Raw genomic sequence first — 66,736 nt, 5'->3', positions numbered from 1 at the left:
GCGACAGGAGCCAGACCCAGAAGGACCCATCCCACAGGACCCCACTCCCAGGAGGCTCCCAGAGGAGTCCGGTCCGCACGGACAGGAGAGGGTGGGAGCCGGGGCTGCGGCAGGGGTGGGGAGTCAGTGCTTCGTGAGGACAGAGTCTCCGTGTGGGGACACGGAAAGTTCTGGAGACGGAGGGTGGGGGAGTATGTGCCTCACACCACTGAGCTATGAGCTTAGAAATAGTTAAACTAATAAATTTTGTATTACGGGTATTTTACCAAGATTTTTAAAAAGTGAAAGAAAAAGTACTCCCTTAAAAGTAAGCAGAGGCCCTTGGGGACCACCCAGAGGAGCCTACAATTTGCTTAACAAATCAGAAGTATCTAAAACCTGCGATGTCCTGGAAGATTCTTGATGGCGCAGGCAGTGGCGAGGCCAACAGCCTGATGGGTGGAATGTCCTTAAACTCCGCTGTGCCCTCCGGACCCGGACTCGGAGGGAACCCTGCCCTCCTGCCAGGCCTCCGGTCCCCAAAAGGTCTGCGCTGAGGGGGCTGCACGGGTCTTAGGAGGATCCCGGAGGAGGGAGCGACCTCAGAGCAGGCCCCGGGGCGAGGGAGGCGGCAGTGGGGCTGACCCCGGCGCGCGCCCCTCGGAGACCCCGTGTCTGCGTGACCCTGGCGCCCCGCATTCTTTTGCACAAGGGACAGACGTCCTTTCCTGAGGCTCACGATCCAGGAAGGGAGGAGCGTTCTCTCCCGGGCCCTTGGAGAGGCTGAGATGTGGGCCACGTTCCCTGCGGGGCTCCTCGACCCAGTCCACCGCCCGCTGTGCGCTCGTGGGATGCGCACTCTTGCAGGCCTGCGTGGAGGAGGAAGGCCCAGGAGCCAGGCTGCGCTCCCCACTCCCCTGCGCACTCGCCAAGCAGACCGGCACGCGCGGTGGCCGCCACCCCGGCCCACTTGGGAGCCCGCACCGAGGCCATGCGCCCCTGGGTCTCCGCAGCCAGCCAAGGCCAGGCCCAGTGGTGCGCGCCCCCTCACACGTGTGGAGGCTGGGCTGCTGTTGGCAGGGGTAAGCTAAAATTCAGGCTCCTCAGCCAAATTTGATTTCAGGCCAACAATGAATGACTTCTCTACGTGCCATGCAATATTTAGGACCTACGATCACTGTAAAAAAATCCGCTCATCGTTTACCCGAAGTTCAAATTTACTGTGTGCCGTGTACTTTTATTTGCTAAATCTGGCCACATCCTCCTTCCCCTGGGTCGTCCTGGGAGCAGCAGGGAGCTGGGGGCGAGGCGGGTTGGAAGGCAGAAAGAGGCTCCTCTGGAAATGTAGTTAGGATGTGTTAGGCCTAACTTAAAAACCAGACGCGGACTATTACAGAGAAGGGCCGTTTTGGCAAACGGACAGTGTCAGCTAAATTTGCGTGCACTTAGTGGCTTGCCACGACACCCGTGTGTTTTCTCAGGGCTTCTGGGGATCGGTGGTGGTCTGGCCCAGTGGGTCAGTGCCCCGGCTCCGGGTCCCATAAGGCTGTGGGCAGGTGTCCCCTGGTGGCCTGCGCAGCCAAAGGCTCAGCTGGGGAAGGACGGGCTTCCAAGCCCCTTCAGGCGTTGGTAGAATTTTGTTCTTGCTCTGGGGGGCACAGGGTCTCCATTTTCTGGCCGGCCGCCCCAAGTGCCTGCCACACGTGGTGAGCTGTTGGCAGCCCAGCTGTTCCCTCCTCTCTGGCCTGTTTAAAGGTCCCTCTGGATTAGGGCCAGCCCACCAGCGTGATCTCCCTCTCCAGGGACTCCAAGCTGACTGATTTGGAGACCCGGGTTACATCAGAAAAGCCCTCCACCTTGACCAAATCCCACCCACGCTCAAGGAGCTACACTGGGAGGGGGTGGGGGGACAGGAATCTGGGGCCACCTCGGAATCCTGGTCGTCTTGGGACAATCCGAGGTAGGCTCTGCTGGCAAAAACTGGGCTCAGACCTCAGCCCCCAGTCCTACTCACCAGGTTAGCATAAGTCACCCACCCGCTTCCCCTCTCCAGGACTCAGTCTCCCTGTGAGAAATGGGGCAGCCCGTGGCTTGTGGTCAGATGCAGTGCAGTGGGGAAGACTTCCTCGCCCTCGGGTTCTCAGCGCGGCGGCTGGAGGGCTGTGATGGGAACTCAGACTCCTCTCACACCCCCATCAGCGGCTTACATTAGAAGGTGCTTTCAAAGGATCTGCCAAATTTAAAAATCAGGACATTTTTTCTTAAAGCCTGGAGTTCTCTCTTGTTTTCAGAATTCCCTGTTCTTGGGCCAGGGCGGACTGGGTTTTAGGGAGCCACACGCTGGACCTGGGCCCGTGTCTCGTGGCAAGGAGCGTGCTAAAGGCCCCAGGGGCGCCCGGCACCCGGAGCCAGAAAAGAGGGCCGTGGGGGACCCGGCCTCTGTCCAGCAGGACCCAAGTCACGGGAACACCCGGCCTTTCACCTGAAGCCGCTGGCAGGGTACCTGCTCCGCGCTCTGCAAAGGTGGCTGCTGCCATGGGTTACGTAGGGCCCCCCAAATTCACATGCACCCTGAACCTCAGCACGTGACTTTCCACGGAAGCTTTGGGAAGTATGACTCATGGCATTCTGACTGGGCTGCCACGGCGGGGGTCTCTGCTCCTCGGCGTGCTGATCTGTGACACAGGCCGGTCCCCGGGGTTTGCAGTGCCCACAGGATGTCCCAACACGGAAAAAGTGTGGCCTGCGGCCCGGGTGGCTGGTGGCCATGGCGTGGCCAGATGCTGAATGTGCGTATGGTGCGGGCTGCTCTGTGCGTCGCTCTGCTGTTGGGGGCACTGCTGTGTGTTTCCCGGGGTGGCTCACAACACCAGATAGCTGTCCTCCGGTGGCTCTGGAGGCCCCAGAGCTGTGCCCCAAATCCCCCCTTCCTGCCAGTCAGGATTCATGGGGGCGCACAGGGCTCTCCAGGACAACCCAGGAAAGCCACCCTGCCTCGAGGCCCTTAGGCACATCCACAAAGACACTTGCTAAATCAAGTAACGTTTTCCATTTTCTGCGACCGGGGTCTGACATCTTTGGGGGCCGGTCGTCAGCCCGGGACTGCATGTGAACGGCTTCCTGACCAAGCTGTGTGAGAACACGCGGCGTCCAGATCAGCTCGGAAGCTTCTTCCACACCCACAGAATGAGCATCCCCAGCAATAAGAAAGCCTGCATCTCTAGAGCCTGAAACATGGGTGGGTCTTGTCATCAGGGACCGCTGAGCTTTGGTGAAGGTCAGTATCTCATTTAATGACATCGAGGCTGCCTGAAGCATTAGATGACTCACAGAGGGTCACAGAACTGGTCGGCGGGACTTGGGGTTAATGCTGATGCTGGATTTGGCCACAGCCAAAGGGTCTTCAATCCAAAGCAAACTCAACTCGCGGGCTTTGACACAAGTATTTACAGTCAGAGTCAAAGTAGGACTTCATGCTCAGCTGGTTCTAGGACCCAGACCTGCTATTTGGGTTTCCTTTCACTGTTGAGAGCACCAGGTTCAAGTCCCAGGTCTGCCTGGAACCCCTGAATGATCTTGGGCAAGGCGCATCTCTTCTCTCAGCCTGGGGTGACACATTTTGAGGGTTACCAGGCATCGGGTCATACAGTCAGTGCTGAACAATGCTGGCTCTCGGCTCTTACATTGACCAAGTAAATAAATGAATCCTCACCAGACAACCAGAGACTTACCTACAAACTTCCTGGTCGGAGGCCGAGAGAGCAAACGCACGCTGCCACCAGGGGGCGGCAAGACCTAGCCGGTGCCGCCGCAGCGCTCGCCCTCTCCCTCGAGGAGCCGGTCTGCGGCTGCTTTCGGTAAGGGGCAGACACTTCCCCAGAGCCCCCTGACCGTGCAGATGGGGGTAAAGGCGTCCCAGTCCCACAAAGTGCCCCAGGCTGGTAGAGACATCAAAGAGAGGAGTGGTGGTGGACAGAACCTGACCAAGCCGTTTTAGAGGAAAACACGTCCTTTGTACACGTTTCTCTGTATCTAAAAACCTTTCGATGGATTTTTTTTAGAACACTGAAGTAGTTTTTTAAAAAAATGGAAAGTAGGTGTGTTAAAACAGCATTATTTTAGGTATATATCTGTAATTTCCTTATAATTTAAACTCCAAATAGAACGTATAATTTTGTTCCCAGGCCTGCCCCTGTGAACCACGTTTCCTGCGCTGGCTTCCTGCTTGGGGTCTGGGGAGCAACTCCGCAGAGTGCATGTGGCAAAGAGCCTTTGGCAAGGGCAGGGAGTTCCAGGGGCTCATTGGACAGATCCTGTGCGGTTCGGAGGGAGGCAAAGCGGGGCAGGGGAGGGGGCTGGTGGGGGCTTCCACTGGCCCCCCCAACCAGCCCTCTTGCCTCTCACTTTCCACACTAGTCCTCCCATCTTCCCTGCCCACCCCCGTCGTCCTCTTACCTCCATGCCCCATCTCCGAGCCTGCGTTGCTGTACCTGCCGTCCCCCATGTCCCCCATGTCCCCCACTAGCCCTCCCACCTCCCCCATCCCCCTTTTTTCCCCCCACCAGTCCCCCTCCATCCCTCTCATCTCACCTCCCCGCTATTACCTCCACCGTACCCTCTTCTCTGCCCCACCCTTGCCCCCCACCTTCCTCCTGCACCCCTTCTCTCCCCCACCACCATCCTCCATCTCCTCCCCCTTACCTACCCCCATCTCCTTACCCCCACCTTCATCCTCCTCCCCCCTCATCCAGGACCAGTGCAGTCCCCCCCTCCTCGTCTCCCACCACCACCCACGGCCTGTTCCCCCCGCTGCCACCAGAGGGCATTGGTGTGCACCAACTGGGGCTGGTCCCTGCTCTGCCTGAAACCCTCCGGGGCTCCCTGGTGCCTGGGGTAGAGGCCCCAGTCCTCTTGTCACCTCCCTGAGCTCACCTCCTCCCTCTCTACCCCTCACTCGTTCTGCTGCAATCAACAGCCTCGGGTTACTCCAACAAGGCAGGTACAGTCCAGCCCAGGGCCTTTGCACGTGCTGTGCCCTCCGCCTGGTACACTCTTCCCCAAATGCCCCTTCAACACATTCCCTCAACCTGTCCAAGTGTCTGCTCCACTCCCCCTTATCACACAGTAGCTGCTCAGTAAATTCTGGTTGAATAAATGGGTGCCTGTGAGGGAGGCTCTCATCCCACAAAGACCCCCGGGCCCAGAAAGCCCGCCCGTGGGATTCAGGTGGGGTCGGCCTGTGGAGGGACTACTGGGTTTGCTCTCAGGCTGCTAACAGTGGCCAGGCTGCTCTCATACTCAGGGCTCCCTCTGCCCTGACCTCAGGAGGTAAAATGAAGTCACCTAATGGGGCCCCAGCCCGGGCCCACCACACAGTGGGTGCTAATACATTTTTACCGGGTGAAGCAATGGAGAGGAGGGTCCCTCCAGCAGCCCCGTCTTTGGGCTCCGCACACAAGAGGGGATGAGTCCCTGGTGCTGTTTCCAGGGCTGGGGGGGCAGGTCCCTGACCCCCCAACCCTGCAGGCATCCAGGGCCACCTGGCCGGAGCCTGGAATTACCCTCACCACGTGGGAGAAGCTGCTGGACCTCACTGTGTCCCTCATCTGGGGGGCGGGGCCAGTCATGTAGCGGTACAGCTTTCCAGGTGGTCCCAGCAGCGACAACCGCAGACACCGGCCAGCCCCTGAGTAGCCGCGGCCGGCGCCCAGCCCCACAGTCTGACGCCGTTGGCAGTCATCTCCGTTGGCCCTGCTTTTTTTTTTTTTTTTAAAGATTATATTTATTTATTTGACACAGAGAGAGAGGTCACAAGCAGGCAGAGAGGCAGGCAGAGAGAGAGGAAGGGAAGCAGTCTCCCTGCTGAGCAGAGAGCCCGATGCGGGGCTCGATCCCAGGACCCTGAGATCATGACCTGAGCCGAAGGCAGAGGCTTAACCCATTGAGCCACCCAGGCGCCCCCATTGGCCCTGCTTTTACAGGTTGTGGGAAGATTGGCATGACGTAAAACTACCCAGTAAATTGTAAAGTGTACAGTCTGGGGGCTGATCAGACATTCACAAGGCTATGCAGACATCACCTCCATCAACTTCCAGAACGTTCTGGAAAGAAACACTGTCCCCATTAGCAGTCACCCCCCTCCACCCTCCTCCTCAGCCCCAGGTAACACGTATTTGCTCTGTGTCTCTATGAATTTTCCTGTTTTAGGGATCTCAGATAAATGGGGTCACACACCACATGGCCCTTTGAGTTTTTGGTTCATTTTCTTAAATTAGATTGTTTGAGTTTTGTCATTGATTTGCAGTGTTCTTTACATATTCTAGACCCTAGTCCTTTGTTGGATTATGCACTGCAAGTATTTTCTCCTAGTCTGTGCTTTGCCTTCTCACTTTCCTAATGGTTTATTTGGACAGACCAAGTTGTTTAAAGTAAAATATTGCATGTTTTAATTAGAAATAAATTTTACAGGCAAGGAAGCGCATGTATGAGTCACTGGGAAGCTAGTCTGCCAACCGCGGCTTCAGGTTTTCCATACAGAGGGCAGAGGGAAAGAGCTCGGCTCTGTCCGCAGATGGCAACGAGGGCTGCCAGAAGCCCGGTTCCCGACCTGTCCGGGCCGCGGGGGGCAGAGCGGCTGCTCAGCGCTCCTGCAGACGTCTGCCAGCCCAGCCCTTGCTCCTCGGTGTTTCTTAGAGGGTCTGCAGGTTCGGCATGAGACTCCCCATTTGAAGTTACAAAACCTCATTTCCTGCCAAGGCGAGTGGAAAAGGCCGGGGACGCGGAGGCCACTGTTTACGTCTCGTCCGCTCTGGCTGGTCAGGCATTGGTGTAACCACGTGGTGTGGAATGCGAGCGTGGCCACCCTGGGGGCCCCAGAGGGTGGGCGTGTGGCACGGCGCCAGAGCTGGGTACTCTCCGCTCTTGCCCCGGGGACATCACGGCCCAGCCTGTCTGGGCATCAATGCGTGGGTCTCATGACCCTGCCTCCAGGTGTGTTCCCCAAAGGACTCAAAGCAGTTGCTCAGGAAAACCCTAGCTGACTGTTCACAGCAGCGGAAGAGGCAGACAAACCCAATGTCTGTCTGTCTGTCTTTCGACAGCCCACTGCCTCCACCGCGCGGGAGCGTCCCCGGCTGCCAGCAGGAGCGAGGCCCCCAAGCGCCGCCCCGGGGACAGACCCCAAGCCCACGACGCTCAGGGAGGGAACCAGACACAGGAGGCCACACGGGATGTGAGTCCACGCATGCGACACCCCAGGCCAGGCCCCTCCACGGATGGGAAGGGGGCTCGCGGGGCCAGGAAAGGGGGAGCTGGGGGAGGGGAGGAGTGACAGCTGGCGGGGTCGGGACGGGGGCTGCTGTTGGGAAGACGGAATGTCCGGAACTAGACAGAGGGCAAGGTTGCACGATATAGTCAATGCACCAAATGCCACGGGATTGTTCACTTAAAATGGTTAATTCTACATTATGCAAATTTCCCCTCAAGTTAGGGAAGCACAGGAACGGTGCCCGGGCCACGCTGATGGCCACTCCCTGCGACCGACCAGCGTGCGGCTCCGGCCTGGGCTGACTGAGGGCCGAGGGAGCGGACGCAGGCCCCACGCGGGAGCGGGGCCCCTACTGCGGGCCAGAACTGGCCCGATTCTCCCACTTCCCAAGAACAGTCTCATCTCAACCAGCGCCCCTGAGGTTGGTGGGCTTGCGCTGAGGCCTGGCGGATGTTACCTGCCAGGAGGAGGTCGGGGGCTCGCAGAAGAGGCTTCCACACCTGCGCTGCCCCCGGCAGACCTCGAGGTCAAGGGCTCCCCGTGGACCTGGCCCCTGAGCTCTGTAAGGGGCCGCCCATGCCCGCATTTTGGAGATACTGTCAGCATCTGGGCAGTAAAACAGCTCCCACCGTCGCTGCCCCTCCCCGGGACCCCTCTGCAGGACCCCTGCCCGGTGACCGTCCTCCGCGGGACCCGTGCCTGGTAACCCCTCCGCGGGCAGTCCGTGTCTCCCAGAGTGGCCCACTCACCCCTGCTGGGCTCTGGGACACTCAGCAGCAGGGGCTGCGGGGCCTGGTGGCATCCCACCGGGGACCTCGGGACTCAGGACAGCGTGTAGAGGGCACGACAGGGTCACGCACGCTGGGTGGGGGTCCCAGCAGCCAAGGGAACACACAGACCCGTTAACCTGATAAGCAGCGACCCACGCAGGCTGGCAAAGGCCCCGGACAGATCCAGTCCCTTCAGAAGCGGAGGATTTGGGGCAAACTGTCAGACTACAGCCGCCGCCCGAGCAGTCAGGGAAGCCTCTGCCCTCTGACCCCTGAGGAGAAGGGACACCGTGAGCCGCCCCACCCCGCCGCCCGACCCCACCACCCTCTCTGGCGCCCGTGGGGAGAGCTTGGGTCTGGCCGGCCACCATCCCGCCCTGGTGCTGTGCGACTTCGGCTCGTGCTGGTGTTGTGCGAAAGGTCCGTGAGTCTGGAACCCCGGGCCTGCTTCGCCGGGAGGCTGACCTGGGGCCGCCGGGTGGCTCGGCTGGAGGTGTCTCCTGTCCACAGGTCATGATCGTGGGTCCTGGAATCAAGTCTCGAGTGGGGGCTCCCTGCTTGGCTTCTCCCTCCCCCTGCTCATAACCATTCTCTCTCTCAAATAAATAAAATATTTAAAGAACAACGGGAACCTTGCTTTATGACTGGGTAGAGCAGGGGCACCTGGGTGGCTCAGTGGGTTAAAGCCTCTGCCTTCGGCTCAGGTCATGATCTCAGGGTCCTGGGATCGAGCCCCACATCGGGCTCTCTGCTCCGCAGGGAGGCCTGCTTCCCCTCTCTCTCTGCCTGCCTCTCTGCCTACTTGTGATCTCTGTCTGTCAAATAAGTAAAGTCTTTAAAAAAAAAAATGGGTAGAGCGGACGCTGTGGGAAGACATGACTAGGGTGTGTGCCAGGCGCGCAGGGCCTGAGCTCAGTACCTGGCTCAGTTTCCTCACCGGGGAGGCTGGATGCGGACGTGGGAGTCCACGGTGGTGTCCCCGCCCCTGGACCCACGCTCTGGGGTCCACCACAGCCCAGCCCCACCTGCGAGAGGCTCCTGCTACAGCCAGAGCTGTGGGGGACACGGAGGGGTGTCTGGGTCTGACGGGAGAGGCTCAGGGACCGCGGGGCCAGGGGTGCCCTTGCCGGCCTGGGGGCTTGTGGCCAGCTGCACACAGTCCAAGGAAAATAAGCCTCCCTGGGGGGCGTCTGGCGGATGGGATGTAGCCTGGAGGGTACTGGAATGTTCTGTGCCCTGTCCAGGCGCTGGTTCTTCAAGGGTTACAAAGTCCCAGCAGAATCTGAAAGGAAATGGAATTCCTGGCGGCCCTAATTTAAAACAAACAAACAAACAATGTGGGAAGGAGAGGAGGAATGCCAGGCATGTGGGCCCGTTTCCCCTCCCACCGGGCCTCCAGGGCCCACCCAGCTTCCCTCCAGCCTCTCCGTGCTCCCTGCAGAGAAGCAAAGAGAATTATTAACAAAAAAGCAATCAAAAGGGCCCCAAACCCTCCTTCTGGCCCCCTTCTATTCCCGGTGTGAGTCCTTGATAAGAAATTATCACCCGCAGAGCTGAGCATGGTAAGCAAGCCCCGTGTCCTTGTCAGGGCAGTTGGGGGTCCGGGTGGGAGGTCCCCGTGGTTTCAATTCTGCTCAGTCTGGGGTGTAAATGAACCCCCACGGAAGGTTCCAGAGACATGTGTCACAAGAAGAAATAACCACGAGATTTGCGGATTTTTGGAGAAACACAGGCTTTTTAAGACACCGTGTCTCTAGACCCGTGGCCCTGTGGCCCGGGCACGTCCCGGCTCTGTCCGTGCACTCTGCCGGAACCCCACACAATATCTGGAAATGACACAAGAACATTCCGGAGGCCAGAGGCCTTTGGAGATAAACACGCCATCTCAGTAGGTTCTTTTTTATTGTTGGGACCTATTTTATCTTCAGCAAAAAGGAAGTTGCCAAGAAAACAAGGCAGAGCACAGAAACTGACTTAGGGGGCCTGCACCTGCCCTCCTGATTCTAGACTTTTTCATCAGAAGAACGTCTGGGAATTTAAACCCTGTTGGCTGGACAGAGAAGCTTGGGGTGGGAGGCAAAATGTAGCTTTCTTTAAAAAAATAAAATAAAATAAGGACGTTGGGTTTTGGAAAAGAAAGATTGTCACCTCGGCCCTCCTGGGTTTTTCTTCTTGTTGTTTGCTGGCCTTTGCTGTTCAGATAGGAAGGCTCTTGGCTAACAGGCTGGTTGAAGGGAGGGGCAGAGGGCCAGAGGATCAGATCGGTGGCAGGGCCTAGCCCGTCTGTGCTGGGGAGGCTCATGGCCCCTGTGGAATGTGGGGCCGGGGGAGCCAGAAGCACACGTGTGCTGACCAGCGCCTGGCTTTAGGGCTGGCCGCGGCCCGTGGCCCCCGTGAGTCGTGCGTGCACATCGAGAGGCCGAGTCGGTGCCGAGCGTACTCGGCCCAGGGCAGGAGGGGCACGGCCAGCGAGATGAGGGCCCGTGACCGCCATGGCCGGGGGCTCCCTCGTGGCGGGTGGACCGGGAGGAAGTGCCGCTGACAGAAACCACGTTGAAGACGATGTTTTCCAGAGCCTCGGTTTGGGGAGGTGGAAGGTTCTGGAGACGGACGGGAGGGATGCTGCTCCAAAGTGAGTGTGCTTGGCTCCTGCGAGCCGGGCCCTTAGGGACCGGTTAAAGGGATACATTCTATGTTTCGTGTGTTTTGCCACATTTTCCTTTAAAAACTGATGTTTCGGGAAGAATTTCAGGATCCTCCAGGAAGTTTCAGGTTACCAACAGGCACGAGGGAGAACAGGGGAACTTCTTCTAGAGAAAACAGACTAAAGCTACAAAACGCAAAGTTTAAAACCTGCTCCGGGCAACAGCCTTCAAGGCCTTCAAAACAGCTGCTGTGGTCCCCTCGGGCTGACCCCTCTGGCTGACCTCCGGGATGTCCATCCCCAGCCTCCACCGCAGCCCTGGGTTTAACTGTCAGCCAGCCGAATCCAGGCTTGGTGGAGGCGAAGGGGACACGAAAGGCTCTGGGGCCGGTTTTGGAACCGGGGGAAGGGGGCTGTGTGGCCAGAAAGCACAAGGATGCCAGGTCTTCGGGTCATTCTCAGCCACAGCTCGGGAGGCAGCCGCGGCCCCGGACCAGGCGTGCGGTCTGCGCACGGTCCATGGCGAGCCGCTGCCCTCGTCCTCCAGGAGGCACGAGCAGCTACAGGCCCGTCCTGCCAGGAAGCCCCCAGAGACAGGTCTCGCGGACTCGGGGCGTTTCAGCCGGCCTCTGTGCCGCGGCCTGGCGCACGCGGTGTTCGACACACGGATTTTAAGTTCCCGGAGGACACATGTGGACAGACAGCCAGAGGAATGACGAGAAGCGCTGTCCCCGTCAGCGGCCACCCCCTGGCTCCGGGCGCCCCCAAGCCCCTTCCCGTCCATGGAGGAGCCTGCTCTGGGCGTGTCACCCGCGTGGAACCACAAACCTTCCATGTCAGGGTTGAGCAGTGGTCGTGTTTACCCTCTAGAGGAAGGGACATCCCACCAAGCAGGGACGGGGGTTTTAGCCCCAACATCCGGGGCCCATGTGTGTGACCTGCCCTCGCCCCTTATCGTGGTGCAGCTGGTCGTCCGGCCAGCCTCTGGGCAGAGATGTCCATCCAGGGTCACCCTGGAATCTGGAGCCCGTGGCTTGGCCCTTCCTGCCCCTCCGATTCCCCTGGTCTCCCAGGCAGCTGGGAGCAGACGCCCCAGAGGGTGCAGGACGGGCCTCACCAGACCCTTCGGGTTCACCCCCCAGCCCGGCGCCTGTCCCTCGGGCCCCCGGACAATGGCAGATGGGGACACAGTGTCTCTGCTGTGGGAAGGACTGGTCTCGGCATCGGTCACCTGCTGGCGCCTTCAGACCAAGGAGGGGGCGCTGGCGCTGCCCTGGGCCCAGGCAGGTGTCCCTACAGCCCCAGGAGCAGCTGCCCGCGATGCGGGCTCAGGTGTCTGTCCCGCTATAAAATATTGATGTGGCCCCAGTGAGGGGCTTGGTGTCGCGGGTCTCACGTGTCACCTGCCATGAACCCCGCGGCTGCTCGGCCTTTGCCCCAGAGTCCAGGCCCGCCTGGGGTGGGGGACAGTCCTTCCTCTGTGCCTGGACCCTTCCAGAAGCAGCTTCTGACCAGGACCCCCAGTCCGCTGACACGGGGGCCCAACTGCTGGGGTGCATGACCCCTGAGGACACTTGGGGCAGGTTGCTCTGGGGGGCCACCCCACCCCGCCCCCAGGCCTGGAGCCCCCCAGCATGACAGCACAGGTGTCCCTACCCTGGCCGGTGGGCATGGAGCCGGCCTGGACCCGTTGGACCCTTTGAGAACAGGCCTCAGGCCCTGAGCGACAGGAGCCACGGCGCCCCCACGGGGGGTCACAGTGCACCAGGCCTGGGCTGGGGTGGTGGGGGTGGCCGGCCCCTCTGTGCCTATGACCCCGAGGACAGGCGGGGGCGGGTGAGCAGGTGGCCACGGGATCGCTTACCACTCGGCTCACGTTCCGGCCCCATAATCGAGACATCTTCCTTGTCATGAATTTTGCAGAGCTGAGGAGGCCAGCGGCTTTGCTCGCCCTTTACAGCCTCTGTCCCGCCCGCCCAGCCCCCCATCCAGGTTCGCGGGAGAGCCAGGCTTCCTGGGGCCCGTCACCATCACCCAGGGCCGCGAGCGGGCAGTCGGGGTTTCCGTAGCACGTCGCAAGTGTCCTCCAGTGCAGAGGCTGGCAGCCAGGACCAAGGTGTGGGTGGCCAGCTCTGTGTGGAAGGGCGGCCTGGCATCTCCGGCAACCTTGGTGCCCCCAGGGTCGGGGCCACCTCCCCCAACCCCTGCCTCTGTCATCATACAGCTTCTCCCTGCGTCTGTGTCCGAATTTCCCTCTTAGGAGGACACTGGGCGGTGCCTCAGGGCCGCCGCCTGACTCCCAGGCCACCTCATTGTAACCTAATTCCGTCTCCAAAGACCCTATTCCCAAGTAAGGTCATGTTCATGGAGCTGGAGGTCGGGATGTGGACACATGTGCCGGGGGCCATGATGTAACCCACCACAGACCTTTGTGCTTCCCTCCTGTGCTCTTGCCCCTGACTCCCCCGGACCGGCTCGCACCCCAGGTTCAGAGCAGCTGTCCCCTTCCTGCCTCTCTCTCTTGCAGTGGCCACTTCCTGTGGGGTTGGCACGGCTGCCCATGTTGCTACCTGTGGTCCTGCGCGTGTCCACCTCCCCGCGGCTCACTGCCCAACAGACATCCGGACATGACCACGGGCCTCTGGGCCTGCATCTCTGCCGTCAGCACCTCGATGGAGAGACCCTGGTCCCCCCACATGGGCAGTGCAGAGCGACCCCTTCCCACGAGGATGGTGTGGACCCGGCCAGCACAGCCGGCAGGAGACAGGGCCAGCGTCCACAGGCAGGAGCTGTGTGAGCAGCAGGGACCCCTGATGGGATGATCGCAGCCTGGGGACGTCCTGCGGGACCCCCGGCCAGCCCTCCTCCGACTTCCCAGGGCATCCACACGAGGAACCCCGGAGGGTCCGAAGCAGAGGGACAATGGAAGTCCCGTGGGGTCAGGACGGGGTCCCGGGACACCAGGGGGAACACAGCAGTGACGTCCAGTGTAGCTGGAGGGACACGAGCCCTCAACACGGCTGGTGGGTGGCACAGACACAGAAGGGCACGTGGGGCAGCCATGGGGGAGGACTGTCCGCAGGTCCCTCAGAAGTGTGGACATGGAGCTATCGTGTGACAAAGTCCACTCCTGGGTGTTTGTCCTGGGCTGGTCATGTCACCTCAAAACACAGGTGTGCTGGAGTCCCAACCCCGGTGAGGGCCATTTGGGATGCAGGGTCTTTACAGAGGGGACCAAGTCAGGATGAGGTCATGAGTGTGGCCCTGAGCCAGCGTGACCAGCATCCTTACAGAAAGAGGACAAGATGACACACAGGGACGCCCGCGAGGACATGGGCAGAAGACAGCGTCTGCGCACCACGGAGAGCGGCCTCAGCAGGCCTCTGGTATCCCCCATCTCCACCACTGGCCTCCGGAACCCCTAGTCTCCCCGGAGCAGCTGGGCCTGCGGGTCCCTGCTGCAGCTGCCACAGGAAACGCAAACCAAATCCACCCAGAAGTGAGAGGACACGGGTGTCCACACAGAAACCTGCACACATGCTTGGCTCGTGATGTGGGACAGCCCGGATGCCACCAAGGGACGAACAGACAAACACCACACGTGGGAGCATCCCCGAGCCACGAGCAGGAGCTGCCCCAGGTCGGACCCGAGCCATGACGCGCAGGGAGGGAGCCAGACACAGAAGGGCACGTGGGGGTGTGAGTCCCCGTGTGTGACACGTCCGTGGGATGGGAAGGGGGCTCACAGGGGCCAGGGACTGGGAGAGGGGCTGGGACCTGACAGATGAGGGGACGGGGCCTGCGCTTGCCGGTCGGTTCCCAGCCTGTGGTGTGTCTCCCCGGGCCCGCCCCGCACGCACGTGCCCTCCCGCGGCCGCCCCCTAGCCCCTCTGGCTGCCCGTCCTGTCCCGGGACACTCGGGTGTCTGCCGTGGGATGTCTCCCAGCCGGGGCCCTGCGGCTGAGACGTGGGGCTCCCCAGTGTCTTACCGGAGGCTCCCACCTTGTTGCTTAGTGTCTGTGCGCTTCCCTCTCTGCTGCGCGGCCGCCCAGCCCACCCCACCCCCAGGACCCTCCAAGGCCCAAGGTTACTGTTCCCTCTGCCTTCGATGCTGTTCCCTCCACTGGGCTCTTTGGGACGACATCTAGCCTGCGCCTCGGCCCCACCACCTGCCCACGCGTGGGGGCCTGAAAGACTGGAAGGGGCGTCGGATGGGGGAGACAGACCTCTGGTCCCGCAAAGCAGAGAAGCGTGAGGAAAGGCATGAAGCCGCCATGTCCGGCTGTGGGCTGGGACTTCCGCCTGTGCCGGTGTAGACCCCAGAGTTTACGGTGGGTGTGACGGGGACCCACACGGCTGATTGCACTTGGGTTGTCGTGGCTTGATGCTCCGGGTGAGTTTGTGGTCATTCCCGAGTCCACCGAGGGTTGTGATTAATGTGGTTTAAACAGCCACGTGGGGCCACGGACCGCTTTACTGGGTGGTGCAGACTCAAATGCGGTAGGTTCTCGTTCTGCACGGACGGACTCTGGATCTGCAAATTCACTGACCCCGGGGGTTTGCTTGTATTTGCAAAGGTGTTTATACAACCTCTTCCCAGGTTTGTCGAGTCTGTTGTGGCTTGATGCTCCGGGTGAGTTTGTGGTCATTCCCGAGTCCACCGAGGGTAACTGGTGGGCACGGTCTTGCTGGGGGGAACCAGGCCTTGTGGGGTCAGCTCAGGCTGGAAGGAAGGGCCCTTTCTTTCTTCTTTAGATTTTATTTGAGAGAGAGGGAGAGCATGAGCAGGGGGAGGGGCAGAGGGAGAAGCAGCCTCCCCGCTGAGCAGGGAGCTGGACGGGGCTGGATCCCAGGACCCCCGGATCACAACCGGACCCAAAGGCAGATGCTTCACCGACGGAGCCCCCAAGAAGACCCCTATCTGCGGTCCAGTTTGCGCACGTGTTTTGCATGTTTGTGCTTTTGGCAAGTGCTTTTAGGTCGGTCTCACATGTCCCCGGCCTCAAGAAGGCCGCCACGTGCCCTCTGGAGGAAATGCGTATGTTGGACGTGCTGTGTTTGTGGCGCTTGTCACCTGTGACCTCGACATTAATGAGTCACTACCGCGCGCCCCGTCAGGTGTCTTTCGACAGACATGCGTGCAAGGACAGGCAGCGGCGCAGACGGGCAGGGGCGATGCCATGGCCGGAGGCTCCCTCCACTTCCCGCGGGGCGCCCTTCTCCAGGCTCAGCCATCCTGTGCCGTGGGGACCTCGTGGAAGAAGGACCATCAACAGTATTTCCTTGGCCAAATTTTTACTAAGCTTTAACTTACATCCGACCTGTTGTCCCCACCACCAAGCCTTGTCCCCAGATGCCCCCTCTACCCCCTCGGTCAGTACTGTCTCCCATCCCAGCTTCTGTGACTCGTTCCTACACGTTTCTCTCGGGTAAACACACGGGAGATGGACGGCCTGGGCTTCGGGGAAGCATACCAGCGACCCAGTAAGACACTGCCAGCTCCTGTTCCGAGGCGGCCGTGCCCTTGCCCCCCTGCCGGCAGCTACAGCTCTGCCCACCCGTCCTCGCCAGCGGAGGGCATTCCCGGCATCACAGGAAGTTCTAAAAAGCACCTTTATTAGACGTAATTCATGCCCTCACCCTTTCCAAGCCTACAGTCCAGTGGCTTTTAAGGTACACAGAGCTGTGCAACTCTCACCGCAGTCAGCCTGAGAACATGCAGGAAAGGAATTCTGGCCATCAGCCGTCACCCCCCGCCCCTCCCCAGCCCCCTGCCCGCACGAGCACCTTCCCTCTGTGGAGGGGCCTGGTCTGGCGGGTCACACGTGTGGACTCACACCCCGTGCGGCCTCCTATGTCTGGTTGCCTCCCTGAGCGACATGGGCTCAGGGTCCGTCCCCGGGGCAGCGCGTGGGGGCCTGGCTCCTGATCGTGGCCGAGGGACGCTCCCGCGTGTGGGGGGCACCTTGGGTGTCCACCACTTACCTGCTGGTGGACGCTGGGTTCCTCTGATTTTTGGCCGAGTCCTGCAGCTGAGGGCGAGGGTTGGGTGCACGCCTGGAAGTGAAGTTGCTGGGTCTCATGGTAACTCTAGGCTGAACCCCTGGAGCACTGGCCAGACCGTCCGCCCCACCCCCTGCAGCCCCCCAGCCAAGGTGGAGTGGCCTGGGTCCAGCCGGGTGGGGCCTCGCACAGGCTGGGAGGCTCAGGCAGCTCACCCAACCTCTCTGTATTTGGGAAAAGGAAATGAAAGTACTTCCTAGCTGAGCATTAAACGGTTACAACAGGAAAGCACACAGGGAGGTACGAGTCAGGCTGTCTGGAGCGAAGAGACAGCTCGGGGGCAGGCCCTGGAGAGAGGAAGGGTTCTTGGGTTTGCGGAGGGGAGTGGCTGCATCTGGAATGGGGTCAAGAATGAGAAGGCCCTTGAGAGGTGACCATGACAATTCACGGGAAGGACCTTGCAGGGCCAGGGTTCCCCCAGAGGCTGGGGGCTGGGCAGGGCCCGGCGGGGGAAGGGGAGGGAGAAGCCAGAGGCTCCCACCCCCACCATAATGGAAGAGGAGGATGGGCTCGAAGCCTTGGGACTGGGGAGTCTGGCCCCCGTCACAGGGCAGGAGGCAGGCTCTGGTGTGTCATCAGGCCAGAGTAAGCCATTTTGGTTTTGCCTCCCCGCTCTCTGTGGCCCAGGCCAGGATCCCGGCCACCCAGCTGGGGCAGGGGTGGGGCTCCAGCTTGCAGGGGCTGGGGGCAGCCTGCTTGGTTCACCCCAGCCCCTGCTCAAACACAGTCTGGATGGAGAATGGCTCTGAGAAGCTGGGAGGCAGATGTGGTGACGTCCCGAGCCCACTCCCTGGACCCCTGCGCTGCCCCCACCCGATTGCTTTTATAATCCAGGGACGAATAAACAGACACATGAATAAATATTCTAAAACCATTAACCATTTCCATTTGAAACACAGGGGAAAGCCCACAGGGAGGCCTGGCTTGGTCCTGCCTCTTTGTTTTGACAAAGGAGTAAACTGAGGCACCAAAGCACACACCCCCACCCCGCCCTTCTGATCTGAAGAGAGGGATGGGGCCCCAGCAGGTCTCCCTGCCAGGGCCCGGGATGCTGGCTGTCTCCAGCCCCGTCTGGCCCCTCCCTCCCTTGCCTCTGCCATGGAGAGGACCCTTTTCCAAACCCTCTAACGAACACGAGCCTATCGCCGGTCCACAGTCATCCCTGAATCATTCATGAGGGAAGCAGCTGGCGGGCTGGGATGGGAGAGAGAGGAGGCCGGGCGGCTCCTACTGAAGTCAGGGGCGTCCATCTGATCCCCACACGCTGGGGTGTCTAGTCAGGAGGGTACGTCTGTGTCACAGGCCTCCAGCCTGCGGATCTCCTAACCGTGGAGATCAGTATGGATTCTCACCAGAGGCCCTGGCCCCTTCACCTTGGGGTCCAGCAACCAACAAGATTCGGGGGCAACCAGAGACACCGAGGACCTCATCTCAGCGCAGACCACTCCCAGTGTGGCCTCCTGGCCTCCCTGCCAGATTCTCTACCTAACCCTGGCCTGGATTTGAATGGGTGCTGAGCGCCAGTGCATTGTGGAAATGAGAGGTGACGGCCTTAGCCACCTCGGTGGGGCACTTCAGAGAAAGGCCGTGGGCAAGGGCCCGAAAGAGGACTATTTTAGGGAAGAGTCTCCCCAAAAGGGTCAGCCTCACACAGGAGGCCTGTGTAAATGAGGTCAGAACCAGACAGGCGGCCAGTGGTGTGGGGGTGTGGGCCTGCTGGCCGCCAGCGCTGCACCAGGACCCCTGGCCGGGCTATGATGGGAAGTGGGTTTCAACACCATTCTGACAGTCTACACTCTCCAGTGCCAGCTGCGCTCCCCCCCCTCCCACCCCGGGGCTGTGACACTGCCAAGTCCCCTCGCTCCCCGCTGCTGTCCAGTGCCCAGGGAAGGAAGACCAGCAAGCCGGCTCCTGGGGGCACCCACGGCGCGGCTCAAGAGGGAGACCTGGAGGGAGCAAATCCGCGGGAGTTCGTCAGAGACCCTCCTAAAGCCACGGAGAAAGTCCTGATTAGCGGTTTTGGGGCTGGATGGCCTGTCCAGGGGCCACAGTCCGGGAGGCCGCCATGCAGGTGTGTCGAGGCTCGGTGGCGCGGGGTCTGGTGCTCCAGCGAAGCCGGCCCGACGCAGGGCGCCCACCCAGGGCAGCAAAGGTCACTCCTCCCCGCTCTCCGGTCAGGCCCAGACTGGAAACCCTCTCCTCCGCACGGACGCACAGCGAAGGGCATCAGGGGCGGTGGCCTCCGCGCCCGGCGTCCACTCGGGGTGGTCTCCCGGGTCCGCGCGCAGCGCCCCGCGCGGACCGCCCTAGGGCCCTGCACGACCCTCCCTGCCGTCAGCGCTCTCAGGAACACGTTCAGGACGCTCCCTGGCCGCCGAGGTGGAGACGCAGCCCGTCCTGCAGAGCCCAGGACGGCGGGACGCTGCTCTGTGCGTCCGGGGCGCAGACCCCCAACGTGGGCAGGGCGGGAGGACCGTCGGGGGCCATCCCGCACCACATCACGATCTCGATATCGGAGACCAGCCGCGCAGACTGAACCCTGGCTAGTCTGAGACGGGCTAAGCGGCCTCCGCTTCCCCGCGTGCCAACCTAGGAGGAAGGGCTCGGTGCGAACCAGCCTTTTCAGCCACGTGCCCTAAAGCAAGATGGAACCTCACAAGTTCCCTGCCCGACTCCAAGATGGCGACCACCCACTCTCATGCCCGTGGACGGCCCCTGCCCATTTGCAAGATGGCGGCAGCCTGGTGGAAAGCGCGCTTCCCGCCGCCTGACTCGCCACGTACCCACTCTCAAGATGGCTTCTCTTGCAAAGCCCCACGCAGGAGAGCAGCTCGCTCACTGGCTCAGCCTCCGTGATATGATCCCGCCTTCTCTCCCCTCCCCCGTCTCCACGGGTCGTTTCCGCTTCGAGCCCTGACGGACCGCCGCCTTCCCCAATGGCCGCCTGACATTCCTCTTGGCTCCATCACCCCCCGCCCCGGCAGCCTCCGAGCCATTGGGAGGCGCTGGCAGGGACCCGCGGCGCCCGCCCCGCCCCCTCCCCGTGGCGGGAGCCAATGGGCAGAGCGCGCGGGGGACGTGTTCGGGCGTCTCCGCCATTTTGTGAGTCTATAACTCGGAGCCGTTGGGTCGGTTCCTGCTATTCCGGCGCCTCCACTCCGTCCCCTGCGGGTCTCCTCCGTGTGCAATGGACGGGTAAGTATTGTCTCTCCGCGCTCCCCGACGGCCGCCTCGTGCTCCATCCCTCCCCTCGCCGCCGCCTGGGCATCTTCGGGGCCGCGGGCCGCGCGTCGCTCCGCCTCCGCCCGGGTTCGCGGGCGCCCCCGGAGTTCCTCCTCTCCCTGGGCCTGGGGCGCGGCCGCAGGGGAGGTTGCCGGCGGCCGCCAGGCGTGTAGCGTCCCCTGGGCTGGGAGGGGGTGGGCCGGGCCCGAGTCCTGCCCGTTTCCGGCCCCCGCGCACCTCGGCCCGAACGCACGCGGCGGCCCTTCTCGCTTCCCGTCCGTGCCCCGCGCGCACGCGCCAGTTTCTCGCGCCCCGTGTGGGCCTTCCCGCTCCCCGTACCCCCTTCGCGCGGTCGGTGTGGCCCTTCCCGCTCCCCGTCGAGCCTCCGCGCTTGCGTGCTCAGCCCTCCGCGTCCCCACCTCCCCCCTCCGCCGTTGGGCTTTGCGCGTGCGCGGTCTTTCCCGCCGCGCGGACTCTGTCCTGGGCCTCCCCCGCCCGCCGGGGGCCCGGGCGCGGTCGGGAGACGCCGCCCTCCTGCCCAGAAGGGCGCGGGCCCGCCTCCGCCGGCCGCCGGGCCCCTCCCAGTCTACCCACAAAGGATGGCCGCGCGCCCGGCCCCCCCGCCCCCCCTTTGTTCCCGCCCGTGGGGGGCGCTCCGGGCCGGCCGTTCCCCGCGGGCGGAGCCCCCGGCGGCGGGGAAGCCGCTGGGGCCGTGGCCGTGGTGGCGCTGGCTCGTCGCAGGTCCTGGGACGCGGGGCCGACGTGCCTGTGTTGGAGGGCACTTCGTGTTGGAGCTCTGGGCTGCTGGTCCGGGGGGAAGGGGTGGACGCTCGCGTGGAGGGCGCCTCGTCGTTTCCCCGTGGGGCGGGGCGGGGGCCACGGCTTCCGGAGCCGGAGGGTCCCGCGGGCGGCGCGGCCTCCTTCCGCCCCTGGGCTGACCCCCGGGCGGGGCGCTCGACGCCTGCAGAGTCACGAGTGCCGAGGCCTGGGGTTTGAAATGATCGGTTTCGGGCTGACTCTCATCCGGGCCTCGAGCGGGAGGAGCGCGGTCTGCTCGCGGGCTGCGGGCCGCAGGGTCTCGGCCGTGCCGCGGCCTTGCCCAGGGAGGGCTCCCCGATCCCCGCAGAGAGGCCGTCTCTTGGGAGACCTGCGCGCGAGGCCCTGCCAGGGAGTGGGAAGCCGGAGCCGCTCCGGATCAGCGCGCGAAGCTGCGTGCTTTTCATTCTTTGGGGTTTTCTGGGAAGCTTTTTTCTGGCTCAGGAAGCCTTTTTAAAAGTCAGTTGATAATCAGTGCGTGGGTGGTTTCTTGTGCTGTGTTTTGATAGCGGGAGGTCCTGCTGTGAAGGACCCCGAGCAGGTGAGAAAGGGCAGGTGAGGGGTGTGGAATCCGTGACCGCAGCAGTGTTTTGAGTCCTGCAAGCTTGGTTCCTCGAGGGTAGGAGGAAAGGAACCAGGGTGTTCGAACCAAAGAGGGGAATAGTGCAGGAAGCTGGTTTTTGTCCAGGCCAGGGGGCGCAGGTGGCTACCCCAGGGCCCCTGCCGGGTCTGAGTCTGCGACAGCCTTTCCCTGGCCGCGCTGGGGGCCGGTTGTGATGACACAGGTGGGTTTGTCCGGGGGCCTCCAGGCCTTGGCGCACGGTTGGGTAAACCCCTTCCTGGAATGATGTCCGTGAGTTGGCGAGGACCTGGTCCATTTGTAGGTGTTACAGCAGTGCCCTTGGATGGTGCTGAGAGCGGAGGCGGGCAGGGCTGTAGGAACCCTCCCTCCGGGTAGCCATGTTTTCTTCCCGCCTTCCGTGCAGCCCGCCCGAGGGAGTAGAAAGTCCAGGCACGCGGGACCGGGTTGATGAGTAACCGGTGTTAATTGTATGTGACCGCTTCTGCGGAGCTACCCCCCAGCCTTCCACCCTTTTAGTGTTGAGTCCCTGCCCCCCAGATCCCGAGGTCTGACCCCAGGGCCTGTGAGCCCTCTTTCAGCTGGTCTCCTTGCCCGTTTGAAAACGTTCCTGAAGTGCTTCCGTGTTCCGTGGAACAGACCACAGTGCTTGAACCTCCGCGTCAAGGGTCCCTCCTGGGGTTTTTGCTGGGGGTGTCTTTGTTTGGGGCCGGTCTAGAGGCGGGGCCTGGGGTCCTGCTGGGAGGGAGGGGAGCTGGAAGACAATGGTGGTTCCTTTTCAAGTGGAGGTTACACAGAACGACGCTCACTTTCCTGCCTTCCACAGTCTCCTTAGCAGAGGGCCTTGGAGGGCGATGTTGTGCAGCCACAGGCCACGCTGGTGGCCATGGGGGGGGGCTCCCAACATCCCAGTGGCAGCCGCTGGGACAGGGACGGCCTCCCCCACCTGCTGAGATGGCGGCACACCTGGCTAACTGTTGTCCTTTCTTTCTCTCTGCAGCATTGTCCCAGATATAGCAGTTGGTACAAAGGTAGGCGCTTCTGGCTCCGGTTCCTCCTCACGCTCGCTCACCCTCAGTTTGCGCTGACCCGCGTGGGCCCGTCTGCTCACCTCCAGTGCCCCCGTCCCGGGCTGGGCCTTCCGGGCCTTGTGGGCTCGAGGGCCTCTCCGCCGGCAAGAGGCCTGCTTGTACCCACTCAGGCTGAAGCGGCTGCACACTGGGGCCGAGGGGACACCTGCCCACGGAGGCTTTGCGTGCCCCTGGTTTGGCGTGGGCCGCGTTAACGTCTGGTTATGCCCCGGGCAGTTTGTGGGGTGGGTGGTGGGGCTGGAGGACAGTGGGGGCTGCTGTTGGTGGTGGTACGGATCGCATAGCTTTTGCTGTGAAGGATTCCGTATCCTTTCTGAAGGGAGGGGAGAGGAGAGCCCTGCGGTCTCTGCGCAGGAGTTGTGTTACTTCCAAGTGGGAAGAGTGAGAACGGCAAACTCGGCGGGCGCGCGCTCCGCACAGGAAGTGGGGCCGCGGTGATCCTGCCCCCAGTGGGGGACCCGGCCTACGTGCACCCACGTGTGTGACCTCCGGGAATCCTGGGGCTGATGGCGAGCCCTGCTGGTTCACCGGTTCCCAGCTCGGTCCTGGCGGTGGCTGGGAGCCGGGGGAGTCCCCCCTCCGCGGTCGAGGTTCCTGAGCTTCCTGCTGGGGGCTCAGGTGACCTGAGCCGGCAGCCAGATGGTTTCTGGTCAGTGGGCCATGATGCCTGGGCTGGGTTTCACTTTCCCAAGTGGGTTTTTGTCTTCACACGCTGCCTGTCCTGATGTTCCTGCAGATAAAACCTGTTTGTTTGGCGGCAGGAGGGGGGAGGGGGACTTCCATCTGCAGCATTTGTCACAACTGCAGAAAACGTCTGGGTTGCGAGTCATCCTCCCCCTTTCCGTGGGAGCCGCCCTCCAGCTGGGGCAGCTCTTCAGTGGCTGTCCTTGGAGTGGCCCCCTTTGGCCATCCTGTGCCCAGGGGACCATTGCTTCCAGAATCAGAGCTGAACGGACAGAAACCCTGGAGGTGTTCTGCTTGGGGCGGAGGCTGAGGCGCACTGCCCGGGCACTATCCATCAAACCTGTGCCCAGCCTGCAGGGGAGGATGTGGCCAGCTGTGCGGGAAGGGGGTGCTGTCGAGGTTTTTAGCTCTCTGTGGGAGAGGTGGTTACCCGCTGCTGTCCCGGCAGAGCGGCCCTGAATCAGGAGCGAGTACACGCTTGAGGGTCGCATCCTTTTGATCCTAGATGGGCTCCAGGGTCCATGCCCGTGGGGCCTCCCCCATGCTGGCTAGGAAGAGGGCCTGGCCTAGCCCAGCTGCGCATGGGGTCTGTCCCTGGAGGCAGTTGCCCCTTGAGCCCCGTGTTGTCGCAGTGCCTTAACGTGCTGCTGAGCACCCTGGCCCTGTGTCCTGGGGGTGGGGGATGGGAGCAGGAGCAGACAAGTGGGCACTTGGTCCTCAGGACATGGTTGCAGGGGGACAGGGTGGCCAGGAATGCTGCTGGTCCTGGAAGTCACAGCCTCGCCCACTCCTGGCCAGAGGCAGGCGCCCAGAAGCCCTTTCTAAGGCTGCATGGCTAGCAGATGGGGGCTCCTTTGTGAACCTGTGGGGGGAGTCAGGGTCTCAGACCAGAGACAGAAGGGGCTTTGCTATGGCTCAGGGTAGTGGGATCTGGATGTGCCTCCCCTTGGTGAGTGTCCTAAATGCTCTGGGTCCTGGGCATGGGCGTCGCAGGCCGCAGCAGCTGGGGCGTGGTTTGTAACGTGCTCTGTTGTGTAGACTTCCGCGCCTGTGCGGGACCGGGTCTTAACGGTTCATTCCTCTTTCTGAGCTGTGATGCCGATCTGGGGGCTGTTGGTCTCTGAGGGGCAGCCCAGGGCCTGTGGCCTCCAGAGTTGTGGGCTGGGAGGCCCTCCACAGGTGCCGGCCTATCCTGGGGCCTGGGTCTGGGGACAAGCCTGCTGGAGCTCTCTGAGCCACGTGGGTCAGTGGTTCCTGGCCCTTATCCCCGAGGGCAGTCTGAGCGTCTGGGCATTCCTTGTGCTGCTCTCGCGGGCTGCTGGGCATGGAGGTCCTGAGGGGTTGTTGGGTGCCAGCACCAGCAGCGGGGAAGCCCCTGAGCATCCCTAGACGGCTGTGCGAGGGTAAGCAGGCAGTTTGGAAGAGGGGTGGGGATGCGGTATCCTTGAGACATAAGTAGGTGGAAAAGGCGGTTTGGGGGAGAAGGGGTGAGGCTGCTGGCGGCGCGGCTGGGCTGCTCTTCCCCGTCCCTGCCACGGCGCTGGGCCTCGAGACTCTCTCTGGCCCCCGGTTTTGCATCCAGACGTTCCTTGAGGAGTTACTCCTGGTTCCTGGTCATGGAGCCCAGGACACAGCTCTCGATCCTGGGGTCCGGTCTGCAGAGGGCAGAAGTGTTAGGTGGGAGCCAAGTCCACGTCCCGTGTGGTTCTTGTTGAGAGTGGCTCTGTCCTCGGGCCTCCGTGGAGGGACGGCTGCCTGCTTGCTAGGCCCTGGGCGCGTCTGCCGTGCGCCACACTGAGACCGGCAGGTGCACGTGTTTGTGGAACACAGCGGCAGGCCACCCATCCCCAGTGTCGTACACAAATGGGTCTTTGGGGTTTCTAGGCCCTCTTGGGCTCCCCCGGGTGCCCCCACCCCTCACTGGACGGCACCGCCCGCTGCATCGAGGAGTAGTATTTCTGTCCAAAGCCGTGAGGGCAAGGCTCAGGTTCCCTCAGATGCCTGGAAAATAGGGCAGGCTCCTGGGGCTAAGCTGCGTGGCTGCCACGGGACAAGGGGGCTTTGTTCCCTGGGCCTGCCAGCGGCCCTGTGGTTGTCGAAGATGGTCCCCCAGTCTTGATACCGGTAGGGCTACAGTTGAGCTCTCTGGGTCAGTGGGTTTGGGCTCGTCCCCATGCAGCCCTGTCTGCACACATGGAGGGTCTGCAGAATGTGGGATGGCAGTGACGTACGGGCAAAGCCTCTGTAGGTGGTGGTCCCCCACCCTGCCCTTGGAAGAGGAGCAGTGTCTTGGGGTTAGGACCATGTGGCCGTGGCGAGGGGAGGAATGGTCACAGCTTTGGGTATCGTCTTAAAGCCAGGTTGGAGCAGAGAGGTGGGCACAGGGGGTCTTGGGGAGATGCTCTGGTATTTTGCTCCGCTCCACACACCCTCTCTCTCTTTCCAGCGGGGATCCGACGAGCTTTTCTCTGCCTGCGTCACTAACGGACCCTTTATCATGAGCAGTAACTCGGCTTCTGCAGGTAACCCCAAGCACAGTCCCCGGTTCCTGGCTTAGGGGGGGTTCTCTCCCGTCCATCCGTGCATGCTCTGCTGCTTTGGAGGACACTTGGGTGAATTGGTTCTGGCTGTTATGCCCTGGAGCCTGGTTCATTCTCACCTGACTTCCCTGTGGACGGTCAGACAGGCGGGGTGGATACCAGGCGTGGGGGCTGCCCTGTCCTTGCTGTGGCTTGGCAGTCGGGGAGGAAGCTGGCTTCATTGGACCCGCATGGCGCTCTGTGCCCTACAAACTGCTCCTCGTCTTTGCAGCAAATGGGAACGATAGCAAGAAGTTTAAGGGGGACAACAGAAGTGCGGGCGTGCCCTCCAGAGTTATCCACATCCGGAAGCTCCCAGGCGACGTGACGGAGGGCGAGGTCATCTCCCTGGGGCTCCCCTTTGGGAAGGTCACCAATCTCCTGATGCTGAAAGGGAAAAATCAGGTACCTGCCTCAGCCATGTAAGCCCCCATTCCCAGGAGGGCCCCAGGGGTCTGGGCCCGGCTCATGCCCTTGCCCTGCCAGGCCTTCATCGAGATGAACACAGAGGAGGCTGCCAACACGATGGTGAACTACTACACGTCCGTGACGCCTGTGCTGCGCGGCCAGCCCATCTACATCCAGTTCTCCAACCACAAGGAGCTCAAGACAGACAGCTCGCCCAATCAGGCAGTGCGTCCCCGGGCAGGGGACTGGGACGGGGCGGGTAAGCACGGGAGCTGGGGGTGTGGGACTCAGGGCTGGAACTGCCCCTCTGCCCCCACAGCGGGCCCAGGCCGCACTGCAGGCAGTGAACTCCGTGCAGTCCGGAAACCTGGCCCTGGCCGCCTCGGCTGCCGCGGTGGATGCTGGGATGGCCATGGCTGGCCAGAGCCCGGTGCTGCGGATCATCGTGGAGAATCTTTTCTACCCGGTGACTCTAGACGTGCTCCACCAGGTGAGATGGCCGGGGGCTTACGGCTGCTCGGGTCCTGGTCCAGACCGCAGGGGTCCCTGGGCAGAGGCTGACCGCGCTTCTCTCGCAGATCTTTTCCAAGTTTGGTACGGTTCTGAAGATCATCACTTTCACCAAGAATAACCAGTTCCAGGCACTGCTGCAGTACGCCGACCCTGTGAGCGCCCAACACGCCAAGCTGGTGAGTGGGGCCCTGGGACCCCCGCCCGGCCGGCCAGCATGCAGCCAGGGCCGCTCACAGGCCTCTCCCCGCAGTCACTGGACGGACAGAACATCTACAACGCCTGCTGCACGCTCCGAATCGACTTCTCCAAGCTCACCAGCCTCAATGTCAAGTACAACAACGACAAGAGCAGGGACTACACACGCCCTGACCTGCCTTCTGGGGACAGCCAGCCCTCGCTGGACCAGACCATGGCTGCCGCCTTTGGTAAGATGCCCGGCTGGGTGCCCAGGACCACCGTGTGCCGTGGGAGGCGAGGACGCATAGCTCAGTCTCTGCCCCAGGCGCCCCGTGGCGCCGGCTCTGCCCAGGGAGGTTGGTGCGTGTGCTCCTTGCAGGGTCGCACGGCCCCCAGCCCAGGCCGCCTGCTGGGTGTGGGTCACGGACACACGCAGCCCTCGCTTGTGGCCGAGGTGGTGGGTGCGATGATTAGTGTCTCATTTGTTCCTAGGTGCGCCTGGTATAATGTCAGCCTCTCCGTATGCAGGAGCTGGTTTCCCTCCCACCTTTGCAATTCCTCAAGCCGCAGGTACTCAAACACTTGACCTTGGTCCCCACCGTCGCTTGTGCATGCCCACACACCTTTCAGTAGCTCTGCTTCCACGGGCAGCGGACGTGGGCGCAGTCTCGGGGGGAGCCCGCCTTCCTGGGTGCGGGCCTCTGGGTTCCCCGAGGAGCCTGGACAGGGCAGACATAGGGCAGGGCCATGCAGAGAACCTGCTAACCCCACAGTGTCTGGTCTGGTTCCCTTAAAGCACCTCTGGGCGAGGACGAGCACGCACGGTGGTTGGAGGGCTGTGTCCCTCGTAGATGCGTTTAAGTGGTCCGGTAAGCAGAGCCGCATGGACGCACGTGAGCGTCCCCCCGGGGGGCCGGCCTGTGTTCACGACAGGCTCGCGCCTGCGGGGCCCGCCCGCTCGTCGTCTGCATGGGGACGGGCGCCTGCATGCTCAGCTGCGGCCCGCCCGGGGCTCAGTTATGCGTCCGCGGAGCGGAGCTGGTGCACTACTGGGCGCATGTAGACGGGTCCAGACCCGGTGCAACCTGTGCCATGAAGAGAGGAAGGAGAAGCTGGCAAGGCTGCCCAGTGGGCACTGGGCCGAGTGACTCCTTTGCATGAAGACAGGCAGGACCCGTGCTCGCCTCTTGGCAGTGAACCCCGGGCGCTGTTGCTCACCTCCCGACCGCGCTTCCCTCTCCAGGCCTCTCTGTCCCTAACGTGCATGGGGCGCTGGCCCCCCTGGCCATCCCATCGGCGGCGGCGGCAGCGGCGGCGGCGGGCCGGATTGCCATCCCAGGCCTGGCCGGGGCAGGGAATTCTGTCCTGCTGGTCAGCAACCTCAACCCCGAGGTACGTGCCTCTTCCTTCTGGGCTGTTGGTCCCGGAAGCCCGCGCGGGGGAGTCACACTCAGGGTCTTAGTGCGAACGGCAACAGGCTGGGCTCCTGTCTGCCCCAGGAGCCAGGGTCCCTCAGGGTGCTCCCTGCGGGGTGCGGTGCAGCCCCTCTGCGCTGGCCCGCTCGCTGCCTCCTTCCTCTGTGCTCAGAGTTCTCTCGTTCTTTACGCCTTGTTGACGTTTCTAATTCCGTAATACACAGAGTCGAAATGGTTTTTGATACGTGAAAGTGGTCCTTAGAATTTCTAGCCAAACTGGGCGGGTCTGAAGCGGCCCGTGGGAGCAGGAGCGCCCGCAGCCACGGGCCGGGGGATGGCCATGCCGTGCCCGTCCCCATGGCTGTGTCCAGCTCAGAGAGAGCTTGGGTGAGCCGATGGGGCTCGCGGTCTTTAATTCTGGGAAGTCGGGACCGGCCTTAATGAGCGTTTCAGACTGTTCTGTCATCTCTCTGCCCCTCCTGTGACTTCCTGGCCTGGGGTGGCCGGCCCGCGGCTCGTCCGGGCCCGACACCAGTGAAGCCCTCCACTAACAGACTCGCTCCGCCTTGTGCTTGTGTGAGCCTGGCGCAGGGGCCCGTCCAGCGGGCGCGCAGGAGGCAGCGGCCCCACGGTCTCCTGCCCGCCTCGGGGAAGGGCCCCTCCTGCTGTGTTGCGAGGTGAACCTGTGACTTGTAATGTGTGTAGATCTTGACTGATGGAGCGCTCGTGTTTCTTATGTATTTACTGACCTGTGTTTTTTTGCTACTTTTTTTCTTTTCTCCCCTTCCCCTTTCCCAATTTGTTTTCTTGCCCTGATCCGGAATTTCTTTGCCAACTGACTGCACGGTTCTTCTGCTTCCTGTTGTTGCTTGAAACAAAACAAAACCATAAATAAATAAAAAAAACAAAATTCCCCCTCAAACCCTGCTCTCCGGAAACCAACCTGCCCTTGAATATTAACATCCTGACAACTTCATCATCCATCAACCTGCACGCCTGCGGGGCTGCCTCCTCGTGGTGGACGATTGGCATCTCGCCCCCTGACCTCTCCCTTTCCCTGTCCCTCGCTGCCTTGCTCTGCTGTCCTCTAAAGAGAGTCACACCCCAAAGCCTCTTTATTCTTTTCGGTATGTTATCATTCACACTTTTATTACCTTGTTTTCATTTAATGGAGGTTATTTTTGACGCCCTAAGATGTACTATGAGTTTGCAGTTGGGCCCTGGGCCTCGTTACGTGGCTTGCCTTCGGTTTGCGTATTTACCCGACTCCGTAGACGCATGGTTTATTGCCCTGCATGCTTTTCGAAGAGTTAAAACGTGTTGGTAGCATGCTAAAGTGATGGTTCTTGGCCATTGACCTTTCCTGGATTTTAGGACTTCTCTGCTGAAGGTAGTCCTCCTGGTAACACTCCCTGTGGTAGACGCTGGGCCCAAAGGCAGAATAAGCAACCTTCGGGAAGAGCCGGCCCTCTGCGGGGTGCGCGGGAGGGGGGGGTGGCTGGCGGGGGAGGCGCCTCCGGGCCGCAGGCAAGCTCAGTGCCTGTCCCTGTGCTCTTGAAGGCGTGTACGGCGACGTGCAGCGGGTGAAGATCTTGTTCAATAAGAAGGAGAACGCGCTGGTGCAGATGGCCGACGGTAGCCAGGCGCAGCTGGGTGAGGCGGCGAGGCCGCGGTGGGGCGGGGCATCCCCCGGCCGGTGCCCATGGCACCTACAGTCACACGTGTCCCGCCCCTGCCCCCCCCCCCAGCCATGAGCCACCTCAACGGGCACAAGCTGCACGGAAAGCCGGTGCGCATCACACTGTCCAAGCACCAGAATGTGCAGCTGCCCCGCGAGGGCCAGGAGGACCAGGGCCTCACCAAGGACTATGGCAACTCCCCACTGCACCGCTTCAAGAAGCCTGGCTCCAAGAACTTCCAGAACATCTTCCCGCCTTCAGCCACCCTGCACCTCTCCAACATCCCGTAGGTGCCCGGCGCGATTTGGGGGGGGCCTCCCGGTTGTATTCGGAACTTCCCGGCTGCTGGGGTAAGAGCCGGCGCAGGAGGGGCTGGGGCACGCCTGTTAGACGTCCTTCCTGGGTCCCTCTCAGGCTCTCCGCACCCCTCCCGGCCCTCCCCGGGAAGCAGCCGTGTTCAGACCCTTCTCCCCACAGGCCCTCGGTGTCTGAGGATGACCTGAAGATCCTCTTCTCCAGCAACGGCGGGATCGTCAAGGGGTTCAAGTTCTTCCAGTGAGTGTCCCCTGCCCCCCCCCCAGCCCTGTTCCACCCTGGGGCCCGCCCCCCAGGCCCACCCTCACTGCCCTCGCTCCCCGGCTCCCAGGAAGGACCGCAAAATGGCGCTGATCCAGATGGGCTCCGTGGAGGAGGCCATCCAGGCGCTCATCGACCTGCATAACCACGACCTGGGCGAGAACCACCACCTGAGGGTCTCCTTCTCCAAGTCCACCATCTAGGGCTGCTGTGGACCAGCCTGCCGGTGCCCGGCCACAACTTCCATCATTCCAGAGAAAAGCCACTTTAAAAAGCAGCTGAAGTGACCTTAAAAGACCAGAGATTTTATTTTTTTAAAAGAGAAATCAGTTTACCTGTTTTTAAAAAAATTAAATCCAATTCACCTTACCCTGGGGAGATGGGGTGCCGGCCTCAGGCTCTCGGTGACTAGTGGACAGTGCGCCCTGCTCCCTCCCCAGCCCCCCCCAGCCCGTGCCTTCTGCAGCCTCTGCGGGGTGGGCATTCCCAGACCTCGACTCGGCTTTCCTGTGCCTTACAACCCACTGCTCTGGTGGAGCCCCTCCATGGGGGTGGGGGGGCCTCCCGCGTGGGATCGTGTGCCTGGTGCAGCGGGGGCTGTGAGCTGCAGGGTCCAGCCAGCACCCCAACCCGTTCAATCAAGTGTGTGATTCGCCCCAGCCCCAGGGACCCCGACCCGGGGCAAGGCCCCAAGGGCACCGGCCGCCTCCAGCTCTGAGCTCTGCCCCTGGAACCTCTGTATTAGGCTTCGATGCAGCTGCAGAGTCTGTGCCCAGCAATATTTCGACTTGACCAAATACTCTAATCTCATTTATATGCAAAAGAGATAGTTTTAAGTAACTTTTTATATAGCAAGATAAAAGTGGTATGAGTGTACTCTCCGTTTCCTCGTGCTATCACCTTGCATACTGTACTTTCGACCTTACTCCTTGTGCTGAAGTCGCGGGGCAGGATCCAGTTTCCAGGGCAGGCTGGCTGGGGGCCGGTGCAGGGGAGCCCCGGTCTTTGCCGAGGACACCCCCAGATGCCTTACATCTAATGGTCCCCCCACCCCCACCCCAGGGGGGACAAGCGCTCTTAAAATTTTCAGGGTTTCCGCTCTCCTGCAGATTTTGGACCAAAGTTTTGTTTGTTTTTTTGTCTGCCTCTAACGCTGGGGCCCCAGGAAGAGGGACAGCGGTCCCCGAGTCTTAACTGTCTCCTGCCCGTCGTCCTGCACTCACGGGTCCAAGGGGCACCCCTGTGAGCAGACCCCCATGCTGGCCAGCCCCTCCCTCGGGCCTGGACCCTCGAGTTTCCGTGTTGGGGTGGAACAAGGGTGTAAATATTTATAATTTTTTTATACCTGTTGTAAAACGAGGGGCAGCAAACATGGTTTTTTATAAAGGTGACACAGATGTATATTTTGGTAACCCACAGTTACAGGCTCAGTATTGTGACGGGGAGCGCGGCGCATCCCACGGCCCCCCCCCCAGCGGCTTGTAATGCAGAGAGAACCGAATTAAAGCAATTTTACAACTCCTACCTTTTCTGTAGGCTCTTCTGTTCATATCGTAGAGGGCAGCTGGCCAGTCTGCTGGGCTTTGGAATAAATGTCTCTGCACCCTGTACTTGATCTCTGTTCTGCCTGTCTTCGCTGCTGTTCCTCTTCCGTGTGAACTCAACTGCTTCCCGCGTCGCTGAGGCCGGTCGGGCTCAGGGGAGCCAGAAGTGTGGGTGCCCAGGGTCTGGCCGACTGTGTCCGCCACCCCCACCCCAGCTGCAGGTCAGGACCTGGCTCCCTGCAGCCCCTCCCTCGTGCACGGGGGTTCCTCACACCAGTGACTCAGCCAGGACTCTGGTTGCTTTCGACCTTTTATTGTCTGATGGTGAAGTCGTCCGTCCCCCCCCCCCCCGCCCGCCCGCCCTGTGGCCACCTACACCCCGTGCTCCATCCCAGCCCCCATCAGTCCTTGAACCTCCGGGCCACGTGCATCTTGCGGTAGTAGCTCTCGGCCTCCGCCTCGCCCGCGGTCTCGCGCTCGCCCAGCACCAGGCCGCCGGCCTTGCGCCTCAGCGTGGACTCGCGGCTGGCGGGGCCCAGCGCGCCGTCAGCCGTGCCCAGCGGGGGCAGCCCCTCGCCAGTGGCCAGGTTCACCGTGGCCACTGCCCCGAACCGCGGCTCCTCTTGGTCCACGTCACTGACGGACGAGCCGGGGGACACCCCTGGCGGCTTGGGCCCCATGCGGAAGCTGCGAGCCAGGTCCCCCAGCTCGTAGCCGCCCTCGCCCTCCACGCCCTTGGCTGTGCTGCCCGCCGTCTTCCATTCCCAGGGCCCGTTCCCCGCGGACAGATGGACCACAGGGTGGTGGGGCGCATGCGCGTCGATGGTGACAGTGCTGGCCGAGTCGCGGTCCGATGGCGAGCGGTACTGCGAGGAGTCGGAGCTGGCGCTGGAGGACGAGGCGGTCTCCGCCACCTTGGGGCCGGGCCCGCCCGGCGCCTTGGACATGGCGATCACCTGCAGCAGCCGCGGTGGGTTGGCCACGCGGGGCTGTGCGGAGGCTGCGGCCGCCGCCCCACTCTTCTCTGCCATCATGAGCCACTTGGCCCGCACGGTCGCGCTGCTCTTGGGAGACAGGCCCGTGGCCGCCTGCGCCCCCTCCTCAGGGATGTGCACCAGCGGCTGCGGCCCGGAGCGTGGGGGTAGAATGACCCGGGGCCCGAGCCCTGGCCGGGCCTGGACGGTGGGGTAGAGTGAGGGTGGGGCCCGACCCCCTTCCTCGCCCTCCTCCTCTTCCTCCTCCTCCTCTTCCTCTTCTTCCTCCTCCTCCTCCTCTTCCTCCTCCTCCGCCATGGGCTCTGTCGGTGCCCGTAGGTGGCCAGGGCTGGCCTCGTCCGGCAGCCCCAGGCCTCGGCCCTCCAGCGACTTCTGCTTCCACTCGCTGATGAGCTGCTTGGAGCGGGAGGCGTCGAGGGGCACGTGGATGGTCATGTGGCGGCGAGCAGGGTCATCCAGCGAGGGTGTGCTGACACGGGGCAGCGTGTGGCTGAAAGTGACCATGTTCTCCTTGCCCATGGGGCTGCGTGGGGCCAGCAAGTCCACGTCCACACTGGCCCGCTTCAGGCTGCCCAGGGAGGTCTTCTCTCTGGCTACCGGCCGGGGCCCGCCTTCCAGCCGCCCCGGTGGGCCCAGCTCGTCCGTGCTCACGGACTTGTTCTGCTGGTACACGGAGTCATGGCCCCGCTGGGTCAGTGCCCGCAGCGCGTCCTTGGCCGGGGCCAGCGCCGTCGGCTTCTCTGTAGTTGGGGCCTGAAAGTTGCCCACAGCGTGGCAGGCCTGGGGGTGAGGCGGGGGCTGAAGACCAGACTTCTCACCGGGCAACAAACCTGCCAAGGCGGTCTGAGGGGAGAAGGCTGGCCCTCGGTGCAGATTCAGAGGGCGGAGTCCCACCCCTTCCCCAGGGCGACAAATTCTGGTCAGGCCACTCACACTCTAAACACTCAGCAAGTCTGGCCCCTGAGACTCTGACTCCCACATTCCAAGGGAGGAGACCCACCAGAGTCCGCCCAGGGCAAGGCCAGTCCTACCCCCTCCCACCTCCTCGCTGGGGGTCCGCCTCACCCGGCTCACAGACCTCCCCAATCCCACCATCCCTTGGGGACCGCCCCCCACCTCGGACCTCCCTCTGGGGGCCGGCCTCCACCCTAGGACCGCCCCACCAGCTCGGCGCTCCCTAGATGGGGCCGGCCTCCCCCGCCCCCTCACCAGGTAGGCGGCGATGCCAGCCCCGATGAGGAAGCCCGCGTAGACGTCCACCGGGTGGCTGCGGTACTGCGTAATCTGGGTGAGGCCGCAGACGCCCGCTGCGATGGCGAAGGCGAACACCAGGATGGGCTTGAGCAGCTTCGTGGTGTCGGAGATGACCGAGTTGAAGTACATCTGGGGGCGGGGCGGGGCGGGGCGGGTTAGAGCTCGCCCCCCCCCCGGGGGGGCGGGGCAGAGCGCGGGCCGGGGGCGGGCCGGGGGCGGGCCGGGACTCACCGACACGTAGACGGCAGCGAAGGCGGACAGCGTGGCGTGCTGCGACGGGAAGGTCTTCCTGGAAAAGGCGGCGGGTGAGCGCGCGGCGGGGCGCTCTGACCCCCCTCCGCTCCCCCCGCACAGCCGGGCGCGGGCGGCTCACCGCGCGGACAGGATGGCGTGGGTGTCGTGGCCAGCGCAGATGTCCTGCGTGATGTAGGGGTTGGCCTCGCACGACGTGCCCAGCAGCGTGTAGTTAGGCTTGCAGACGGTCAGGAAGAAGGGCGCGTGGTAGCCCGTGGCCAGCTGGATGACGTCGGTCACCAGGGCGGTGGCGCACAGGCCGAACACGTGGACACCTGCGGGGCAGCGCGGTCAGGGCCAGGCCTGGAGGTGGGCCCGGAGCCGGGTGCGCGCCGGGGCTGGGGACGGGGGGGGGGGGGGGGGGGCGCGACTCACCCACGAAGCGCACGGTGCGCCGCAGGAAGGAGTTGAAGCTGCAGCCCCCCGCGCTGATGCTGCCCTCGGCCTCGCCCGGGCCCCCGCCGCGGCCCCACAGCCGGGACTGCGCACAGTAGAGCAGGCCCTCGCCGACCATGATCTGCCCGACAGCGAGGCGTTCAGCCGGGCCGACCCCCGGGGCACCCACAGGCCAGCCCTACCACCACCACCCCCCACCCCCGCGCCAGGCACTCACCGAGGCCGCAGGGGCAGCGAAGGCCAAGCTGAGGAGCATGAGCAGAGGGATGAGCTCCTCGTTGGTCCCCACGTAGGGCATGGAGAGCGCGCGATCATAGCACTGGAAACCCACCTTGGCCGGCTTGAAGAGGTCTGTCAGCTCCAGGAAGTAGAGGGACACGATGGACGATGCCACTATGGGGAGCTGGGGGGGCATAGCTAGGGTCACCCCACCCTTGCTCACCAAGCCGCCCATCCCTCCCCATGCAACCATCTGTCCCTGTGGTCCATCCATCCGGCCGTTAGCCATCCTCCACTCTTCCCGGCCGCACGTGGCTACCGAGCTCACATTTGAGCGGGACCTCCTGAAGGACGCTGGCTCTCCCTTCTGGGCCACGGGTCTCCAACCAGAGCACCCACAGGGGCCAGGCTGGGGCTGGCACTATGGGGACCGGGTCCGCGGGCGCCGGGGGGATGGGGGGCCTGGCTGCCTCAGGAAGTAGCCCTCTCCTTTCCCGGACGGCGAGCAGACACAGGTGAAGCCCAGAGAGGCCTCCGTGTTCACTCCTGCCTTCGACGCCACTTTCACGGGGGTCCTGGCCCTCCGTCCAGCCCTGACTGGGGGTCTCCAGAGGGAAAAACAGCAAAGCTGGCTTTGTTAAGGAGCTGGGCTCTTGTCCAAGGAGCACTTATTGAGTGCTCGCTGTGTGCAGAATGAGGCCCAAGGCAGTTAAGCGACGCGGCCCCAGCCATCTGTGGGGCTTGAATCCTGGTTCCGCCGCCCCCCTTGCCTCAGCTTCCTCAGCTGAAAACGGGAATGACAGTCACCACTTCCCAGAGCTTCAGGACAGAACTGGATGAATTGTGTATACAGAAAGCGCCTACACAGAGCCTAGCACATGCAGAGCGTTTAGTTATTCTCTCCTCGGCGACCATGAGCACCATCGGACTGGGGCGGCCGTGGACAGTGCACAGGGTTTCCAGCGGGGCCTGGGAAGAGCGTCCATGCGTCTGTCCTGCTCTGCGGACGTGGCTTTCCAAGCTCCCAGGCGGTGTGGGTGCGGCCGTGACACCTGCCTGGCTCCCGCTCGGGACCTCTGCCCCAGCCTCCTCCCCGCCGGCAACACGGGCTGGCAAGGTCCGCCCCAGAGCCCCCACCCCCAGAGGGTCTCTGTGCACCCACTTCTTGCATGTGGAGACCTGGAGACCAAGGAGCATATGAGGCCACAAAGCACGATGCCCCGCCCACGGGCTTGTGTGTGTGTGCACACACTCAGGAAAGAGTCACAATCGGAGAAAAGCAAATTTTGCGCAGACACAGGGCCTTGCGAGCACCCAACCGGTCAGCCTCCGAGGGCCACTAGCACGCAGTGCTGATGCCTGGTGGTAACGGGCACAGGCGCCCCATAAAACGGCCTGGCCTCCACAGTGGGGGGCACTCTGGGGCCTGTCCCCAGGGATGTGATCCACAGATAAACTCACGTGGGGCAGACCAAAGGGTTTTCCTCCCAGGAGCATCTGGGACAAGCCCTGAATGTGCAGCCACCCTGAGCTGGGGGACTGCCAGCAGAGGGCGCGCGGGAAACAGCCGGAGCAGAAGCTTGTCTAAAAAGGTGGGGGGGCGTCTGGGGGGCTCAGTGCGTTAAGCCGCTGCCTTCGGCTCGGGTCATGATCTCGGGGTCCTAGGATCGAGTCCCGCATGGGGCTCTCTGCTCAGCGGGGAGCCTGCTTCCCTCTCTCTCTCTCTCTGCCTGCCTCTCCGTCTACTTGTGACCTCTCTCTGTCAAATAAATAAAAAAAAAAAAAAGGAAAAAAAAATAAAAAGGTGGGGGGGCATCTGGGGGGCTCAGTGGGTTAAGCCTCTACCTTCAGCTCAGGTCCTGATCCCAGGGTCCTGGGATCGAGCCCTACATCGGGCTCTCTGCTCAGCGGGGAGCCTGCTTCCCCCTCTCTCTCTGCCTGCCTCTCTGCCTGCTTGTGATCTTTCTCCGTGTTAAGTAAATAAATACAATCTTAAAAAAAAATAAATTAAAAAAAATAAGGTGGTGGGGAAGGGCTGCACATCTGATAGATTTGAGTGGGCGTGGAACTCTCTGGAAGGATGCAGGTGAGAGCAGGGGGTAAGGAGGACGGGGGGGGGGGGGGGGTGAGGAGGGGGGAGGTGAGGAGGACTGCAGTGATCCAAGAAGATGGGGATTTGAATGCAAATTTGAAAAACAATCAGTTTCTGCTCCTTGTGGAGGGACCCAATGGCCTGGCCCTGAGCCACTGACTCTGTGACCCTGTGGGGGGAGAGGGTGTTGCCCAGGACCAGGGGTCCTGCGTGGACCCCTCCATGGTGGGGGGTTCCCCCCCACCCCCTCCCTGGGTGGATGCAGCAGGGGAGATGTGGCCACAGGATGTGTCCCAGGCTGGACAAACCTCCCCTGTGCCGTCATCAGCACTGAGTATGTGCCAACTGACTGCATGGAAAGTCTATTCTTCTAAACACTCCTAAAGCCCTCGCTGGGTGCCAGGCCTGTTCCGTCAAAGGCTTATGCGACGCCAACCTCCCGCATTAGCAGAGGAGGGCTCTGAACTCAGACCCCGAGTCCTCACAGCCCACCCGCTGGAGGAGGACCCTGCAGTCCAGCCACCGGGTGGCCCCAGGGCCTTGCTCAAGCCGCCCCCCCGCCCCGCCAGGTGAGTTACCGACCCGGACCCCAGTCTGAAGGTCCCACTCCCCAGCATTTACCCAGGCTGTTTCCTTAGCCCGGAACACGAGGCTGTGCCTCCCGAACTCCTACTCGGCCTGCACAGCCCGACTCCTCTGACCCCCACACCCGGGCACCCTGGCTGTGCCCACCCCTGTCCTTGAGCGGCAGAGGCCCCCGAGGGCGTGTGGAACCGGGGCCTCCGCCCCGCCCCCACCGGTACGACGCCCCCCGCCCCCCTCACCTCCACGAAGTAGAAGCAAGGAAGAAGCGTCATGCTGTCCTTCGGGCTTTTATTCTTCTCCTTGGTCGCGATCATGGTGCCGCGGGCTCCACAGGCCGTGGTTGTAGGGGACAAAGGCGCGCTGGAGGAGGGGAAGCGCAAGCTGAGCCCTGGCTGGGGGGGGACCCGGTGCCCAGCGCCTGCGGGGGAGGGGCGGGCACAGATGCGCAAGAACCGCCCCGGGAAACTGAGGCTGGGGGAGAGGGGTGCCCCTGCGTCCTCCCCCTCCCCGACGCCGCGCAGTGCGGCGCTGCCAAACAATCCAGCTGCGGGCCCCCCCATGCACCGCAGATGGGGGGTGGGCAGGGGCCCAGGAGAGGGCGGGGCCGGCCGGATTTAGGAGCCCCCCCACGCCGGCTGGGGCCGCTGCCCGCGTCAGGGCGGGGGCCCCCGGGGTGGAGCAAGGAGGGTCCCGGCGGCCGGAAAAGGGGTGCGGCCCGGGTCCTCCGCTCGCAGGCCCCTCACCTGGCGCGCGGGCGCTCGGAGGGCGGAGCCGGCGGGCGCGCGGGGCGGGGGCTGCGGCGCGGCGAGCACAAAGCGCGGCCCCTCCCCCGCGGGGGCGGAGGGGCGCGGCGCGCGCGAGGGCCGGGAGGGGAGGGGGCCGCGCCCGGCCCGAGACCCTGCGCCCGCGACGGCCTACGTGCGGCGCGAGGGGCGGGGGCTCTTTGTCTCGGCGCGTCGGGGGCGCCGCGCGCGTCCGTCGCCGGGCTGGTTCCCCGGGCGCGCGCCGGGCCCCCGCTTCCTGCGTCTGGGGACCTCGGGGGTCTCTGGGGTCTCGGGTCGCCGTAGGGGCGGGCTAGGGCCGGGGTCGGCGCTCCCCTCCCCTGCCGGGCCCCTCGCGTCGGCCTCGGGAGCCCCCTGGACGCTGGGCGCGGGGCGGGGTCTCTGGGTGCCGGGGTCCCCGGCTCTCCATGTGTCTTGGGGGGTCTCCGCCTGTCTCTGCCCGCCCTACGCCCGGTCTCTGTCCCCTCCCCGGGGCCCGCCGCTCGCTGGGGCGCGTTTCCATGGTGAGGGCCCCGGGCGCCAGCGCAGTCTGGAGACTAGTAAGGCCCGGGGAGCTTGTCCAGGTCCCTACCGTACCCCGCCCCCGCCCCCCCCGCCTCGCGCGCCCGCCCGGGGTCGGCCCTTTGCTCTGCGGGTTTGCAGGCCCCTCGCCAGGCTCCCAGCGGGCCGAGGCGCACGGCACGACGCCCCGGGAGCGGGGCGGCAGGTACGGGTCTCGCGATGAATGCGGGGTGCGCACCGAGGCGGCGCTTGGGGCTGGCGGGCGCGTCCCCCTTCCCACGCACACCGTGTGGGGTAGGGACTGGCTGACCCTTCATCTTACGAATGGGGCACCTGAGGCCCCGGGGAACTTAAATCACTGTCCGAGGTCGCCAGGCCTCAAACGGCAGGATTTTACTCGGTTCATTTATTCACAAACTCGAGCGCCCACTGTATACTGGACCCTGTAGAGTCTCTGGGGAGCCACTGAGAAGTGGGCAGACCCTGACTAATCCTGAAGTTAAGCGCCTCGTGGGAACAGAGGGTGGGGGCTGCATTAATGGAGCGCCTCCTGTTTGTCGCCTGTGGTCTTTATTTCTGTTCAGCCATTTAGACTCCATCCCTGTTGTGGCTTGGACCCTTCCGGCTTTGAAAGAGACAGCTCCTTGGGCTTTCAAAGACCATGGTCTGTGTGGTGAAGACTGAGCTCCAGAGGGTTCAAATCCACCTCTCCGGGGCCTCAGTTTCCTCACCTGTAAATGGGCGTGACGAGGGCTGCATCGGACTGGCTGGCCCACCTCCCCAAGACCTCAGGTGGGCAGCGGTTCGGAATCCAGGTGTTGAAAGGTGTCCACAAACAGCCCTCCGAAGGCAGGAGGAGAAGGGGGAAATGGGGTGATCTCTCTTGGGTGCTTCCTGGGGGCAGGAGCAGGAAGGGTTGTCCTGGGGCCCCCCTGACATCGCAGGGGTGGGTGGGAGAGGGTATGGGGGGGATCTAAGGGTCATGGGTGGAGGTCCTTCTTCCCATCGGATCCCCGGTGATGGAGATGGGCAAAGCCTGGCTGTGGGGGCACATCGCCCAGCTGGAGAGCCTGGACTTGTGTCTGGGACACTAGGGACCCATGGGAGAGTTTAGCAGGAAAGAAGGGCTGAGCACAGGGCGTGCTGCTCAGAAACACGCCAGTACTAACTCACTCATGGCAGCTCCTGGGGGATTGGTGCACGGGGACCCCGAGGGACGTCAGGGACGGAGGGACGAAAGGGATGGAGCTTTCTCCCACTGTGCTCTGGCCAGCCTGGTCCATGGGAGAGGAAAGGGTGGACAGGTGGGATCAGGAGGGGAGAGGGGAAGCAGACTTGAGGGCTCTGGACTGAGACAGAGGCCTGACGGGCACAAAGGGACACTGCACCGTGAGGCTTGGTGAGGACCTGGCCGAAGCCCCCACGACCCCAGCATTCCACCCTGACACCTACTCCCCAAGCCGCCCGTGGGAGGGGAAAAGCACCCTGGAAGAGCCCCCCACAGCTCCAGACACTCTGGTGTCCCCGAGGCATGGGGGGCCACCACCCTTCTCAAACCTCTCAGTCTCACCTTGGAAATAAATCCATTTTAAAAAATGAGCTGTTTGGGGGCGCCTGGGTGTCTAGGTTGGTTAAGCCTCTGCCTTCATCTCAGGTCATGATCCCAGGGTCCTGGGATCAAGTTCCACATCGGGCTCCCTGCTCAGCGGGAAGCCTGCTTCCCCTCTCCCTCCACCTGCCGCTCCCTGCTTGGGCACACTCGCTCGCTCTCATAAATAAATAAAATCTCAAAAAAAAAAAAAAAAGAAATTAAAATTTAGTTGTTTTAAGGGACACCTGGGTGGCTCAGTCGGTGAAGCATCAGCCTTGGGCTCAGGTCATGATCCCTGGGTCCCGGGATCAAGCCCTACTTCTCCCTCTCCCACTCCCCCTGTTTGTGTTCCCTCTCCCGCTGTGTCTCTCTGTCAAATAAATAAATAAAAGCTTAAAAAAAAATGAGCTGTTTTAAACTGTGCCATGCAATGGTTTTTTAATATCTTCACAGAGTTGTGTAAGCATCATCACAGTCTAATTCCAGAACATTCCATCACTCCAAACAGACCCCATCTCATCAGCTGTCACTCCCCAGACCCCATCAGCTGTCACTCCCCAGACCCCGGCCGTGCGAGGCCCCCTTCCCTCCCATGGATGAGCCTGGTCTGGATGTGCACTCACACCCCTCTGGCCTCCTCTGTCTGGTTCCTTCCCTGCGTGTCGTGGGCTCGGGCTCCGTCCCCAGGGCCACACGCGGGGGCGCCTGGCTCCTTGCGGCTCCCGCGTGTGGCCACACGTGTATCTGCTCACAAGCGTATGGACATGCGGGGCAGTCCCCACCCTCGGGCGGCCGCCAACGACCATGCGCACAGGTCTGTCCGCATCCCTGGCCCTAACCTTCTCTGGGGTGTGTCCTCCGCAGATCTTCCTGAGAGCGGCCAGACTGTCCCCCAGCAGTGTCTGTGGCCCCGGTCTCCCACGGCCTCCAGAACCCGGTTCCAGGGTCTCTCCTTGGGGCCGTCCTGGGGGGGACAGGGCGGAGTCTAGTTGTGGCTCCGCCCACCAGCGCCTGCTCCCTGACGCCCCGTTTCCAGCATCTTTTTACTGCCCTTGGCCGTTTGCACTGTCTGTGGGGAGTGTCCACTCAGCTGCTTTGCCCGTCTTGAAACGGGACCACTTGTCTTTCTGTTGTTACTCCTAAGACTTCCTAATTTTATTTTTATTATTTTAAAGATTTTATTTATTTATTTGACAGAGATCACAAGCCCGCAGAGGCAGGTGCAGAGAGAGAGGGGGAAGCAGGCCCCCGGCTGAGCAGAGAGCCCGACGCAGGGCTCGATCCCAGGACCCTGAGATCATGACCTGAGCCCAAGGCAGAGGTTTCACCCACTGAGCCCCCAGGCGCCCCTGAAGACCTTCTTTATATGCCCCAGCCTTGCTTCTCTTCCCCCTTCGGGGTCCTGGATCTCAGGCCTCCCAAGACCCTGCTGAGAGGTGAGGGAGGGGAGGCTGCTTCCGCACCCCTGCTCCAGGGGGCTCCACGAGGGGCTCTACCCACTTCGCAAGTGCACACACTGAGGGCGGGTGAGGACCCGCCCAAGTTCCCAGATAAAAACTGTCCCTGAAGAGCTGGTCACAGAAGGCCACGTGGCGTGGGATTCCACGTGCACGACACATCCAAACCAGGCTCGTCCTGGGACGGGAAGGGGTCTGGGGGCCGGGGACGGCCGCTAAGAGTCAGGAGATTTCTTTCTGGGGTGTTGGGATGTTTAACACGGTGGGGGCTACAGAACTCTGGGAAGGGCCTAAGGGCGCCCACATGGCACATTTGACCGGGTGCCTCACGTCCTGCGGAAACGGTGACAAAGGCAGAAGGTGGTGAAACGTACAGCCCAGGGCCAGTGGGAACCCGTCCCGGGCCTGCTGACCCCATGGCCCGGTGGGTGCGGTTGGGTCCGCCCTCACTCAGGCTGGGGAGATGGAGGCCTACGAGGGCATTTCGACTGGCATTCCCAATGCCGCTACCATGGTGGGCGTCTGTTTCACACGCGTCGTGCTCCGGGTCTCCACAACAGTGACTGCATCGGGGGAAACTGAGGCGCGGGGCAGGCCTGTTGGAGCAGTCCAGGCCCGCCCTGGGAGCAGCTGGTGGTGGAGGCCTAGGGCAAGACCCTGTTTTCCCGCTGGCAGAGGCTGACCGCACGTCTGGGGAAGGGCATGTGCCTGGGTAGGGGGCCGCCAACACCCCCCGCCCCACTGCCGCAGCCCACCCATCGGGCCGACATGCAGACTCCTGGCTGGGCTGGCTGACCTTTGGCAACCTCTGGGGCCAGCAAGTGCCCACCCCCAGCCAGACATCTCATCTGTGCTGGGGGTCCAGCTTCAGGATGGGAGGCCCAAGTGGGGGGGACAAAAAGGCCCCAGCCCCCGCGCCCCTGGACTCAGAGAGGGGAAGCAACACAGCCCCAGCCACACAGCCAGACCTGCCCAAAGGGTCCTGGACCTGGTGGGGAGGGGAGGCCGGGGTCTCCCCAGGGACAGGGCTGAGACTGAGGTGCGCCCCCCACCCCCACCAGGACCCCCAGCGGCGAGGGGACTCACTTCTGCAGGCGGGGTGGGGGAGGCTGGATCCTGGCTCATTTCCTGGTTCTGGGGCTGCGGTCAGCAGTGATGGGGAGGAGGGAGATGGGGGGCTCCGGAGAGCAGAAGGGTCTCTGTCTCCTCATCGGGACACAGAAGGGGATCCAGCCGCCCGGTCCCGGGGGCGCTGGGGAAGGCCGGTGTCCACTGGGAGCAGCAGCAGAGGCCGTGCTGCCCACAAAATCCACAGGACCTGCTCCGGCAAGTGGGGACAGGGCTGACGTGGGGACCCTACGGGAGAGAGGAGCCGGTGGGGGCCCGGCCGGCCAGCCTTCTGCTGCTGGAGCCCTGTTCCTGACATCTGCAGCGACAGGCGCAGTCGCAGTGAATTCTTCTGTGGGCCCCGCTTCGCAAAGCGTCTTGGGGCAGCCACACCAGTGGAGCCAACCTGCGTCCCCCAGCAGAACTGGAGACGTCCCACGTCCCCACATTGTTACTGACACCGGCTGCTACAACTGTGACGTTTTGGGGGAAGGGTACCTGGCTGCGGGGTCGGCATCTCCTGGGCAGGCCCTGCCCTGCCCTTCGGTGCTGGCGGGCTGGTAACAGCCTTCCAGGAGGCCTGAGACCTGAACCCGCGCCCAGCCCCCTGCTCCCGGCTCGTGCGCCCAAGGCCATAGTCCACAGCAGAGCTAACCCACGTGAGCTGTGCAGACCTCTGGCCTTGAGGGGTGGAGGCCTGACTTTCCAGAAGATAAGGCCAGCCTGCTTTCGGAAACCCCTGCCCAGGATGCCGGCAAGTCCAGCCAGGTCATGCCAACCGGCACATGACAGCCCGCCCGGCCTCTGCGCCCCCACGCGCCGCCCCCGTCCCTCGAGAAAGGTGGCCTTCGGGGCCTCTGTCCCCCTCATCCCAGGTCGCCCATTTCCCTTTACCACCATGACCTGGCTCCCGAGTACTGATTGTCCAGACGTGAGTTGGAACCAGATCTCTGTCCCGGAACAGACCGGTGATTCTCCTTCTGAGGGGAGGAGCCCCGTGGCCAGGACCCCGTGGCCAGGATCCCGTGGCAGAGGACTACCCAAGCTGGGATTGGAACCCGGGTCTCTCTACAGACTGAAACTCACGTTGCTGCTGCTCTGGCCCCGGCTGGGCCCCAGGAGGCTGTCTCCTGACTTGGTTTCCCCATCCGCTGGACCGTGATGCCAGCCTCTGCAGGAGCCTGGTGCTGGTACCCCGTCCCACAGGCCACCCAGGGTCCTCCAGGCCACCACGACCCCTTCAGACCAGTATCGCCCCAACACTGGTGAGCTGACATCCTCGCACACCATCTGCCAGGCGGTGCCCGGATCAGGGGGACTCCTTGCACAGGAAGAGCGCTACTCTGGGATGAGGCCCCTGGCTCGAGCGTTGAATGGGATTCAGACGTCTCAGACATTCGAGCATTTTAATAGCGTGAGAAATGGTGTTTATTAAACTCCAGTGTTGAGCGCTCTGGGATCGCTGGGGGCCATGGGGAACAGCATAGGCCACAGCCTGCCCCTTTGGAGCTTCAAGACCCCCTGGGTTTGGGTAGTCAGACGTGGACCAGGGTAAGGCTGTGCACCTGCAGCTGGGGACTGTGGGTTTGGGTCCCGGCCGGCATACCAAACTAAAGAGACACACAAGACAGAGGTGCACACGGGACATCATGCTTGTCTTGGGGGGCAGGGCGCCCGACCCAGCCTTGGGGCATCAGGGAATTCCTGGAAGCGTCTGGGACCCAAACTATAAGTAGGAGTTAATCAGGAAAAGGTGAGGGTAAGCGTGTAGAGACAAGGGCCTGCATGTGCAAAGATCCAGGGGTTGGAACAAGATTTTCAGGAGGAAGGCTCAAGATGTCAGAGCAGCTGCCCGGTCGGGATTCTGGGGTGGGAATAGAGTAAGGAGCTGGGCCTGGGCCAGGGAGATGGGGGCACTCTCCTCATCTGTAAGGGCCTGGAGGCCTGTAATGGCCTCCTTGTCCCCAGGGGCCTTGTGGCAGGAGCCTGCAGGACATCACAGGAGCAGCCATCTTCCCAGACTGGGAATCTATTCTCCACTCCCCGGTAGGAGCAGACAAGCCTGGGGGAGGGGGTCGTGAGCTCTCGGGAGCCCAGCCCAGACCCTCACTGTGGTGCCGGCTTCCGGCTTCCGTGGTGCGCCTTACGCCAGCCACACCCTGGGCCTCCCTGCCCTTGGCCCCAGGCTGCGGCCTTACTAAGTAATCCCATTCCCTCCTGACTGCGGCTTCGCTGGGCTAGCGCTCCCGGCCTCCAGCCAGAAGGACCCTCTTCCCTGCCCTCACCCTGGCAGAGGGAGGGGCCACCAAGGTTCAGAGAGGCTGGGGGGCTCTGTTTGGGAAGCATCAGGCTCTTGGTTTCGGCTCAGGTCGTGATCTCAGGGTCCTGGGATCAAGCCCTGCGTGGGGCTCTCTGCTCAGCGGGGAGACTGCGTGTCCCTCTCCCTGGGCCCCTTCCCCTGCTCCCGTGCTCTCTCTCAAAAACGGGAAAAAAGGCAAGTTAAACAATACACATTTAGTGTACGTGACTATATATTTACAAACGTACACATGCATACTTAATAACATGCAACAGACGGGGCACTAACTCCAGCACACGAGGAGTCCCACGGTCAGGGCGCGGACGTCAGCCCAGGAGCAGGGGAAGGCGCAGGGTGGGCACAGACGGCTCAGCTGAGGCCCCGAGAGGCTCTGGAGCTGGTGGGGACCCCCTCGCCTCACTGGGGTTGGAGAGACATGAGCAAACCTCCCCGAGACCCTGTTTTTCAGCGAGAGGCTGCACAGAGAGCTGCCCCCTGACGGCAGCAGTGTGGGTGCCTGGGCGGGTGGGGACGGGGAGCCCGGCAGGATCTCACAGTCCCGTGTCCCCAGCAGGAGACCACGGAACGCAGCCACCATAGGAACGTGGCACAGACGTGGAGAAGGCCTGGGCTCCTTGGGCCACCGCCCTGTGGGGTCTCCGTGGGACAGTGGCGGCGGGGGTGGGGGGTTGGAGAGACACCTGTCGGGGGCCGGCTGGTCACCCAGAGGCGGGGGAACACGAGGCTTAGCCGGGAGGGGACGCGAGGCTTTCCAGTGTTTCCCGCAGAGACTTTCTTTCTTTCTTTTTCTTAAGATTTATTTATTTATCTTTGAGAGAGAGTGTGTGCGTGAGCAGGGGGAGGGGCAGAGGGAGAGGGAGACTCTCCCGCAGATTCCCCACCTACTGGAACCCAGGACCCTGAGGTCTCGGCCCTGGCTGAGAGCATGACCTGAGCCAAAACCGAGGGTCTGCCGCTCAGCCGCCCGAGCCCCCAGCCGCCCCTCCGGCGGGGACTTCCTCCACGTGCTACAGACAGCTGACCCCTCGGAGGGTCCAGGTGGAGTTAGAAATGCGGTACTGAGTTAGAGAGCAGCAATCCCCGGTGGGGGGACAGGCACCAGGAGGGACATGCCGCGGGCGGCGCTCTGAGCCTCACCGAGCACCAGCACCGCTGACCCTGCGACGCTGGAGGTCACTTGGGGTCTGCGGCAAGCAAAGACCTCCAGCCCCAGGGCCCACGGGGAGACAGCACAGCTCGGACCTCTCCCAGCCACTGGTGGGGCTTCAGGGACTACTTTCTCCTCCATGAAGGCAGGGACAGGGGCTCTCGGGGGCCAGCTCCCTGCCTGGAGTGGTCCCTCAGCCTCCTGCCCTGACCCCGGGTGCCCCAGTGCTGCCCTGCACCCCAGACGGCCCCCCGGTGCTCAGCCAGACTGACTGGCCACCAAAGTTAGTTGAGTTGCTGTTACCCCATCTTACAGATTGGGAGGCTGAGTCCCAGAGGGAAATGCCTGTGGCTCAGGACCTACAGAGATCACTGCCTGCTCATCGTTCAGAGGGGGAAACTGAGGCCTGAGGGGGCCTGGAGCCGTAACCCAGACCCAAGAAAGGAGTATTTTTCTCTTTGAAGGAGAAGAGAAGAGAAAGAGAGACGGACACACTACAGGTCGAGACTCCACACTCTCCCCGGACGCTGGCAGACCTGCACGAGGTCGGATGGCCCCTGGCCGTTGCCTGTAACGTCACCCACACTCGCAGCGGGAGCCGGCCGAGGCCCCGGCTTCCAGCCCCCCACTTCCCTCCTCACCAGCCCGAGCCCCTGGAGGACGCCCCCCAGGCAGTCTTCCCAGCCCCTTCCCAACTTCTGCCTCCAGGCAGCCCCTCTGCCTGCACTCAGCTACCTGCCCCTCAGGCCTCAGTGTGACCCACCCCTGCAGCAGAGCACCCGGAGCGGGGGTCACGGGAGTCTTTGTTTCTTTCCCCTCCCTCCCTCCCTCCCTCCCTCCCTTTTTTTTTTTTTTTTTTTGGTTAAACTTTTATTTAAATCCACATTCAGTACAATTCATCCATTTAATGGTTCAGTGGCATTTGGTACCTTCACAAAGTTGTATGACCATCACTTCTGATTCCAGAACATTCCATCAGCCCCAAAAGAAGCCCCGCCCCCATCAGCTGTCACCCCCACCCCTCCTCCACCCCTCCCCCAGACGCCAGACCCCACAGCCCCCTTCCCGGGGCCGCACGTGGGGGCCTAGCTCCTGCTGGTGGCCTGGGGACGCTGCGGCACGTGGGGACTGTGTGGTGTGTCCGCTCATGGGCGGTGGGCACCGGGGGTGTCTGCCTGTCGCCAGTCACACTGCCGCGAACACGCGTGTGGGTCCAGGTCATGGTTCGGTTCTTCACCTCAGCTGGGGGGGAATTCTGGGGTCACAAGGGAATCCCATTTGATCTTTTGGGGGGTCGGCCTGCCCGAAGGTTCCAGCATCCAGAGGAAGCCCGTGCGGGGCGCGGGGGCTGCTGGCTGCTCCCTGGGGAGGAGCCATCGTCCCGCCCATGGCTGATGGCTGAGAGCAGCTCCGTGGAGCCTGGGGAAGTTTCCGTGGTTCCCGTTATAAATAGGCCGGGGAGAGGGACGGGCTGTGAGGCAGGCAAGAGGGTCTGCACTTGGGGCAAGGCGGCCCCAAGCCCATGGCCGCCTGTGGCACCTTCCAGGCCCCGCTGTGGTCAGGGCCACGCTGCCCTCGGGACAAACATGGGGGCCCTTCCGTGGCCACTGCCCCCATGCTCCCGCCCCTCCCCGCCCCGCCCTCCACTGCCCTTGCCACCTGCCCTTTTCTTCCGGCGGGTTCCCTGCACTGTTGGGCCTCTGAGCTGGGGTGTCTTCATGCGTCTTCATGCCCGGGAAGGCCCCACAGCCGTCTCCCCAGCTGGGACACGTGCGCCACCTGCTTCCTGAAAAGGTCCGTGAAACCCGTGCCTGCGGCAAGATTTCCCCAAAGTAGTGACGACAACCCGTGTCGGTTCTCTTGGCCAAACACTCAGGCCTTTGTTGGTGGGAGCAGATGGGACTCAGTTTCCCCAGCCCCACGCCACCCCCGCCTCACTCCCCTGAGTCAGGGACCCCTGCTCAGGCCCGCTTCGCAGGCAGACAAACTGAGGCCCTAAGAGAATGCCCCGTCCCTTCGGGTTTCAGGTTCCCCTCGGTGCCAGAGAGACAAGAGGCCTCGTCCGAGTGGTAGCGGAGGCCAGGCAGGTCGGGGCCCCAGCTCAGAGGGACGCGGCTTCCCGCACGCCCTGCCGGTGACACCTCTAGGGTCGTCGGGGCCACGGGACCCGGGGCCGGCTGGCACTGACCCCGCACGGCGGGCAGGTGCCCCGCGTCCTCTCGCAGCCGCTGCCCCTGCTATGCTGAGGGTTCTTCCCGGCCGGGAGCCAGCGTGGCCCCTCGGAGAGCCCAAGCTCCACACGGGCTTTCTGTCTGCCCTGCCCTCAATTTGGTGTCCTCCGTGTGTGCACGCCTTCCGTCCGAGGAAACCAGGCAGCGGGGGACACGGCTTCACCCCAACAAGGTGGCCTGGGCTGTGAGACCCTGAGCCTCGGTCTCCCCCCACCTGCCAGCCCGGGTCGGGACGTCGCAAGCCCCCGAGAGCAGGTGGGGGCCCGAGGCCGGAGAGCCTGGACCGAGCGGGGCCGCAGCTGGGTCTGGCGTGAAGGGGCCCAGGGTTGCTCTCCGCACGCTCCAGAAGGGTCTGTAGGGTCGCCAGGCGCTGGCTCGGGACGGAGGACCCCGGGTGGCCCAGCGGGGACACTTGGCACCTGCTGCCTTTCTGGACACTCGGTCGAGCCTCCTGTGTGGGGAATTTTCGTCCAAGACTCGTTTTAAAGGCCCGACGCCGCAGTCTGCGGGTGGTGGTCGCGGTTTCCCTGGGGACACACGCCCACAGAAACCCGCCGGAGGGGCTGCTCCCCATACGTACCCCTGCCTGGGAGTCGACCGTTCCTGGCTGGGGGGACGGGCACAGGCTTGGGTAGGGTGGGAGAGAGAGCTCATCTGCTGGAGAAGACCAGGCCTGGTCTAGTGGGGAGGGGTCCCGGCCCTGGGCCTCGGTGTCTGCAGACTGGGGAGGGGCCCGGAAACCCACAAATGTTAAAAAAACAGTGTTTTAATTGATGTAAAATTCGCAGAACATAAAATTCACCATTTTAAAGTTACAATCCAGTGGCATTAGGTACATTCACAGGGCGGTCAGCCATCACCTCTGTCTACTTCCAGAACGTTCCATCTCCCCAACGGCAACCCTGTCCCCGTCAGCTGTCACCCCACACCCCTCCCACAGCCCCCGGCCCCCACGAGCCCCCTTCCGGTCCGGGGAGGAGCCTGGTCTGGGGTGTTGCACGCGTGGACTCACACCCTACATGGCCTCCTGTGTCTGGTCCCCTCCCTGCGTGCTGTGGGCTTGGGGTCCATTCCCAGGGTGGTAGGTGAGGGCCTCACTCCTGTCCACAGCTGGGGGATGCTCCCGTGCGTGGGGACCACACATGTGTCTGTTCATCTCTCAGCTAACAGCTGACAAGCTCCTCTGTGTGTTTGGAAACTGAAGCCCATGGGGCAGGGCTGTTCTCACCGCCCCACTCCGCAGCTGGGGAGACTGAGGCTCAGGAGGCCATGTGTCTGCCCCAGGACCCCAGAGCCCAGAGAACCCGAGCCCAGGCGGCAGGTGTGTGTCTGCTCCCAGAAGAGCCTGGGAATGAGGAGGGGCTGAGCCGGGTAGGGTGGTGACCGGGACAGGGACAGTGACAAGGGTGACAAGGTGCCTTCCCGCGTTTACCTCATCCTCGCTGTGGGCCGAGCACCTTCCAAACATCACCGCCCTGAGGACGGTGCTACCGCTGTCCCCACGTCACCAGTGGGGAGGCGGAGGCTTGGGCAGCTCAGCCCAGCTGGCGCGGGGCGGGGCTGGGTCCCTCACGGCCCTGCGGTTTCCGCAGGTGCATGTGGGCCCCCACGCGGGCGAAGGTGGACGCCCCGGGGTGTGTGGACACAGGGGCTGGCCCGACGGAAGGCATGGCCCATCCAGAGGGCAGAAGCCAGTCGATGTCTGTGGGGGGACAGACAGAAGGGACGCAGCCCTGGCTGAGGGTGTGCCAATGTAGGAACGGAGCTCTCGGAGCCGCCGGGCAGGACTCCAGGTCAGCACCGTCCTCAGCGGCCTCAGACGGGGTGCCCGAGGAGCCCCAGTGTCGCCCGTGAGACTCCCGCCAAGAACACAGGAGCGCTGCCCACCGCCAACCGCACGCTCGGGCCCCTGCCGACCCGTGAGGTCCCTGCAAACATCCCCAAAGGATGGGAGAGGCCGTGGCGCCGTCCCAGAGCGGAGGAGACAAGGGACGCTGGCCGATGCAGGAGGCCACCAACCTGCAGTCCCGGCTGTGCCGGGGGAAGCCGGTGGCACACACGTGGGGCTGCTTCTGACTTCCACAAGCATGACGTCATCCCAAAATGAAGAGTTAGAAAGCGTTTCTTTTTTTGTCCCCAAGTTTGGTGAGCTCCTCTCTCTACATTTCTGCAGGCTTAAACCTCTCGGTTAGAAATAAATGCACAAACATTTCCTCTTAGGGGCGCCTGGGCGGCTCAGTCTGTTGAGCCTCTGCCTTTGGCTCAGGTCGTGATCTCAGGGTCCTGGGATGGAGTCCCGCGTCAGGCTCCCTGCTCTGCGGGGATCCTGCGTCTCCCTCTCCCTCTGCCTGCCGCTCCCTGCCTGTGCTCTCGCTGTCAAAGAAAGAAAGAAAGAAAGGAAGGAAGGAAGGAAGGAAGGAAGGAAGGAAGGAAGGAAGGAAGGAAATCTTAAAAAAATATATCTCCTTTCCACCTGGACGTCTCCTTGCAGACGTGGACAGAGGATTGTTCTCTGTAGGGGCTCCGGGGCTAGGCTGGGGCCGAGCCACATCCCTGACCCCAGCCCCTCGGTACCAGAAGCTCCAGTGCAGCAGCCACAGACGTCCCTGGCCACTGTCCCGTGTCCCCTGGGACACAGTCACGCCCCTGCGTCCTCCCTGGGGCACGGTTCTAACCTCCTGTGCTCCCGGTGGTCCCAATGGTGCAAGGAGGAAGTGGGGGCAGCAGGCGGGGGGAACCCCTGGGGCCCCAGCCCCACCACGGCCATGGCCCTCACACCCGTCCTGCTGGCCATGTGTCGGGCTACGTGTCCATCTGTCTGCCTGGGCCCTGCTGATTATGGGGGAATGTGCCCTCCAGCCAGTCAGTCCAGGGCCCTCACGGCAGAAGTGGGGACACGAGGCAGGACCAGGGCAGGCTCCACCTACTGCTGTGATGAATGCCCGGACTGGAGGGAGGAGGAGAGAATGGGGCATCTCTGGGCCGTTGGGCCGTTTCCACGTTTGTAAAACGGGCAGAACCTCGCGGGGGTCCTGGGAAGGAAACGGGAGCGGTGAGCTCCCGGCTTCCGCAGGTGCCGGTGCGGGGGTGCGGGGTGCGGGGGAGGGCACAGCCGTGGGTGCGGGCGTGGGTGCGGGGGAGGTGGGGGCGCGTGGGGGGGGGGCCCCCGCCCCGGGGGGGGGGGGGGGGGGGGGAGCGGCATGCAGGCAGGTCAATGACGAAGGTGCTGGAGGAGGCGGAGCCAGAGGAGGCGGAGCCAGAGGCAGTCCAGAGCCTTCATCAGGATGAGGATGTTACGGTCCTCAGTTTGCTCATTTGGAAAATGGGTCGCCTCACCGGCTCCCCCTCCTGCTTCTTCAAACCCTCCCTGGCCTTCAGGACCGCGTGCTGCCACCCCACCAGAAACCTTCAGAAATACTAAGGATGTGGCTGCCAGGCTCCCCTGCCCCCAGCAGTGGCTCTGCCCAGACCCACCTCCTTCCGCCAGTGGACGCCAGTGGACCCCAGCGCCATGTGGACAAGCCATGGGACATCCATTTTACAGATGGGGAGCTGGAGGCTCCAAGAGGTCCTGGGCCTGGGTGAGGTCACACAGTGGCTTTGCCCTCTCCCAGTCTGGGGGCTCCCTGGGCCCCAGTGGTGGCAGAGACCATGCATGGGCCAGAAGCTGAGCCCCACTCACAGCCCTACGTGGCAGGCATCCGTTCAAGCTCTGTGCTGCCCACTGTCCACTCCCTGCAGTTCTGTGAGCCGGCCCTGCCCTGGGGTCTGCAGTGGGGAGGCAGCCCTTCCCTGGGGTTTGGGGGGGGAGCCAGTCCTGCCCTGAGGTCTAGGAGGGGAGCTGGCCCTACCCCAGGCCACCCCCTCCTTCCCTCTGCCCAACTCTCTTGTGCCAAACTAGGTGAAGCCTTTCCCCTGCTCCGCAGCCTGAGCTGGCCCCCTGGTGTCAGGACAAGGCCCAGGAGGGGTGAGCTCAAGCCACGTGTCCTGACCCCAGGCCCAGCACCCCTCATACCTCAGGGGCAAGAGCGCAGTCCAGATGGTCAGGCCCTCCCAGGCAGCTTTGGGGAGTTAGTCACCGAGGGGGCTGTGCTCTGGGTGTCTCAGGAGCAGGGGAACCAGTGAACGAGGACGCAAGACGACAGGCGCCTGGGTTCCTCAGTGGCTCCGTCCTGGTGGGTGTGGCGCCTGGGCCCACCCCCTGCAGACCCCGAGTCCACCTGGTGAGGTCCGCTTCGCTCACCTGTTTGAAGTCAGCGGCAATGCACAGCGTTGGGTAGGTGGGCGGGGCCAGCAGGCCTGCAGGACCCCATCACTCATCCCAGAGTATGCATTTATGGAGTGCCTACTGTTTACAAAGCCCCATGCGGATGCTGGGGCACAGCCGGATGTGCAGCTGGCTTGGCAGCAACAGTCATCAGGCAGCCCCACAGTCACCCTTGGGCGCCCCTGCCTCCCAGCCTTGCCCTGGCCATCCCCAGCCTTGCTGCCAGCCTTACCCTTCTTGGTGTAACTTCCACCCTCCCTGCTTTCCTGTTCACCTCCTCTCTACCTTCAGTCCTCCTCCCCTGGGCCTGGGCCTCCCACCCTGAAAATCGGCTCCCGGGGGGCAGAGGCAGGACCTCCAGGGCCTGCTATAGGACCAAGAATTCAGCTGGCACTCGGTGTTTTGTGAGTGAACTAATCAACCAACATGACTGATGTTACAAGGCGGAGGCCCCTGGAGTCCGAGAAAACATCCCTGGCAGGGTTTAGAGGGTCGGCAGGGCAGGCTCCCTGGAGGAGGTAACTTCCAGGTGGAGCCAGAGGGTGAGCAAGAGGGGCCAGGTGGAGGGGACGGTGTGGGCCAAGTGCTGGAAGAGGCCCTTTGGCGTAGGCAGGACGCACATGGATGCGGGGGGGGAGGTTGTGGGGCCGGCCAACGGCGCTCCGCCCCAGCCGGACTTCCCCGCCGCCCTCCTTGCCCAGATGCTGGGGGCCCAGTGTCCCCAGCAGGACTGGCTAGTGCCCCCAGGCTTCCCGGACGCCCCTCACTGTCGCTCGCTGCAGCCCCGGCATCGGCTCTGGACGTGCGTGTCCCCAGCACCTGGAGGCCTGGCCGCGTGGCCGGAGGGGCTCCCGAGGGGCCTGGGTGCCCCAGAACAGAAGGGACCCTAGGGATGGCCCGGGGGATGGAGGGTGGCCGGGCTGAGCAGCTGCGGGCCTCACTCGGTGTCCCCACCTGGACCTGGACGGGGGGCTTCCGTGGGGTGATGTGCGGGCCGGCCTCGCCCCTGCAAGGCAGGGTGGGCTGAGTGTATGCAGCAGCCTTCGCTGGGTCTGGGGGCTTTCCCCCCTTGGGGAAGTGTGGGTTAGGGTCATTTCGGTGTTGTTCAGGGAGCCACAGCCCGAATCCAGGGGCCGCATATGCAGTAGGCCCTGCTCTCCCCTGGCCTTATCTTCTTCCTCGTCTGCACGTCCAAAAGAAAGATCCAGACGCTAAACATTTACCCCTAAATGGCGCCCCAGCCTCTCACACCGTGGCCACCTCGGCCCAGCCCGGGTAACCCAGCCACCTGTCCCCACCCTTCCTGGAGGACTCAGCGGCCTCTTGGTGTGCAGCCACATCCTTAAGACTGTGGACCCCTTTGTGGTCTGGGACGGTACCACCCCCCAGTGCTCCGGCTGCCCCCCACCAGTGGATGGGGTCCATGCAGGGTGCGAGGTTGGCCCCTGAGGCCCCCCACCCCTTCTGCAGAGGCCCCAAGCCAGGGGGCAACCACAGCCCTGAGTTGGGGAACTGTGTGCAGAGTTTGAGCAGGAGGCTGCTTCCGCCCACCCCGCCCGCGGATGGCCCTTACCACGTGGCAGGGTTCTCAGGAGCCCTGCACCCCACGGCCACATCAGCAAAAGTTGAATCTCCTTCCCAGGCTTCTGCCTGTCCTTTCTTAGTGCGGAGAGTGGCCGAAGATGCCCAGCACCCCTGTCCCTGAGCCCCAAACTCAGGATGGGGGGTTGGGGCAGAGGCCTGGAGGGCCCAGGTCACAGTGGGTCTCACTTCCCGGACGCACACAGACTCGGGCTTTAACCCAGCCCTGCAGGGTAACCCTGGTTAAGTCGCTACCCATTTCTCAGGTTCCTTGTCTAGAAAATGGAGTCACCCCAGACATTGCCAGAACTGTCCAGGGAGCCCTACCCTGGCCGTCAGGGACCAGCTCTGTTCTCCCAGCTCCCAGCACAGGGATCATTAGGGAGGCTTCCTGGAGGAGGTGGCCATGCCTGAGCTGACTGCTGCTGCATGGAGAGGAACGTAAAGGGCTCGGGCAGGGGCACAGCAGGTGCAAAGTCTCCGCCTCAGGACCGGCAAGGCCTGCGGTGTGGATGGGATGCTCAAGGCCAAGGAGGAGAGCAGGTCAGGGGGGTGGCGGGGTCCCGGAAATGAACTGGGCTGGGCCTAGAGGAGAGGTCGGAGGCTGGGAAGAGGTGAGGGTCATTGGCCAGGAGGGGGCGGTGGTCATGGCAAGGAGGCCCTCAAGCCTCAGAGAGGGGACACACGGACTGGGAAGACGGGGCTTCCCCTCTGGATCGACTCTGCTGCCACCTGGCGGCAGCGTGCCCCTCGGCGCCCCCCCCCCCACCGTGAGAGCCCCCACACCAGCCCTCTTCGCAGCTCTTGCTGTACGGCTGACTGCCGTGGGCAGGAGCCCCACGCTCATAGCAGCCTGCCCGCACTGACGTCGTGGCCCGATCCTGGGAAACGTTTGCTGATGAGCGTGCGAGGGTGTCAGGAATTCCCCGAATTCCCCAGGAGCGCAAGGCAGGGAAGTGGTTTCCCTAAAAAGCCCAGAGGGACCTTTAGTGCCCAGAGAAGGGGGTCAGGGAGGCTTGCTGGAGGGAATGGAGCCCATTGATCGGAACGGAGAGCCCAGAACGCCGTCCCCCACCACCCCCAGTTTCCCGTGGGCGCATGCCTGTGACGCTGGCTCGGGGACGTGGGCTCGCAGATGTGGGCTCGCAGCTGGGATCAGACCCCAGGAGGGGAGGACCGGGGCGTCGGGGCGATTTGCTGGAGGTGGGCTGGGCTTGTGGAGACTCAGGGACTAACAAAACCACAGAGCGGAGGCCTCTGGGAGTGAGGGTCCCCTGGAGGCCGGGGTCTGTGCCCCGTGGGGCCACCCCCCACACTCAAATCACTATCTTATTGTGGCCTAACACAGACCGCCTAAAGTGCATGTAGTCCGCGGGTGCCAGGCCTGTTCCCCTGACGTGCCGCGGAGTCGCTGGTCACTCTGGTCTGGAATTAGAGACTCCCTGGCCTGTGCTCCCCAAGGCGGCCCCACCTGCCCTCCTAAGGGAGGTTAATGGTTAACAACCCTCAAGGACAGCACTTTCTTATCTCAGGACTTCCGAAACCTCCGTTCTGTTCATCCCTGCGCCAACCAGGAGACAGAGCCTGGTGTGCAAGCTCTCGTCCTCCCGACCGGGACACTGAGGCACAGAGCGCTAGAGCCAGTGGCCTGGACCCGTGCAGTAGGCAAGCGGCCACATGAGGGTATGAACCCAAAGTCAGCATACCTGACCACCATGACACAGATGAACATGGTATACAGATGGTGCTCAACAGATGCAGCGTTGGTTAAATCTGCCGTCCCTGCAGAGCCACTTCCTCCAAAGACAGGGCTGCCTCCCCTCCCCCCCATCCCCAGACTGGAAAGGGGTGCTTACTAAGTGCTCTATGGTCACTTGAACGAAGCAGGTTGGGGGGACCCTGCCAGGAGGGGAGGGGGCAGGCCTTGTCACTGTGCATCAGACCAAGGGGGGGATAAAGAGTAGACATGGAGCACCTGTTGTATGCCAGGCTTGGGGACAGCAGGGCTGGTGTCCTCACCCCTGCAGAGTATGGGATTCGCTGTCTGCGGCCACGTGGGACAAAGGGGACCCCCACGGTGGCCCCAGCTCTGGGCAGCCCTGGGGGCCCCCACCCGCCCAGCCTGCGGGAGCATCCGTTGCTCCTTCCCCCAACCTTGCCCGAGCCGGGAGAACGTTGCTTCTTGCGACAGGGGCTCGCAGGCTGTTGGAGCTGGAGCATCCTGGGAGAGGCAGGAAGCGGAACAGGGGTCATGGGGTGGGGGCTATGCCCTGGGGACCCCAGTCTCAGTCCAGCTGTTCCACTGAGTTCCTCTGCTGCTCCAGGCAGGAGCGCCCTAGCCTGCAGGCCTGGGCTGGAATCCAGGACCGCTGGCTGGCCGTGCTGGGGTGGAAAGGGGGTTCAGCAGCACTCAGGGAGTTGGGGACTGGGGGCTGCTTCCCAGAATCTCTGGCCCCACTGAGAGTGAGCTCTACCTGAGCTACAGCCGGAGAGGCTGGAGGGCCCGGCCCTGATCAGGAGGGGCTGCAGACCCCACCCTGCTGTGAACCATGGGGCCTGGAGCCGGCCCCAGATCTCCTGGGGGTCACTGGATGGGAACTCATTGGGGAGGCCCTCGCTCTGCCTCATCTCAGATGAGAGCCCAGCAGCCTTGCCGCCCCTGTGGAATGTCAGGACCTTGCACAGTGCCCTGGGTAAACTGAGGCACATGGGGGGCCCCAGCCAAGGACTTTTGGGCCTAGGGTGCCAGATTTAGTAAACACACAGGACACCTAGTTCCACGTGAATGTCAGGCGAACAGGGACTAACTACAGACAAGTGTGTCCTGTGCAATATTTGGGAGCTAATTATACTAAAAACAATGTTTATCTGACCCTCCCATTTACTCGTGCAGCCCTCGCTGAGACCCCGCTGGGCCCCTCGCACACCCTTCAGACGCCCCTTGCGCTCCTCCTCTCACCCTCCTCTTCCCGTCACTCACCTCCCAGGGTGGGGGAGAGGAAGTGGGGACACCTGGCCCCACTGTGGGGCCCCTGTAACGGCCTCCAGGAGTGGGGCTATAAGAGGGACGGGTGGGCACGGGGGGGCAGACATGCCAGAGCCCTGGCCCCGTCATGACCCCAAGCCACAGCTCCTCCAGCCCTACCCTTGTCCCCCTGCTGCTGGCCGCACTGCTGGGTGGTGAGTGGGGCCATGGGTCTGTCTGTCTTTCCCTCCCCGCCTGCCCAGACCCTCGGGGCCCCTCGCCCTTGTCGGGAGGTAGCAGCTGGATGAGGGGGCCCGTCTCCAGAGGAGGACGCCGGCTCTGAGTGCTGAGGCCGCCCAGGGAGCCCGGAGCTGGGCTGAACCAGAGGTCACACCCTGGGAACTCCGAAGACGTCGGGTCTCAGTCCAGCTGTGCCGGGTCGAGGTGCGGGTGGTGGCAGGTCCCCTCTGCCATCTGGGCCTCAGTTCCCTCACCGGGGCCACAGGCCCATGAGGAGCCCCCACCCTGCTGTCCTGTCGGAGGACACCTGCCCCACAGGGCCCCTCCATGGCCCTCACCGCTCCACCCCCTCCCGGTGTCCTCAGGCTCAGCCCTGGCCTCGGAGATTGTGGGGGGCCGCGCGGCCCGGCCCCACGCATGGCCCTTCATGGTGTCCCTACAGCGGCGTGGAGGCCACTTCTGCGGGGCTACCCTCATCGCCCCCAACTTCGTCATGTCGGCTGCCCACTGTGTGGACGGTCTGTGAGTACCCCCGTCCTGCCTTCCCTCCTTGGAGCCCCGTTCCCACATCTATGTGCGGGGAGAGAGGGAGACCGGGAGCCTGCGGTCCCCCCGGGGGTCTGCCCCGAGCCTGCCCCGCGCCAGCCCCGCACCCCATGAGCGCCCCTTCCCTGTGCTCAGATGGGACACATCCGAGCTCTGGGGGCTCCCCACCACCGGGGCCGCCTCCAGTCACCTCCTGTCTCTCCCTTGCTTGAGGGACTTCCGGTCGGTGGTGGTGGTGCTGGGGGCACATGACCTGGGGCAGCGAGAGCCCACGACGCAATTGTTTGCCATCCGGCGGGTCTTTGAAAGCGGCTTCGACCCGCAGAGGCTGCTGAACGACATCGTGATCCTCCAGGTGGGAAGCCAGGGAGGGTGGGGAGGGGACGCCCAGGGCAGGACTCCTGGGGAGGGGGCTGGAGACTGCTGGACGTGATTGGGGCCCCGGCTCTAAGTGGGTACATCACCCCATTGTGCCTCATTCCCCACCTCTGTAACAGGGTGAAACAAACGCCACCCAGCAGGGCTGTTGAGAAATTAAATGAGATCATAGGGGAAGCTCTGAGCCATTGCCGATCAACAAACTTAATTTATGTGACCTAGCACAGGGACAGCTCCTGTCTTTGTGAAACGGGGCAAAATTCCCCACATTCAGCTGGCAGGAGATTTAAGGAGGAAACCCTCTCTTCCCCGGTGTTTGCAAGTTATAATTATTGTCTGAGAATGTTCTGGAATGCTGTGTTTTATTGAGTACCTACTGTTTACTGCATTCAAGACGTCCAGAGATGCTCTGAGCCACTGTGGTCGCTCCCACTGTAGAGATGGGGAAACTGAGGCCCGGGGAGGGGAGGGCCATGGCCCCCACCCCCTGGGACGCTCTGACCTGCCGTCCGGCCCACTGCAGCTCAACGGGTCGGCCACCATCAACAGGAACGTGCAGTTGGCCAGGCTGCCTGCCCAGAATCAAGGCGTGGGCAGTGGGGTTCCATGCCTGGCCATGGGCTGGGGCCAGCTGGGCACGGCCCGGCCATTGGCCAGGGTCCTGCAGGAGCTCAATGTGACCGTGGTGACCACATTCTGTCGCCGTACGAACGTGTGCACACTGGTGCCTCGCCGGCAGGCCGGCATCTGCTTTGTGCGTACCGCCAGCCCCTCCCCCTGCGTCCCCACCCCGCTCCCGCCCTGGACACCCCCCACCCCATCCGTCTCTGTGGGAGGGCTCCGGCGGGGCTGGCCCGAGCCCCAGACGCCGGTCCTCAGCCCTGTCTGTCTCCGCAGGGGGACTCGGGCGGGCCCCTGGTTTGCAACGGGCTCGTCCAGGGCATCGACTCCTTCATCCGAGGGGGCTGCGGCTCCGGGCTCTACCCAGACGCCTTCGCTCCCGTTGCCCAGTTTGCAGACTGGATAAACTCCATCATCCGTCGCCGGGACGACCGGCCGCCCGTCCACCCACGGGACCCGGCCAGCAGGACCATCTAGAAGGGCTGCCCCAGGCCAGGCCCTGCCCGCACGGCCCCCTTTGCATCACACACAATAAAAACCCCGTTTTGTACGAACGTGTCCGGGTGTTGGTGGCTGTGCCGCTGGGTCTAGCTGGGTCTCTAGCTTCTGGGAAATCTCTCGAGTGTGCTGTCACCAACTAGCGGCGAACTCAGGGCTTCAGGGTAGGAAGCTCCTTCCCGACCCTCACGGAAGGAGCCCAGTTGCCATTTCGGGTTCCCAGGCTCAGCCGGTGGAATTGGTGCTGCGGGGGTGATGGCGCCCGGCGGGAGCTCCCTGAGGGTCGCGGGGTGCAGGACCTGCCTGTGTTCACTCAGCGGGCCCTCTCTCTGGCCCTTGAGGCAGGTCCTACTCACGCCCCATTTTACAGATGAGGGGCTAGGGGTCCAGACAGGTGCGAGGCCGCGCTGCCCAGGAGCCTAGGTTTGAGTCCCAGCCCTGTGACTTTGGGCAACTGGCTCTCTTTCCCTGAGGCTCAGTTTCCCTGTAGGAAGGAGGGAGATAAGTGGTCCAGGCCCCAGACCGGCCTCAGCCCCACCCAACCCTCCGACCTCCACTCTTGCTGGGGGTCACCAGCCTGGGCTCTCCTTATTCCGGGCTTTGGTGCTCCCTCCGCCCGCCCAGGGCTGTTCCCCGCAGCTCCCCTCACCACACCTCCTCCCCGGTCCTGTCCGCTACGGTGTCTGCCCTCCAATTTGCTCCTCCACCGGAACACTGGAGTATAGCCTAGCGGCCTGTCCATGCCAGCACAGCATCAGGGTGTCTATCCTCTACCTACCTACTTATTTAAGAGACCGAGCACAGGCAGGGGAGGGGGAGCAGCAGGCAGGGGGAGGAGCAGGGAGCCCGATGTGGGGCTGGATCCCTGGACCTACGCAGGGATCATGAGCTGAGCCAGAGACAGATGCTTAACCGACTGGACCACCCCGGGCCAGCTTCTGACGCCGCACCAGCGGTCTCTGCTCGCCAGCACAGCATCTGGGGGCATTCAAGGTCATTTATTGAACTGTCCTCTCTTGCTGAGTCATTCCCAAATTTTGTCGCAATTCGCAACTCTTACATAATCTGGACTCCATATCCTAACGGACTCTTGTTCAGAGTTTCTGATTTTAATAAGTAAACATGTTAGGAACTAACAAATCACACTGGTTGTATTTTTTTCTATTCTTCTGTGTATGAAATAGTCCACTGGGAAGAGGAAAGCAGCAGCCGTGTCTACTGCAGTCTGCCCCACCATAGATTTACAAGACGTTGATCCGTCATCCCCACCTTATAAAGGGCCACGTAACCCACCTTGTGCTCATCAGAGCCTGCCATGCCTTGCTCACAGTGATTGGTTTGGGAGGGGACATGCAATCAAAGCTCAGTGAACCAGACACAGCCTTGAGAAGCTGGTTGGAATGAAGGGGAATTCTGGCAAAGGGCCCATTGAGCCACTGGGCTGAGTCTGGGGCCCCTGGGCCCACAACAGGAGAGCCTGGTGAGGAGAAAAGCCACCAAAGAGGTGAGAAGAAACCAGAAACATAGAAACCTGGTATTATTCAGGTACCTGGATCAAGCCACACCTGAAGGTAGACCCTGAAATTTCCATTTAAACTTCCTTGAAGACTCCACCGAGTTCAACCTGATTGTTCTATTTCTTTTTTAAAAATTTCTTTAAAAAATTTATTTGTCAGAAAGAGAGAATGTACAAGCTAGGGGAAGGGGTAGAGGGAGACGGAGAAGCAGGCTCCCTGCGTGGGGCTGGATCCCAGGACCCTGGGATCATGAGCTGAGCCGAAGGCAGACGCTTCACCGACTGAGTCACCCAGGCGCCCCATGTTCTTTTAGTTTTCAAAAAGATTGTTGTTTATTTATTTGAAAGAGAGAGAGAGAGAGAGAGAATGAGCAGGGGGAGGGGCAGAGGGAGAAGCAGACTCCCTGCTGAGAAAGAGCCCAATGTGGGGCTCGATAGCAGGACCGCGGGATCATGACCTGAGCCGAAGGCAGCCGCCTCATCTCCCCTTAACTTGTTTTTCCTGTCACTCGTATCCAGCAGGCTTCCCAGCTGCCCCTACGTGCCGCCTTTCTAATACTCGAGTTGTCGGGGTATCAGGCCCAGAACCACCAGGGACAAAGCCATCAGATGACCTCTCCGCCCCCACCCAACCTCCTCTCCCAGTTGGGGAGGAAGAGAAAGAAGGGAGGGGCAGAAAGAGGAAGTTGGTTGTTTGCAGCCGCGGCCTCCAGCTGCTGTTGGGAAACTTTGGGGCTGGGAGGGCACCCTGGGGAGCCTGGGCTAGTGGGCGGGGGACTGGGGGCAGGAGAGGCTGGAGGGTGGGTCCATCCTGCTCTGCTCTCTGCCCGTCCAGAGGGTTTCCTGTCCATGCGAGGGCCAGCCCTGGCCCAGCCCTCCAGCCGCCTGCGTACTCTTGGGGTGGAGCACTGAGGGAGCATAACCCCACTACTGCGCAGGCAGGAACCAGGCCAGGCAGGTGCCACTTTCCCCAACTGGACGGCTGCCCACCCAACAGATGGCTGGGCGGAAGCACCACCCCCAGCCACGGCCCTACAAGTGCCCCCCTCACCAGGCTCCAGCCACACAGTAGCAGCATGGCAGGCCGCTGGATGCGCCTGGTGATTCTGGTCCTCCTGGAAGCCGCCGTCTGTGGTGAGTGGACCTGGATGAGGGGACAGCAGGAGCCACCAGTCTAGAGGACAGTCAGGCAGCCAGCACCGGCCCTGCCCCACTGGCTCCACTAGGTGAACAGAAAGGGGGACAAAGTCCACGTGAATGGAAGGCTCTCAAGTCCAGGAACTTTCAGAACTTGGACTGTAAGGCCCGAGCTGCCCCCACAGAGAGGATGCGTGGCTTCACGGGGCTGCAGAGGACAGGACTGGGGGCCAGCAAAGCCGAGGCCGGCAAGACCACAGCCCCCCTCAGCTCACATCTGCCTTGAGGCTGTTAGGCGCAGTGTGCAGGCCCGGGATTTGCCCCCGACCCCACCACTCCCTATCATTATGTCCGCTGGCTGTGCCCCTTGTCCCCAGCGCAGTTTGCAGCTCTGGTGGGCAGAATCCCAGGCGTGGGCTGCAGCGGGGCCGGGGGTGGGGGCGTGGGGGGTTGGAGGGAGGTGTGCGGGCTCCGTGCGGGTCAGCCCTGAAGCGCTCAGGCCCACCTGCCCACCCCCAGCGGCGCAGCCTCGCGGGCGGATCCTGGGCGGCAGCGAGGCCGCGTCCCACGCGCGGCCCTACATGGCGTCGGTGCAGGTGAACGGCAGGCACTTATGCGGCGGCTTCCTGGTGTCTGAGCAGTGGGTCCTGAGCGCGGCACACTGCCTGGAGGAGGCGTGAGTGGCCTGAGGCGGAGCAAAGAGCGCGGGAGGGGGTTGGGGCGGGGTGGGGACGTGGGTCTGAGGTGGACCCCACTCCCAGGGCCAACCGGAAGGTGCAGGTGCTCCTGGGCGCGCACTCCCTGTCTCAGCCGGAGCCCTCCAAGCGCCGGTACGACGTGCTCCGCGCAGTGCCCCACCCAGGCAGCCGGCCCGACACAATCGACCACGACCTCCTACTGCTGAAGGTCAGCCGAGTCCAGCCGCACCCCCTCCTGCCGCACTCACCCCCGCCCACCTCCCCTGCCCCCCGTCCCCCGTCCCACTAGGCCAGCCGCACCCCCTCCTGCGGGACGGCCCCGCCCGCGCGCCCGCGCCCGCCCCGACGCTCGCTTCCGCCCCGTCCCGTAGCTGTCAGAGAAGGCCCAGCTGGGCCCCGCCGTGCAGCCCCTGCCTTGGCAGCGCGAGGACCGCGACGTGGAGGCCGGCACGCTTTGCGACGTGGCCGGCTGGGGTGTGGTCACCCACGCGGGCCGCCGGCCGGACCGCCTGCAGTACCTGCCCCTGCGGGTGATGGCCCGCGCCACCTGCAACCTGCGCACGTACCACGACGGCGCCATCACCGAGCGCATGATGTGCGGAGAGAGCAACCGCCGCGACACCTGCTCGGTGCGCGGGGGGCGTGGCCACGAGGGAGCGGGGCGTGCGGCGAGGTGGGCCCAGGGGCGGGGCTTGTGGGCGGGCGTGGCCCGAGGCGGGAGCCCGGGCGGGGTGGTCCCCGCCCCCCGGGGGCGGGGCTGGACCGAGGCCAGGACAGGTACGGAGGAGAGGAAGGGCGGGGGGCCGGGGGCGTGCGCGGACGCAGCGCTCACGGCCCGCCCCCACAGGGCGACTCCGGGGGCCCGCTTGTGTGCGGCGGCGTGGCCGAAGCCGTGGTCACTTCGGGCTCGCGAGTGTGCGGCAACCGCAAGAAGCCCGGCATCTACACGCGCTTGGCGAGCTACGCGGACTGGATCGACGGCGTGCTGGCCGAGGGTGCGGCCGCCTGAAGGGTCCCGGGGGGCGGCGGTCACGGGGGCCAGCAATAAAGTCCTGTCCTGCAAGCGCCCGCCTGCCCTGAGCACACGCCGCCGGTGGCGGGGGGAGGGGACCCGGGACCCGAGGGCGGCAAGGGCGCACCTGGCAGAAGGCACCGCTCCACGCTTCGACCGCAGCCGGGCGCCCCGACTCTTCCACGCGCGATCCGGGAGAGGCTCACGTCCCAGGTGCCCCTTCCCCTCCTGCGCATGTCCGGCCTTCCCAAGCGGGCGGGAGGGCCCATTGTGCGCGACGCCCTGCTTTGGGCTGAGCCTTAGGCTCGCAGACCCTCTGAAGTCAGTCGTGTTCTTACGACCCATGTCCCACATGGAGACACTGAGGCTCGAAGGCTTCGAGACTCTCCTGGGGTCCCGGGAAGCTTCCAGGCAAAGCCCGGATTAGGCCGAACCCCTGCACATGCGTTCAGGGTCATCTCCAGCGGCTTCCAGGGTCACAGAATGAGTTAGGTTGACGGGTGTCCTAGAGCAGCCACACTGACTGGCACCCTGGGCCTCAGTTTACCCTTCTGGGCAACAACAGGGAGGTCAGAGGGCAGAACCCAGGCCCTGAGGCCCTTTACTTTCTCCCACCTGGATGAGGAGCCATGGAGACCCAGCACCTGCTGGCCCCAGGTGTCAAGCTTGGTCCACAAAGGGGTTCACGACTTCCCTTTTGTTGAAAAGGAGACTGAGGGTCTGAGAGGTGAAGTCATGGGCCCCACTGGGGGTTGGAGAACAGGGGCTGGAACCTGTGGCCAAGTTTCACTTTCCTGCCATAGAGTGTTCACCTTGGGAGTCATACGTTCTGTATGAAATACGCACTTAGTGAGCACCTAATGTGTACTCAGTCCTGGGCTGGGCACTGGAGACAGACACCTGCTAACAGAAATTTAGTCCCATAGCCCTTCTGAGAGCCGACGGGAGGCTCACGGCTTCCTGCCAAATTTAGCAAACTGTACGGAAACCCAAGGGAAAGGGAAACAAAGGTGCGGGTCATTCGAACACAGGAGACTCACCACTCAGCGGGTACTTCCTGGAGGAGACAGTCCAGGTTGGGGGGGGGCTACCAGACTTGGATAAAAACACAGTATGTCCAGGTGAATGGCGGTTGCAGAAGAGCAACTTGTATCGTGAGTAACCACACAGTATCTGGGACGAGCTTGTACTAAAACATGTGTTCGTCTGAAATTCAAATCTAGCCAGCACGGTGGCCGGGGGCAGGTGGCAGAGGGCAGGCTGACAACCCGACGCTGGGGGCCCAGACCCTGGCACCTGCAGGTCAGGAAGGGGACGGACACTGGGGAGGCCTGCCCCGCCCCGCCCTGTCTGGGGGGCCCGCAGGCGTCCTCAGTGGCCTCCCCTAGCGCTGGGGCTTCCTCACAGCGGCTCGGGCTCCAGGGAGAGCGGCCGCGAGCAAGGCCACGTCCACCCACGCGGAGGCCACGGGCCTCACTTGTGCACAGACTCGGACGCAGGCGTGGGCGAGCCCTGCCAGACCCCAGAGGAGGGGACCCGGACCCACCTCTTGGTGGGAGTCGTGTTCATGTCGTAAAACCACAACGTAACCTTAAACCTGTGAAGTGTGTGTGCGAAACGGGCCCGCTGTCCTAAGCAAGTAACCAGCTTAAAACCCAGGACTTAAGAAGGACACATGGCAAAGAACAGGGCCCAGTGGGAGGTGCGGGGCAGAAGCATGCAGGGGCCCCGGACCCGAGCACCGCAGAGGGGGCTGGGCACCATCCGGGAGGGGGCCCCATGGAGCCCTTCTCCGGGGAGGAGAGGCCACTTCCCCGCTCCCAAACCCATCCCCGCCTCTGCCCTCCGTCTGAGGCAGAGCAGTGACTGGCACACTGCCCACCCCGGGCTCACGGATGGCTCTGTGCGTCCCCGGGGGCCACACATCCAGGCACGCCTTAACCAGCGGGGGATGCCCTCGGGGTCCCCGTGTCACTAAAGGGGGACCACAGTGGTGATAAGCAGAGCGGGCGGTGAGGCGGGCAGCAGGAGCCCACCAACTCCGTCACGGGCCAGCTCCCCACCTTCACGCCTGCCCCCAGCATGGGCCACGGTGCCAAATCCCCACAGAAAGCATCAGCTCTGACAGCCAGCCCTCGTGGGCGACAGGGCCCAGCCAGGTAACAGGCCTCACGGAGCCCTGAGCACACGGATACACGCATTTACCTCCCGGGGCCTCCACCTGGCCTGCACCCCCGGAGCCCTCCTGCAGGAGAACAAGAGAACCAATTAGCGCTCCACAGGCAGGGCGCTGTCTGGG

The 66,736-nt window shown here is 63.1% G+C and overlaps 3 protein-coding genes across 13 annotated transcripts; 2 read left to right on the top strand and 1 right to left on the bottom strand.

Annotated features, from left to right (window-relative positions):
* The first annotated feature begins 19,783 nt into the window (after positions 1-19,783).
* On the top strand, positions 19,784-31,987 carry LOC111161677 (polypyrimidine tract binding protein 1). Of its 8 annotated transcripts, none has more exons than XM_022525479.1 (15): positions 19,784-19,918; positions 22,342-22,372; positions 25,563-25,638; positions 25,928-26,100; positions 26,182-26,328; positions 26,423-26,593; positions 26,682-26,792; positions 26,867-27,041; positions 27,307-27,363; positions 28,037-28,185; positions 29,302-29,335; positions 29,769-29,861; positions 29,957-30,173; positions 30,365-30,442; positions 30,534-31,987. In XM_022525479.1, the coding sequence occupies exons 1-15, from the start codon at positions 19,911-19,913 to the stop codon at positions 30,664-30,666; spliced, it is 1,653 nt and encodes a 550-aa protein (XP_022381187.1). In that variant the 5' UTR covers positions 19,784-19,910; the 3' UTR covers positions 30,667-31,987. The 8 variants fall into 8 exon arrangements, with proteins under 8 accessions (XP_022381187.1, XP_022381186.1, XP_022381188.1 ...); XM_022525478.1 differs by having other exon boundaries at positions 27,286-27,363; XM_022525480.1 differs by lacking the exon at positions 27,307-27,363.
* Positions 31,988-32,394: 407 nt separating this feature from the next.
* On the bottom strand, positions 32,395-38,237 carry LOC111161783 (phospholipid phosphatase related 3). Of its 4 annotated transcripts, none has more exons than XM_022525731.1 (7): positions 38,082-38,227; positions 35,164-35,349; positions 34,926-35,067; positions 34,630-34,825; positions 34,488-34,545; positions 34,212-34,385; positions 32,395-33,845 (listed from the first exon to the last, which is right to left on the bottom strand). In XM_022525731.1, exons 1-7 carry the CDS (start codon positions 38,154-38,156, stop codon positions 32,409-32,411), a joined length of 2,268 nt encoding a protein of 755 aa, XP_022381439.1. In that variant the 5' UTR covers positions 38,157-38,227; the 3' UTR covers positions 32,395-32,408. The 4 variants fall into 4 exon arrangements, with proteins under 4 accessions (XP_022381439.1, XP_022381440.1, XP_022381441.1 ...); XM_022525732.1 differs by having other exon boundaries at positions 32,395-33,800; XM_022525733.1 differs by having other exon boundaries at positions 32,395-33,782.
* A 24,129-nt stretch (positions 38,238-62,366) lies between these two features.
* Positions 62,367-64,490, top strand: LOC111161686 (complement factor D-like). Its single transcript, XM_022525496.1, has 5 exons — positions 62,367-62,724; positions 63,247-63,403; positions 63,489-63,633; positions 63,797-64,054; positions 64,273-64,490. The coding sequence occupies exons 1-5, from the start codon at positions 62,667-62,669 to the stop codon at positions 64,432-64,434; spliced, it is 780 nt and encodes a 259-aa protein (XP_022381204.1). The 5' UTR covers positions 62,367-62,666; the 3' UTR covers positions 64,435-64,490.
* The last annotated feature ends 2,246 nt before the right edge of the window (positions 64,491-66,736 follow it).

The sequence above is a fragment of the Enhydra lutris genome, unplaced genomic scaffold (genome assembly GCF_002288905.1).
Source record: "Enhydra lutris kenyoni isolate GAN:26980312 unplaced genomic scaffold, ASM228890v2 scaffoldscaffold86, whole genome shotgun sequence".
Taxonomy (NCBI): domain Eukaryota; kingdom Metazoa; phylum Chordata; class Mammalia; order Carnivora; family Mustelidae; genus Enhydra; species Enhydra lutris.
Note: the sequence above shows the minus strand (reverse complement) of the source record. Positions and strands in the feature narration are given on the sequence as shown.

What these genes read in the sequence shown, in the direction of transcription:
- LOC111161677 (XM_022525476.1), top strand. Translation starts at nt 25,443, where the DNA reads ATGGTCACAGCTTTGGGTATCGTCTTAAAGCCAGGTTGGAGCAGAGAG. An exon ending in GCGCCCAACACGCCAAGCTG is followed by an intron (nt 26,793 to 26,866) that starts GTGAGTGGGGCC and finishes CTCTCCCCGCAG; the next exon opens with TCACTGGACGGACAGAACAT. An exon ending in TGCAATTCCTCAAGCCGCAG is followed by an intron (nt 27,364 to 28,036) that starts GTACTCAAACAC and finishes TTCCCTCTCCAG; the next exon opens with GCCTCTCTGTCCCTAACGTG.
- LOC111161783 (XM_022525734.1), bottom strand. Translation starts at nt 38,156, where the DNA reads ATGATCGCGACCAAGGAGAAGAATAAAAGCCCGAAGGACAGCATGACG. An exon ending in CTTGCTTCTACTTCGTGGAG is followed by an intron (nt 35,350 to 38,081) that starts GTGAGGGGGGCG and finishes ATGCCCCCCCAG; the next exon opens with CTCCCCATAGTGGCATCGTC. An exon ending in GCGCACCGTGCGCTTCGTGG is followed by an intron (nt 34,826 to 34,925) that starts GTGAGTCGCGCC and finishes GCTGCCCCGCAG; the next exon opens with GTGTCCACGTGTTCGGCCTG.
- LOC111161686 (XM_022525496.1), top strand. Translation starts at nt 62,667, where the DNA reads ATGGCAGGCCGCTGGATGCGCCTGGTGATTCTGGTCCTCCTGGAAGCC. An exon ending in CCTGGAAGCCGCCGTCTGTG is followed by an intron (nt 62,725 to 63,246) that starts GTGAGTGGACCT and finishes GCCCACCCCCAG; the next exon opens with CGGCGCAGCCTCGCGGGCGG. An exon ending in ACGACCTCCTACTGCTGAAG is followed by an intron (nt 63,634 to 63,796) that starts GTCAGCCGAGTC and finishes CCCGTCCCGTAG; the next exon opens with CTGTCAGAGAAGGCCCAGCT.